At 45.0% G+C, this 60,948-nt stretch overlaps 3 protein-coding genes and 3 long non-coding RNA genes across 6 annotated transcripts; 4 read left to right on the top strand and 2 right to left on the bottom strand.

Annotated features, from left to right (window-relative positions):
• The first annotated feature begins 2,790 nt into the window (after nucleotides 1-2,790).
• Nucleotides 2,791-6,608, top strand: DHODH (dihydroorotate dehydrogenase (quinone)). Its single transcript, XM_053448757.1, has 9 exons — nucleotides 2,791-2,870; nucleotides 3,254-3,466; nucleotides 3,921-4,120; nucleotides 4,196-4,278; nucleotides 4,408-4,595; nucleotides 4,692-4,805; nucleotides 5,723-5,876; nucleotides 5,959-6,118; nucleotides 6,216-6,608. The coding sequence occupies exons 1-9, from the start codon at nucleotides 2,850-2,852 to the stop codon at nucleotides 6,280-6,282; spliced, it is 1,200 nt and encodes a 399-aa protein (XP_053304732.1). The 5' UTR covers nucleotides 2,791-2,849; the 3' UTR covers nucleotides 6,283-6,608.
• A 48-nt stretch (nucleotides 6,609-6,656) lies between these two features.
• Nucleotides 6,657-6,967, top strand: LOC128467205 (uncharacterized). Its single transcript, XR_008345697.1, has 2 exons — nucleotides 6,657-6,767; nucleotides 6,813-6,967. It is a non-coding gene; the product is annotated as an uncharacterized LOC128467205 (long non-coding RNA).
• A 1,804-nt stretch (nucleotides 6,968-8,771) lies between these two features.
• Nucleotides 8,772-25,164, top strand: LOC128466995 (pre-mRNA-splicing factor ATP-dependent RNA helicase PRP16-like). Its single transcript, XM_053448490.1, has 26 exons — nucleotides 8,772-8,879; nucleotides 9,551-9,910; nucleotides 10,405-10,571; nucleotides 10,661-10,756; nucleotides 10,847-11,000; nucleotides 12,805-12,923; nucleotides 13,139-13,215; nucleotides 13,332-13,487; nucleotides 13,722-13,883; nucleotides 14,284-14,391; nucleotides 14,577-14,692; nucleotides 14,987-15,124; nucleotides 15,211-15,583; nucleotides 15,668-15,808; nucleotides 16,205-16,315; nucleotides 16,400-16,516; nucleotides 16,984-17,091; nucleotides 17,193-17,305; nucleotides 17,396-17,604; nucleotides 17,707-17,861; nucleotides 17,963-18,118; nucleotides 18,231-18,365; nucleotides 18,462-18,587; nucleotides 23,944-24,039; nucleotides 24,204-24,325; nucleotides 24,853-25,164. The coding sequence occupies exons 2-26, from the start codon at nucleotides 9,612-9,614 to the stop codon at nucleotides 24,935-24,937; spliced, it is 3,639 nt and encodes a 1,212-aa protein (XP_053304465.1). The 5' UTR covers nucleotides 8,772-8,879; nucleotides 9,551-9,611; the 3' UTR covers nucleotides 24,938-25,164.
• Nucleotides 25,165-25,821: 657 nt separating this feature from the next.
• On the bottom strand, nucleotides 25,822-31,799 carry PMFBP1 (polyamine modulated factor 1 binding protein 1). Its single transcript, XM_053449800.1, has 17 exons — nucleotides 31,520-31,799; nucleotides 30,764-30,882; nucleotides 30,575-30,701; nucleotides 30,338-30,495; nucleotides 29,823-30,069; nucleotides 29,527-29,723; nucleotides 29,074-29,235; nucleotides 28,831-28,998; nucleotides 28,533-28,700; nucleotides 28,107-28,274; nucleotides 27,830-27,997; nucleotides 27,676-27,738; nucleotides 27,393-27,502; nucleotides 27,241-27,315; nucleotides 26,647-26,740; nucleotides 25,975-26,039; nucleotides 25,822-25,894 (listed from the first exon to the last, which is right to left on the bottom strand). Coding segments are annotated over exons 1-17 (2,163 nt in total). The 5' UTR covers nucleotides 31,521-31,799.
• Nucleotides 31,800-35,839: 4,040 nt separating this feature from the next.
• Nucleotides 35,840-36,901, bottom strand: LOC128466996 (uncharacterized). The gene is made up of 3 exons (XR_008345660.1): nucleotides 36,779-36,901; nucleotides 36,328-36,486; nucleotides 35,840-35,960 (listed from the first exon to the last, which is right to left on the bottom strand). It is a non-coding gene; the product is annotated as an uncharacterized LOC128466996 (long non-coding RNA).
• Nucleotides 36,902-55,022: 18,121 nt separating this feature from the next.
• Nucleotides 55,023-56,337, top strand: LOC128466997 (uncharacterized). The gene is made up of 3 exons (XR_008345661.1): nucleotides 55,023-55,158; nucleotides 55,774-55,946; nucleotides 56,240-56,337. It is a non-coding gene; the product is annotated as an uncharacterized LOC128466997 (long non-coding RNA).
• Nucleotides 56,338-60,948: the final 4,611 nt, after the last annotated feature.

Below are 60,948 nucleotides of genomic sequence, written 5' to 3'. Positions count from 1 at the left end.
TGGTTCCTTGTCTGACCCACCACGTGGATGAATAGTTCAAGTGCTGTGCCAGGAAAGCCAGCACAAACTCCCCAGACACATTAGCCAGTCGCCCCCCACATGCCAGACAAGAGTCTCTCGCACCCCAGTAACTTGTTCTATGCAGCAGGAACTGGTAACAAGACTCTAGAAAGGAGATTTTGGGCCCCTGGCATAGTGACGGGCTACATACCCCATGCTGGGACCATAACAAAACTACAGAAGTTAGCAGGGCTAGTGCTCTGCCCATCCTTATCTGAACGTGTCGGCCAGGGAATCCCACAGAGGAGCCGTGACAAGGAAGTTAGCTCCCAAAAAATGTGATAGCTAGCAAATGTGTATATGAAAATGAGAAGAACTGGGCAAACGCAACAGGGGAGGGCGATATCCATAAATCTTTTGCAAGGATGCAAAGTTCTGCAGACCAAAGCAAGACCACAATGATTTATTTCGTAATAAATACTGTGACAGGGTAGTTATGCGGTGCCTGAAGTTGATGCCTTTCAGAAGCTGTGAGCATGAATGGAAAGGCGTTTTTTAATTGACTTTTTAAGATATCTCTTAAGTCGTATGTGTATTGAACAGAACTGGATGGAATTGTACTTAGCACGGCGTCTGGCCCTTCCCTGAGATGCCAGCCGTTGCCTAACCATCTGCCGAAGAGATCTGGAGCTTCTTAGTTTTGTGCCATGCAACGCATGCATCAGAATCCATGGAACTGTGTATTGTTATATTTGTACTGATTTTATATAGTGACATCATATTCCGCAGTGCTTTACAATGGGTAAACAGAACATAACACGTCATACATCAAATAGTAATTTGGCTTTTCTGAAGCAAAAAGTGAGGGGACTCCTGCTTAAACGATCTTATAATCCAGGATATGTATGAAGAGCATTACCAGTGTAATGTACACTTTATACAGATGTATTTATTTGCACCAAAATTCAACTAGTAAATTACCAAAATAACCCTTGGAATCCGTCGGCAAAGATGGATGTTAAAGGAACGTATGTAAGAGAGGCCAGATTCTGCCGTGGGGTAGAGGCAGATAGCAGCTTTGTCACGTCTTTATTGCCCTTGGAAGCGTATTTGACGTGCGTGCCTACTATATGCTGCCTGCTGTCATTAGTATGCTGTATGTTTGTGCTGTGTGTTTGCTCTGTGCTTAGCACACATTGTGTTCTCATTAGTGTACTGTATGTTTGTGCTTTGTGTTTGCTGTTATTTGAATATTGGTTTCACATTTGCAAGAGGATTTGTTGAAGCGTACGGCATATTGCTGAGACTTTAATGACCAGCCATGTCAGCGAATGATGTATTGATAAAATATACAGTTATGTTAGGAACATGTGTTTTCAATTATTCATGCCTTCTGTGGCTTAGATGTGATAACGTGGTACAAAAAGTATTCCAAATCTAGCTTCGATAATAATGATTGATGGTGCTCTTATTTTATATACAAATCTGTGTGGGGGTACAGTATGGGGGTAGCCAATCTGTAGCTCTCCACCTATTCCCACGGATATCTGCCAATCGTTGGTTAAAGTCATGGGAGTTGATGTTCAATCAAGGAAGAAGTATAGCCCTAATAGAGCTGTTAAATAGTATGAAATATGGTACTCAAGTTTCCATTGTGTTTATGTTTTCAGAAGGTGATGCAACAATTGTAGTAATCATAAATGTTCACGTACAGTTAGAGATGCTTTGTTGATTGTTTACTAAAGGTTGTTCTTAATTAAAACAGGAAGTTGCATTGTTTAACATTGTATTTTATTTCTAAGTAATATTTTTCAAATAAACATAAATACAGCTCCTATCCCTGCCTTTACTCACTGCAGTTCTTCCTCGTATTATTGAAATCTGTGAATTATCCATTCTGTTTTTCTGTATACCTCCAAACCAACTCTGCGTCGGCAAGCAAATGGCAGTTTTCTGTTGTAGTTAGGCTGTACCTAGATTATAATGTCTGTGTGACTGCTGTGTTTTTTATATGACTGCACTTGTTTGTTTCTGCCTTTTATCATACTATAAAGCGCTAAAATATAACTACGTACATACATACATACATACATACATGTGACTATGTCAGCGCAGCAAAATGTGAATTTTGTTTTAAATGCTTTGCCCTTTTCAGCGAATGCCCTGCCTCTAACAGCCATGTCAAACCCTGGCCTGTTCTGGTCCAGAGCTGGTATACCGGCTGCTTCTTGACAGGGGATCATTTAAAAGATTCCATACACCCATCATGTGATGATGTATTTTTTTTATTTAGTACCATCATATTCCGGATCGCTGTACATGTTAAATACTTTAGTTTGCTAACTATCATATGGCGCATTTCTTCAGAACTCCTTACGTTGTCTGTCCATGGACTAGATGATATATCAACGTTACTCTTAAGAGCTTAATAGAACCCAGCAGCAACTCAGTAGTAGCTCTCAGGGGTCCAAGTTAATATCTTTACAAACATACAATTCTACGATGGTGCAGAGGTGAAGCATATCCATCAGGATATTACTGGTTCTAGTAACCTATTACTAGTGCTGCTAGTAATATGTCTTTCTTTATATTGTAAACATTATACAATTTGCCAGTTCGGAAAATACAGCAGAATTTCTGAATCGTTAACAAGAATCGTAATTTCTATATTTGACTGAATGGACATTACTCTATGCGTTGCCTAAGAGATCATGTATTCATCGTGTATCAAGAGGAAGGTATATAGTCGCGATTCTGCTGCAAAAGCTAAGTTTTGCCCAAATTAAAAATGGCGACATCGGGTTTATAGCCGACGCGGTGCGTGCTCGTCACGGCCATCGGAAGTAACAATGCTGGCAGCACACGTGAAGGTAAGTTTCTGTGCTACATAACCAGGTCATTTTTTTTTTCTTTAAATCTTCCAATTTTGTATCGATATAGAAACTCAAATCGACAACCTACACATCAGTATCTCCCAGTTTTCAGTATATACATATTTATTTATATACATACATTTTATATTTGTATATATTTGGTATTTTACCACATGACTTTCAGACTCCTATTTATATGCCACTACGTGTTTCTGTGCCACCACCTGCCCTCTGTGACCCAGTATGCATTCTTTGCATTAAAGTGCCGTTGCCCTGTTTCTCTGTGCCTTTACCCTTGCCCATACTGTGCCCATTAACCTGGGCGCACTCACTGTTTTGCCTCTCCACTACATACACATCACTGTTATTTATTCTTGCAGCGCCGGCTGAAGGATGCCTTTATTGTGCTGGGAGGGGGAGGATTAATTTTTACGTCCTTCCTGGCCATAAAGGGAGATGAGCGCTTTTATGAAAAGTATCTGATGCCAACATTGCAGCGCCTGGTGCCACCTGAGCTAGCGCATACCTTGTCTATAAGGCTGCTAGCTCTTGGGCTGGTACCCCAACTTAATCAGCATGATTCCGAAGAATTGGTAGGTATTCTCCATAAGGGTTTGTTCCACAGTGGAGCGACAAGATAATTTTTCTGTCACCGAATGTAACCTTACATTCCCTGTAACATGTTGTATTTGGACGTTCTAATTAAAGTAGCATTCCTGTTCACTATACTAGTGTCTGCTGCAGAGCGAGAGTCCTGCGGATTCTGCAGCAGCTCTTTAGCCTGCGCAGACTTTTAATAAACATGCTTGTAACCTGTACGTGCGGGTATTTGTGAGTAACCCCACGACTGGGATTTTCTGTAGCGTGTCTAAATAAAATAAAATGAAACTACCTTTTAGTATGCAATTTCTTACTTGTCGGCTCACCTTATTAACAGCTTGGATTAAAAGATGCATGAAGCAGTGTAATAGGACTTTACCCGCTTCTATTACATCCCATGAGGACATCCGGTGCCATATCTTCTATGCCCCATGTTTTATTTCCTAGGAGGTGAGGGTTTTAGGACACAGGTTCAAGAACCCAGTGGGTATAGCTGCTGGGTTTGATAAGCATGGAGAGGCTGTGGATGGACTTTATAAAATGGGCTTTGGATTTGTGGAAGTTGGAAGTGTGACTCCAATGCCCCAGGACGGGAATCCCAAACCAAGAGTGTTTCGCTTGCAGCAGGACCGGGCTGTAATCAACAGGTAAATAAAACCACGCACAATATAGTGTGTTGTTCACCCTTGAGATAAGTGCTCACTTCTTGCTTGACTCTTCAGATACGGGTTTAACAGCCATGGAATTGAAGTTGTGCGGCAGCGTCTGGTAGAAAGGAGAGAGAAGCAAAAGACGCTAACAGCAGGTCAGTTCTTATTAATCGCCTGTGCTCATGGCGCGTTTTATACCCCCCCACACACGGGATGTAAACCCCATTAAATACCCCTGTTGAATTTTTATGCTAGCTGTAGTCTGCAACTTTCTCTGTTGACAGGAGGGATGCCACTTGGTATAAACCTTGGAAAGAACAAAACATCTGAGGATTCAGCTGCTGATTACATTAAGGGAGTGCAAGAGCTTGGACCGCTTGCTGACTACTTAGTAATTAACGTGTCAAGTCCCAACACCCCTGGCTTGAGACATCTGCAGGGCAAGGACCAGCTTCGTCACCTCCTGGCCGAGGTATTGTACAAAACCGTGCGTGTGACCGTCTGTCCACCTCTATGCAGGTGTGAGCACTGCTCACTGTGTGATCATCTTATATATATATTTTTATAGGTAGTAAAAGCCCGGGATGCTCTTAAGTGTGAACATCGTCCGGCTTTGCTTGTGAAGATTGCACCTGACTTGACAAAAGCTGCTAAAGAGGACATTGCTATTGTAGTGACAGAGGTAATGCCCTACCCTGCCCAATCCACAAGCCACATTCTGACACTTACAGCACAAAGAGCAAGTGTTAATTAAAGTTAACTTGTGTTCAGTTGTGCAGCTGATTCTTGCTTCAGGTGTACTGCTGATGCTTGGTGTGCACTGCTGTGTGTTGCTGGGCCTGTGACGGAACTGAACAGCAACATCTGATTGCAAGCACCGTCACAGGCGCTGCAACGCACAGCAATGCACATCACACCTTGGCATGGCAACATACCAAGCTTCCTGTCACAGGCATGGCAACACACAGCACACCCCATCACAGCGACGCACATCAAACCTTGGCATGGCACTCCCCGTCACAGACACGCCAATGCACGGCACACCCCATCACAGCAATGCACATCAAACCTTGGCACGGGACTCCCCATCACAGACATGCCGACGCACGGCACCCCGAGCATCAGCAGTACACCTCATTACAAGCATCAGGACTAAAATAAAGAAGCAGAGGCTCAGCACTCAAATGATAAGGTGAGTTTATTTCACGCGTGAAATAAACTCACTTTATCATTTGAGTGCTGAGCCTCTGCTTCTTTATTTTGGATTTATTGAGGGACTTGGTGGTACCCTGGCTCGTGCACCATTTCACTGCTGAGTGCTGCATTCCAACCTTTCTTTTTGTGTAAGCATCAGGACTATGCCTCATCTCAAGCACAGCAACACTTTATCACACCTTATCGTTGTGTTTGGGCTAAAGTGGCAGGCATGCATGGGTTTAAGGGTAACAATGTGCATGGTGATGATGAGTAATCTGGACAGACTAGTGGGATTACTGATTGTGAGTGACTAAATTAAAAACAAACCCACAAAATACCAATTTTAATGTGCGGTTCTGGTTTAAGTATAACGATGTTTTGTTGTAAACTCTCTCTCTACAGCTTGGCATTGATGGCATGATAGTTACCAACACTACAATTAGCCGGCCAGAAACCCTACAGGACCCTCTGAGCTGTGAGGCCGGGGGACTAAGCGGTGCTCCTTTACGTGACATGGCGACAGAAACTGTAAGAGAAATGTACGCTCTGACGGCAGGTGAGATCTGAGGGTGTAACATTGCTTGCTCGCCCCCTTGCCCAGGCAAACACTTTCCAATCATGTTTCTTTTCCCAATTAGGGAAAATTCCTATAATTGGAGTGGGAGGGGTAAGTAACGGTGTTGATGCTCTAGAGAAGATCCGCGCAGGAGCCTCGCTGGTGCAATTGTATACGGCACTCACCTACCAGGGGCCACCTGTTGTGGGAAAGGTGACACGGGAATTGAGGAACCTGCTTATGTAAGTTGTAAAGCTGATATGCATGTGTCAATGTGTTATTGATTTTGTATTTTTATTTTATGTTCTATAATCTTTTTTCCCTGGCGCTTTCCTGCAGGGAGGAGGGATTTTCATCTGTCTCGGATGCAGTAGGTGCTGATCACAGACCTAAAGCTAAGAAGTAACGATAGCTGTACACAATCTCTGCATAGGACACAAGGACTCTTGCCACAGTCTGTGGATGAATTGAGTGCCATGGAATAAAGTGCTCATGGAGATGAAATAGGGTTTGGTGCGCATGTTTTCAAACCAGTGCACATAAACCCTGGCCTTCCCAGCTTGCCAGGGTGGTCATATAGGAAGTGACTTGTTCCTTTATTAAAAATTAAATCGGTGCTGCTATATGTATGTTGTAAACCTCTTTGAATTTTGACACTGAGCTTGGGAAGAAGCTATCAGTATCAAAAGTCTCCTCCTCTTTTTGCTAAATATATTGTATTACATCACATAATTTGTGTCTGAAACTTTATTTTTACTTAATTATATATAGCAGTTACATAGTTGCCAACGTCCCATTTTTCCGACAGCTTAACGGTGCCCCGAATAGACTGTCTGTGCCCACAAACATGTTGCAGGAGTGGTGTGTCTGTGCTGTGCTGTGTGCAGACTGGTCCAGCATGCAATGATGTCACTTCCTGCATGCTGGATGAGTCAGGCTCAGTGTGCAAGGAAAGAGTCTCAGAGATCATCCAATCTCTTTTATATTGGATCTTTTTCTATATTTTGATCGTATCATCTAATTTACAAGAAGTGTTTTTTAAAGGAGTGTTTTACTCGTCTACAAAAGCTAATAAAAACCCACTAAATAGATTCTTATATGTGACCTGAGTTTAGAAATACCCTTTGTTTTCTAGAATGTTGCTATTTCAGACCATATTTTTTTAAAAATAAATCTGGTCATCCTGCTGCCATGTCCTATTTATTTTACACACTTCAGGTATGAACGTATATGTCACTGTCAAACAGCACCCAATATGTGTTTGGCAACATCCCAGTACATTATACCCATGTATAGGTTGTTTGGGTCCCAAAAAGCCACTTTGGGGTATGCATCTCACTTTTTTATCTTGGAATTTTGACATATGGTCATTTTTGTAATATTTGGGACATCTTTGCGCAGGTTTGTGTGAGCTGCCGCTCATAACAGCCTGCATTGCCTAGCCCTGTCATGCATGTGGGAGAATCTGAAGCAGTGGTGTGGTCACTAAAGCCTCAGCCTAAGATATTATATGAAACATAACAGGTGTGTTGAATTGGTGGCATGAAAAGGGGTTAAAGGCATATGTGCAAACATACATTTTTCCTTTTGCTCCCGGTTCTCTCATTAATTCCATTCTGTAAACGTTTGTGGTAGTAATTTTATGTAATGTATTTACTACCACAAACTTTGCCAAAGGCTGATGGCAGAATTAGTGCATGTAAAGGGTTAAAATACCAACGTTGGGTGTCTGGTTTTTAAAAACATATGGCTTTCTTGGGGTAAAGATAATTGGTCGGCTTGAAAGATGTCCCAAACAGGAAATACCAAATTTTAAAATTCCAACTTGAAAAACTGAATTGCGCATGTCCCAAATGTCACCTTTTAGACCCCAAACAACCCGGCAAACCCATTCATGGCGGGTATTACTGTACTCAAGAGTTGTTGCTGAACACATATTCGGTGGTTGTTTGGCAGCGACATATACCAGAAGCTCTAAATTAATTCAAATTCACAATGTGTGTTTAATCCCCCCCAAAACAAAATACTGTCACAAACTTTGACAAAGGCTGGTGATAGTATTAGTGCATGTAAAGGGTTAAAAATATATAAAATATATGGTTTGCTGGGGTAAATTGAATTGGCCGTCTTCCAAGATGTCTCAAATAGGACATAGGGGCAGAATAACCGATTTTTAAATAATTTTTAAGTGCACTATTTTTAAGTGCAGGACAAATAGAATATATTTAGCAGGTTTGTTTCATTAGCTTTTGTAGATGAGTAAAAGATGTATTAATTTTTTAAAAAAGTAATTTTTCCCCTCTATTCTCACCAGATTTTATTATTTTTTGTATAGTAAACTAGATAATATCATATAAAACTAATGGTATGTAAAGAAAGACATTTCTTGTCCTGAAATCCCCCAATATATACATATATAGAGAGAGAGAGAGAGAGTGTGAGTGTGTGTGTGTTGTGTGCAAAATGAGAGAGAAGAAAATTACAGCAGAAAGGTGAAAACAGCCATTGTCACGAAGGGTGCAAACACCGAAAAGCAGTCTGGTCACGAAGGGGTTAAAGAAGAGCTGCGTGTATTGTTTAATATACAGTGTGGTTCTTTTGTCTGCATGTATCGCATTGGCTGTGAGTGTATGGAATATATATATATATATAATGTATTTTTCCAACTTGTTCTACATACAGCAAGTGGCTCCCGTGTTACCCCACGTCGTGCCCCCTGCTCACTGTTACCCTCCTTCCCAACTCCTCTCCCTGGCTGTGCTGGCGCTGTTGGGTCTCTGCCCTTGGCTGAGGCTCTTTGACCCTTTGTCCCCATAACAATATGTCCCCCGGCAGTACTCTGTACAAGGTTGGCCACTCGGAGGGCGGAAGTTTGTCACAGGCGGAAGTACAGTATGCTCTTTGAGCAATAAAGTTTATTGAGAGTGTCGCGGGATTGTGGGATAATGGCGGCGCCCATAGTTTGCAGCTGAGCTATTTACAGTGCGGATGACCGGCTTTAATGTAAGCGTGTTGCTGGATTTTCGTGTACACGACACGCGGGTGTCACACGTAGGGAGCTTTGTATGGTAATTCTGTGTGCTGTTTGTAGCTGTGGGCATAAGCAGGTGGCCACGCACTGCTCGTTACTACTGTATGGTGCTGGGTTATTAGGATGGGAAGGGGAGCTTACGAAATATGCTATAACGTCGTCTGTTATGGAGCTCCAGTATGCAGGGTATTTTCTCAGTGAGCAATACATGTCGGCTAAGGAGTTTGTGCTTAGTGATATAGTGGATATTTTTGATAAGGAAACTGTAAATAATTGACCAAATACGATATTTCCATTGATATTTTTGTTTTATATCCTAGTGTAATTACCATGTACACGCTTAATTATTAACAGCAGGGAATGTTATATACAGAAACCTCGCCAGGAACTTGGTTCTCATTGTAATTGCTGCATACAGCACTATTGTCCAGAACTGATTTTTGCAGCCCTCTCAAATATCAAGATTTTTTTTATTTCCTTATCAGCCATGCAGGGGAAGCTCAGTAAATGAATCTGCAAATACATCTCCAAATAAGACCTGGCTAAACATTTAGTGCTGGTTGGAGCAGCGTGTAGTTAATGGATTGTAATTATCTTTAAACTTGTATATTGACTGATGTTACATTTTTGTGTGCTATTACAGAAATCTTGGGTTTAAAAGCGTGGCTGGTGCTAGAGGAGCAGACTTCATATCCACCGTTATCATGGAAGACGACTTATCGCTACACAGGCTGGAGGGCAGTGACCCCTCGGAACAGACAGGAGGGCTGGTGTTAAAGAAAAAGAGCTCAAGTAGCGAGCAGCATGTGTTTAAAATGCCAGCTCCGCGTTCCTCCCTATTGGGGTTGGATCTGCTGGCCGCACAAAAACGAAAAGAACGGGAAGAGAAGGAGAGGCAAGAAGGAGACAAGAAACCAAAAGTTACCACTAAAGATTTAGAAGAGAAAGATAGGAATTCCGACAGAGCCGGTGACCGATTGAGCCGGGGGAGTCACGGGGACAGGTAAGAGAAGGTGGTTGATAAGCAAGGTTTTGTACTATGTAAAGTTGTGTTACTGTGGAGGCATCAGAAGTGTCTTTGTTAATGGTAAAGTAGCTTGCAGTAGTACTGAATTCTGGTGTCTGCCTTGACAGACCACGCAGATGTTATGCTATGGTAGGAATCTATGTAAATTGTAGGTCATTGTTCTGTACAAACATCATTTCACAGGATTCATGATCATGTATCAAAGTGGAGCTTTACAACTGATCATATAATGGGGAGCATCCATGTATACACGATATGGATGGCTGGGTTCTCCCTTATTTTATTTTGTTTCTTTGGCAATATGTCCCAGCAATTTTTAGTGTGTGAGAGAAGAAAACAGGTGAGCTCAACACTTAGAATCCAGAACATTACTAGAAATAGAGTGACAAATGTATAAATAGTTCTGAGGCTTCTGTAGGCTTCTTTGGCACATCATTTGGTCTCTGACCCTTTAGTATGTTGGCATTTAGGCATTACAGAAAACCACGCGTGGAAACACCTTCTTATACTGGTGGGGTAAACGAAGAGTACCTGGCCCGGAGCCGTCAGAGAGAGCGCGACAGAAGAGAACATGGAGTATACGCCTCATCCAAAGATGATCGACAACGCAGAAAAGAGCGCAGCAGTCGAGATCGAGGTAGCCTGAGGCCCGAACCAGAGCATTGCTTGTGTTTGGAATATTTTTATTCTGCTCCTCGTAACTTTATATTCTAATTTATTTGACAGATGATCGTAGCAGGCACAGTAGGTCAGAAAGGGACAGTGGTTCTGAGAGAAGTTCAAGGCGAGGGGAACCCGAGAGTCCAAGGCACAGACCTAGAGGTAGATAACCCATTTGGTTCATCAGTTTCCCTGTTACGTACAGTTTCCCTTCAGATTGTGTGGTTGAACCTTTCGTCGTCTTGTTTCTAGATTCCTCAACACCCTCGCGCTCAGGATGGGAAGAGGATGAAAGCGGGTATGGAGGATCCCAGCGCTCTCACTGGGAGTCTCCTTCACCTACCCCATCAAGCAGAGACTCCGATCGAAGCCATCGCAATGACAGGGAGAGCTCTAGGAGAGAGCGGTAAGGAAATCTTTTATTTTGTTTAAAATATATATATATATTTTTACTATTTCATGAGTGATCTACTTAGCATGACTTTACATGGCAGGAAGCCAGTGGGAAATGTCCCTGCTGCTGCAACAAACTCACATCATGATGTATGTCCTAATGGGCTTCTTTTCAGAAGGTTTAAAGACGTACTGGTACATCTGAAGGGTAATGAAGGGTAGTGAAAGGATTAAAATTGGTCATGCGAAAACTTGAGAGCAATGCCAATACCGTATTTGCTCGATTATAAGACTCTGAAGAATACCATTCGTCTTATAATCGGGGTCATCTTATAATCAGACCTCAAATAGGTCTGACTATGAGACTAAGATCCAGATCCCCCGCAGCGATGCAGGGGACCTGGATGCTCCTGTGTTATGCCCCCCCCCCAACTTACCGGTGCTTAGTCTGGGCAGCGTGTAGAGCCAGAGTGGCATATAGGGGTATAAGGCAATTCCGGAGGCAGAGTGGCACATTGGGGGTCAAAAAGCATATCATGGGGCACAGTGGAATATATGGGGTATAAGGCATTTCTGTGGCAGAGTGGCAAGCCTGGGGGCAGATGTGCATAACTAGGGGGGGGCAGGTTGAAAAAAAGGAAATAAAAACAAAATATTTTTCTCAATCATAGCTTTTATTAACAAACAATTGTTCACATAGTTTACATGAATTAACATTCACTGGTAAAACTTTTTTCCTATAGGGTCGTCTTATATTCAGGCTTTTTCTTTTTTTTTCATAAAATAATATTCAGATTTTGGGGGGTCGTCTTATAATCAGGGTCGTCTTATAATCGACCAAATACGGTATATCAGAAATGGGTGTATTTGACACCCAGCAGTTTGCTACCTTGTGAATCATTTGTTTCAATACATCTACCTTAAAAAGACATGAATAGAATTAAATCAATACAGTATTACTGTTTACTTACACTGAAAGGATGGTGTAAAAATGTGAAGCCAGTTAAATTCTGTGAAGCCAGTTGCTATAACTATTGAAGGGACGCATGCCATTTTTCAGCCTATCTAACTATGTTACTATGTAACTGTGACACCCCAGCCATCATATGCACTTTAATGCATATGATAGCTGTGTGGTCCCTTAAAATTTTCATATTTTCTGTTAGCATTTGCCCATTTCCACAATACCAAGCTAAATGCTGTGTAGGAGTTGTGTTCAGTTGAACACTTCCCCTTCCATATGATATATTCACCTCCAGTCAGCTCTAGCACTGTCGCGGTGTAAGTTGTGGGCAGTTGTCTGCTCAGACCCCTATGTTCATGTGTGAAAACTGCTTCTACTCATTGGCTGTTTCAAGTAACCAATCAGTATTAATATATTAATAATATATTACAGTATAAACATAGTATTTAAATATACATTCTTCTATAGTATGCGTACCAGGAACATGAATTTGTCTTTTCAACTATGTGCTTATATTCTGATGTCACTGTGCAGGAAACTCAAAGTGCCGTTTTGTTTTAAGCTTAGACTTTATTTAGATTCTGTAGGCTATATTTCATATGTTGCACTTGTACAGTAAGCCCCAGGTGAAGGTGAAATGCTTTATTAGTAAAGTTATCCACTTGCTAGATTGTACCATATTGTCTGACGCAATAAGGTAATTTAAACACACATTAATTTGACTTACCAGTTACTTTAAATTGATGCTGAACGTTATCTAAATGTCTTTGTGGAATTTCTGTTCACTTGTTGACCTGTCAAACTACATGATGCCCAAACGCTTCTGTAAAACTTCTTAATGTAATGTTTGCAGCTCCGTGAGGCTCCAGTACACAGACGATACCCCTCTCCCCACACCGTCTTACAAATTTAATGAATGGGCCTCAGAACGACGACATCTAGGCGCCACCCCGCGACTCTCACAGGGCAAAGGTAAGAAGAAATTAGAGTATAAGCTGCAGTCAGAGTTTGGAAGTACTTTTCTTTTTGGTTCACAGTAGTTACTGTTATCTTTGAACCTTTCACATTAACACATGGACCATTTGTTGATAGTAAGTGTGTTGACCAGGGCTCTCCTCTCCACTTGTTTCCCTAAATGCGAATTCCACATGTGTAATTGCTATTCTGTGTAACTGTTTGATTACCAGGTAAGCATGAAACAGATGAGGATAGCATTGACTTTATGTCGGAGGATGATAAAAGGCAATGGGAGGAGGACCAGAGGGTAAGTAAAAAAAAAAAAAAAAAAAAAAAAAAGTGCTTTATTCCTGTCCAGCCATTGTGTGTCTTTATGCATCTCCTTTTGTCTGCTGGAGGTCATAATTTGCTCTCCCCCTGCAGCAAGCAGACCGAGACTGGTACATGATGGATGAAGGATTTGATGAGTATCACAATGCCTTGAGCGCAACCTCTCAGGATTATGTGAAGAAGAGGGAACAGCTTCTCCAGAAACAGAATCACAAAAGAGTGTCTGCCCAGAGGAGGCAAATCAACGAGGTAATGATCGCATCAAGCCAATGCTTGTCGCCTTTTAAAGTAAACCTGACCTTTCTCTCGATCATCCATTACACCTCCTTCCTAGACAACTCTTTCAAAGACTTCCTTCTTCACCCACTTTATTCAAGTTTATAAGATGTTGTGGGGTTGGCTTCATGAGTGTTGCGACGCGCATTTGATATGCAAAGCACATCATATAGATGCCTTTTCATTGTGACCTTTCCTTTTGTGCAGGATAATGAGCGCTGGGAAACAAATCGTATGCTGACCAGTGGTGTGGTCCAAAGACTAGAAGTGGATGATGATTTTGAAGAGGATAATGCTGCTAAAGTGCATCTTCTGGTCCACAACCTGGTGCCCCCATTTCTGGATGGACGTATTGTGTTTACCAAGCAGGTACAATGTTTTTGCAGTAGAAATGGTAGTTGGTGCATGGGCAGTGCTGATTTGTGATGTACGAGATATGTCTCATGAGCAGAACTTTAGAGAATCAAGCGTGAATGTGTTTGCAAGGTAAGAGCTACTCTGAAATGGTAGGGTGTGCATAGAAGTTTTGTAAAATATCTGGATACTTTGTAAGATGACAATGCCTGCAGAGATGTCGAGGAGGATAGATTGTCAGAAGGACTGGCTGAAAAGGTACACATATCAGGGTGGACAGACTTTCTGAGCAGTGCGCAGATATGGGAAGGGGAATGCTGTGCCTCTTGGAGATAGAAATAGTGGAAAATGATAAGAACCTATGCAACTATTGAGATGTTTTGTAACTGTTAATCCTCTCCTCTGCAATATTTAGCCTGAGCCGGTGATCCCAGTGCGGGATCCAACTTCAGATATGGCCATCATCTCTCGCAAAGGCAGTCAGTTGGTCCGCAAGCACCGGGAGCAGAAGGAGCGTAAAAAGGTAAAACCTTGAGCTTCAGTTGTTTGCAGGATTGCAATTAGGAGGGTCATTGGGATGTGTCAGTTTTGGAATCCAGTTTGTAGCTGCTACAGTTGAAAGGACTTGTTCATTTTTTTCAGCGGTATGTGGGATGGGGGGGGCTCTGTCAATAGGGACATATTTGTAACGGTGACTTATTGCTTCAGGCTCAGCACAAGCACTGGGAGTTGGCTGGAACCAAACTAGGGGACATCATGGGTGTCAAGAAGAAGGAGGATGATCCTGAACAGCCAAGCACTGAAGATGGAGCAGTGGATTACAGGTACAGTCATACTAACTGGAGATATTCTGGCATGAAAAGGAAATATTTGGCTAGATTTGTTAATTGTTAGCAAAACAGCTGATTTGGTACTATTTGTATGCATTATTCTTACATTTTTTTTATATAGCACTATATTCTGTAGCGCTGTACAATGGGTAGACAGGACATAACAAGTAGTGTATAGCATAACAATTTGACTTGCAGAAACAACGTGTGAGGAGGGCCCTGCTCAAACAAGCTTACAATCATGTAATTAAAAATCATGACAATATCCCATATATCTTAATATATCAGAACAGAACAGAAATTTGCAGACCACATGCGAGAACGCAGCGAGGCGAGCAGTGAATTTTCTCGTAAGAAGAGTCTGATGGAGCAGAGGCAGTACCTGCCAATATTTGCTGTACGGCAGGAGCTGCTCACAGTGATAAGGTAAGCGGTCTGTCTCACACATGCCTTTTACAAGCATTAGCATGTGAAATGCAAAGGTTTGCACTCATGCCCCTTATTCCCTGCAGGGATAATAGCATTGTCATCGTGGTAGGGGAAACTGGCAGCGGGAAGACTACCCAGCTGACTCAGTACCTGCATGAAGACGGATACACAGATTATGGTATGATTGCGTGCACCCAGCCCCGCAGGGTGGCAGCCATGTCTGTGGCAAAGCGTGTCAGTGAAGAAATGGAGGTAGGCCTCGGAGAAGAGGTGGGATACGCTATCCGATTTGAGGACTGCACTTCGGAAAAAACCCTTATTAAGTACATGACGGATGGCATCCTCCTGCGTGAATCTCTGCGTGAGGCGGATCTTGATCATTATAGCGCTGTTATCATGGATGAGGCCCATGAGCGTTCCTTGAACACAGATGTGCTTTTTGGGCTGCTACGCGAGGTAGGAATGTGCATCTCTGTGTCTGTGACAGTACCCTATACTTCACCCTCCACCGCTATATTTCTAACACTGTCCATTTGCCAGGTTGTGGCTCGTCGCTCTGATCTCAAATTGATCGTTACTTCGGCTACAATGGATTCGGAGAAGTTTGCTTCGTTCTTTGGAAATGTTCCTATTTTCCACATTCCAGGCCGGACATTCCCTGTAGACATCCTGTTCAGCAAGGTGAAGATACAATGTCACAAGTGTCTCATCTTATTTAATCTTACTATTTTCTGTTCATGATGTCATATGCAATTACCCTACGTGCTATACACCTCCACCAATTATCCATATCACTTTTTTTTACTTGTTCTGTACCTCTCTCTTCCTACTCTCTACCAGTCTATGTGTATAGATATAATTAAGGTACTGGGTGTGACAACCATTTTTTGGGACGTGCGCATCCAAGCCAGTTCTTCCACTGCTCACTTTCCCCATGTCCTCTGCCCCAGCCATCTGTCATCCTAGCATTTGTTTATCTTTATTGTTTGAAGTTTTACTTGCCTGTACTCTTTTTACCGATCCATTATTATTACATTGGTTGGTTTGTATCCACTAACACCTGTGCGTTCAATGCAGACTCCTCAGGAGGATTATGTGGAAGCTGCTGTGAAACAAGCCTTACAAATCCACCTGTCTGGAGCTGCAGGTGACATTCTGATCTTCATGCCAGGGCAAGAGGATATTGAGGTGAGAACACTAACAGCTTGAAGTCTTTTTTCATATTCCTCTCCTTATCTTTTATTTAATAAAACCTTTACTGTCCACATACAGGTAACGTCTGATCAGATTATCGAACGCTTGGGGGAGTTGGAGAGTGCTCCACCCCTAGCTGTCCTTCCAATTTATTCCCAGCTGCCATCTGATTTACAGGCCAAGATTTTCCAAAAAGTAAGTAATTTTCTGGCCATAGATTGGCATCTGGTGAAAAATATCTTTGCGCAGGATGAGACTGGTGTCTGTGTGTAGCAGAATATATCCTATAACAAGGCAGAAAGAATATTGTAGCTACCCAAAATGTAATGCAATCTAACCATCCCCAGTACACAGTTATAAGATGTGATTATTAAGAGGATACAGTCTTTTAATTAGGATGCATTTTGCTTTGTTGTGTTGGTGGAAAGCAAAGCGTCTTGCATTGCCGTGAAATTAAGCGACTGCCTGGCATCAAGTTTATACACAAACAACCAAACCAAGTACTGTAAGTCATAGTTTAGAAATTAGGTAGTTTTCTGAGCCTGGGAAAAATAATTCAGGGTTAAACCCTTGTACAGCGGTGGCAGGAACATCTGCACAGTTTCACTCGGAGCATTTGTGATCGGTGCTTCTGTTTCATTATTTTCCCTCTGCTTTTGCAGGCCCCGGACGGTGTGAGAAAATGCATTGTGGCCACGAACATTGCAGAGACCTCCCTCACTGTGGATGGCATCATGTTTGTTGTGGATTCAGGTTACTGCAAGTTAAAGGTTAGTGTTTCCCGATTCTAGATGTATAACCACCGCGATGTCAGATCCCTCCGGGCCCACTGATTTTGCTATTTCAATAAATGTAATGTTATTCCCCTCAGGTGTTTAATCCCCGCATTGGCATGGATGCCTTGCAGATTTATCCTATTAGCCAGGCCAATGCCAACCAGCGTTCCGGCAGAGCAGGCCGAACTGGGCCAGGGCAGTGCTTTAGGTAAGTTCGCCACAAGCTATTAAAGCCCCAACAATCCTTTTTTATTATTAGTCTATGACTTTACAGTGGTGTCGTTACTCTCCCTGGCAGGCTTTACACACAGAGCGCCTATAAGAACGAACTTCTGTGCACCACGGTCCCTGAAATCCAGCGTACAAACCTCTCCAATGTAGTTCTGCTGCTTAAGTCCCTGGGGGTTCAGGATCTGCTTCTCTTTCATTTCATGGATCCACCACCAGAGGACAATATGCTCAATTCTATGTATCAGCTGTGGATCCTAGGGGCCCTTGATAACACAGGTAAAAAGCAAGTGCTTAAGACAGGAAACAAGTGTATTTCTGCTCAATTGTTGCGTATGATCAAACGGTCTAATGTTTCCCCCATGTCTTCTCTGTCTCTAGGCTCTCTCACCTCCACCGGGCGACTTATGGTTGAGTTCCCCTTAGACCCTGCCCTCTCGAAGATGCTTATTGTATCGTGTGACATGGGCTGCAGTTCTGAGATACTGATGGTGGTGTCTATGCTCTCTGTGCCAGCCATATTCTATCGCCCAAAGGTATGGGGTATAGTTGTGTGGCATGTGGACTGACTTAATGACAGGAGTTGTTGAAATGTGTACTTAATTTGTCTGTTTTTTTCTCTCTCAATGTTTGGTAGGGGCGAGAGGAGGAGAGTGACCAAGTGCGAGAGAAATTTGCTGTCCCAGAGAGCGACCACTTAACATATTTAAATGTCTTCCTTCAGTGGAAAAACAATAACTATTCAAGTGGCTGGTGCAACCAACACTTTATACATGCCAAGGCCATGCGCAAGGTGAGTGACAATACACTGTTACCCTAAACACTTAGTTAAATGGGGTGTATGGGCATTCCCTGCTCTCTCTGTGTTGCACATGTGACCCGATCAACTACCCTTTTGCTTGCAGGTCCGTGAAGTTCGGGCCCAGCTGAAAGATATCATGGTGTCCCAGCGGATGCCCCTCTCCTCTTGCGGCTCAGACTGGGATGTCGTGAGGAAGTGCATCTGTGCGGCTTATTTTCACCAAGCTGCCAGACTTAAGGTAAAGAGACTGCCCTGCGGTCCAGGGTATTTGTTGGAGGACACCAGAGCGGGCGGTGAACTTTGAGCTAAAATGTACTCCTGATTTTTCCTCCAGGGGATCGGCGAGTATGTGAACGTGCGCACAGGGATGCCATGCCACTTGCACCCGACTAGCTCTCTGTTTGGGATGGGATACACGCCTGATTATATTGTGTACCACGAACTAGTGATGACTACAAAGGTAAGCAGATTATTTTGTTTTTTTGCAACGGGACATGTTGTCGTTCTTGCAAATGACCACTAGATGTCGGCATCCGATTTCAAAGGTTTCACTTGGGTTCCTTTTACTGTTAATGCACATTTATTTTCCATGCCATCCCAGGTAACACCACAGATGGGACTCCTTCTCTGTACCTGAGAGGGTACACTTAAAAGCCCCTCCTCTCCCAGTGAGCCCCAGTGTTTCTTCTGCCTTACATTAGATAGGGAGGACTCGTTGCCCCTTTTGTGATTTTAAACGACTCTAGGTTGAGCCGGCACCTGTAGGCTGGTGCTATGCTGTCTGGCGCCACATACCCTTTCTCTGAGGCATTGTCCTCAAGGGCTTCTCAGTGGGCGCCGGGTGTTTTGTGGGGATGCTCCATGGCGGTCCTCTTCCTTCCGCTTGAGAGCGATACGCACTTCTGGTAGTGCAGAATGCCTAGTTTTCTGGTGGTTTTGAAAATGTTTGCGCCTTTTCGTCACTGTTGCTCCCTGGAACTTGATTTCTGGCTATTTCAGCGGCTGGGTGAGTAGGATACTGTTGTATTCCATTCCCACTGTATGTTATTCTCGGTTCTGTATGGTGCTGCTGCACCCTGGCTGAGCATGTCTGCTCCTGATAACTCTGAGACCCCCCTCTGTTGAGGACAAGCCCAAGAAAGCTCTAATGAAAACCGCCATAGATGCTTGCAAGACTCCAGAAAAAAGGTTTACCCCACTTGCCTGAAGTTCTCCTCCTTGCTGCGCATAATCCCACTCTCCTGGTTCGCTAGCTGTCCCAGTTTTTGGATTCAGAGTTCAGTTACCCAGAGGTGGAGGAGGTTTCTTGTGAAGAAGGTGAAGTCGGGGAAGAAAGTTCTTTTCTCTTTCCAGTGGAAGAAATAGATACCCTTATCTCCGCTGTGAGGTCTGCTATGCACGCGACCAGAAGTGTGATATTACGCTTTACCAGCGTAATACCAAACGTAATACATCTTTTCCAGTTCATCCTGCTCTGTCTGATATCATCAAGCAGGAACGGAACCCGGAACGAAGGTTTAACCTGTCTAGGCGTGTTAAGCGTCTGTTTGTCTTTGATGAGGACTTAGTTCTGTGCTACTTCTATGGGGGATATAGCTGTTATGGGAGTCTCCAGAAAAAACACATTCCCACTTGAGGACGGTTCCCATTTCTCTGACTTATGAAAAAGAAAGCCGAAGCAGCTGTTAAGAAGTCTTTTGAGGCCTCTGCTTCAGTTTTAAATCAGGCATTGCCTCAGCCTCAGTGTCCAGGGTAGTTAAGGTCTGGCTTTCCCAGATTGAGGAGGATATCACTGCCAAAACCTCCAGGGATGTGATCCTCAAGAACGTCGCTGCTGTGGATTTTCTATGTGACGAATCTATTGAGTATATCAGAATGACAGCCAGGGCCTCTGCTCTCTCATTTGCTGCTAGAGGAGCCTTATGGCTAAAAGCTTGCGTTGCGGATAATGCCTCTAAGAACAGACTTCTTAGTATTCCCTTTAAGGACAAATCCCTGTTTGGCAAAGAACTTGAATCCCTGTTTGAGAAAACTACAGGGGACAAGCACCGGATGCCGCAGCGAAGACCAGATTCTAAAAGAAGGCTTCTTTCTTTTGGGCAAGACCTTCCAGGGCAGTGCAGAGGCTATGGTTTCAGAGAGAGGAAGATTGGACAGATTCTCCTTCACCAAAGCGCCCCAGGACCCTAAGGGCTCGGCATGACACCAATCGCATTCCTGTGGGAGGAAGGCTCAGGTTCTTCAGGGACAGCTGGTTCACCATCACTCGAGACCCATGGGCGAGATGCATCATACCGCACGGGTATCGGTGCCTTTTCAGACCTCCAGATTGTTTCCTGATGTACCACCTTCCTCAGGACCAGACGAGGCGTGCCTTCCTGTTGTCTGCCATTGGTCAGTTCAGAGAACTGCAGGCACTAGTTCCTGTCCCTCCTCCGGAGCAAGGACTGGGGGTTTATTCTCCTGTCTTCCTGATGCCAAAAGCCTTGGGAGGATTCTGTTTAATTATAGACCTGTGCTTCCTAAACTGTCACCTCTGGTGTGTCTGGTTCAAGGTGGAAACTATATAAGATCCACTTTGTACACCTTATAACTCCACAACTTCATGGTCTCTAGAGACCTGAAAGATGTGTATCTTCACATTCCTATTCATCCAATTCATCAAAAGTTTCAGGCCCTTCTTTTTGGTTTGTCAGCAGCTCCCAGCGTCTTTGCGAAACTCTTGGCAGTAGCGGCGGCTCACTTCAGGCTTCAGGGGATTTTAGTCATCCCTTACCTCGACGACTGGTTTATCCATGCCCATTTGGCTTCTGTCCTCTAGTCTCACCTTACAAGAATAGTCAACACTTTGGAGGAGTTAGGTTGGATTCTGAATTGGGACAAGTCAAGCACCATTCCCTCTCAGCAAGCCACGTTCCTGGGCCTATGTCTGGATTCTCACTCAGGGAAGGCTTTTCTTACACCTTCCAAGATAGACAGCATTCGTTCTCTTGTCTGCCGGATGCTCTCTTCTCGCCAAAGCTCTATAAGGACTGGGCATGATGGCCTCCAGAAGGTAAGCAGTCACTTGGGCTCTGGCCCATCTGAGGATTCTCCAGAATTTTTTTTTCATCGTTGGAGTGGGAGCTTTCTCGCTCTGGACAAGCTCATCAGACTACCTTCTCATGTAAGAGAATCCCTCACCTGGTGGCTTCAAAGGGACATCCTAGCTGCAGGGGAAAGTGTGGTCCTTATGGGCCAAAGAGGTCCTGACCAATGACACAAGCATCACGGGATGGGGAGCCACCTATCGAGATAAATTTGTTCAAAGCCTCTGGTCTCCTTCCTTCCAACCGCCTGGAGTTGCTAGCTGTGGAAAACGCCTTGCGTCATCGGGAACCTCTGCTGTTAGGCAAGAACACCCTGCTAAGCTCCGACAACCGGTCAGTAGTGGCGTATATGAACGTGCAAGGGGCTACCAGGAACCCTCTTCTGCTTTGCATATCTCTCAGGATCTCCTTTCTGTTTCATTATCCAGATTGTGATTCATGTTAAGGGGGCATTAAACACGGATTTCTTGATTAGAGCTCCTGTGTCGAGAGGCGAGCGGTCTCTGAATCCTGCCGCCTTAAGGTTCATCGTCCGAGAACGGGGGCTGCCCGACATTGACCTGATGGCTTCCAGACCTTATTTTCCCGCGATCCAGAGGACCGTCTTTTGGCGGGCTTGCCCATGTCTTCCCACCCTTTCCTCTGATATGCAAAGTTCTGCAGAAGATCAAGAACGACCGTGCATCAGTGATTTGGATCCGCTCCAAACTGGCCAAAACACACCTGGTATACGGATTTGATCAACCTCGGCTCCAGGACCCTCCTGAGACTGCCTGCACTGAGAGACCACCTTCATCAGGGACATTTTCTCCATCCAAACCACGAGATCTTCCAGCTGAGGGCCTGGATGTTGAGCGGAAGATTCTGAGAGCTAGGGGTTTCTGAGACCCTACCTTGCAGTAGGAAGAGGGTTACTTCCATCAGATACATGAAGATCTGGAAGAAGTTTTGTTCATGGTGCGGTTCAAGAGGTTTCATCCCTTCTTCTTTTGCAGGGAGGTTTCAACTTTGACCTTTAACCTCAAGTTCCAGATTTCAGCCATCAGTGCTTTGCTGACTTTTGAACTCACCTCCTTACCCGTTGTCAGGCATTCTGCTAAGGCCATCGTCCACCCACGACCTCGTCCTGTCACAAAGATGGTACCGTGGGACTTTAATCTGGTCCTTCGGAGACTCACACTCCTGCCTTTGAGCCTCTCTTCAGCAAGTTTCCCTACATTTGTTGTCCCCAAAGACGGCATTTTTGGGGACCATTACTTCCGCTAGACGCAGCGGCGAGCTTTAGGCTCTATCTATGAAGGAACCGGACGAGGTAGCGCTTTCTCTGCCTCCTGAATTTAGTCTCAAAGTTCCGTCAGCCTTCCACAAGAACCAGGAGATTGTATTACCAACCTTTTTTCAGTTGACTGAGGAAGAGACATTACTCTCTGGACCTTAAGAGATGCCTGTCTATCTATCTGGAATAGACCCTGCCCCTCAGAAAGTCCTCTGTTTGTGGCTTCATCTGATCCTTAGCTTTTAGCATTTTGAAGCGCTTCATTGCCAAGTGGATTGTGTTGGCCATTAGTCTGCCTGTGCAGTATCCACCTCCTCATCTCTTCTGACAAGATCTGTAGGACTGCCGCCCGGGGAAGTCTCTGTACCTTTGGCCATCGTTACAAACTTGATTGTATGGCAGAGGAAGACTTGTTTTTTCTACCAGATAGTTTTTGAAGCTGTTGTTTTTTTTCTTCCTCTTTCCCACCATTCAGCTTTAGTATATCTATCATCTGTGGTGTCACCTGGGATGGCAGGGAACTTCTTTTCCCTGCCGATTCCTGGTGACACATTTGTTCCTTCCCTTCTTTGAATAACCTTGTTGCGTTATGTTTTGTTTCATGTGTGGTCTTTGTTATTCACTGTGCCTCTCTGGGAGGGGAAGTGCTTTTAAGTGTTTGTTTGAGTCCTATCTGTAGCGTCACCAGGGATTGTGAAGTATATCAGTTTCTGCATCTTTTAATGAACCCGAAGTGTTCCAGTGTGGGCAGTATGTAATTCTGGTGCGAGCCAAATAGCTGCCGATTGGGATATTTTGCCAATTATCCATGTTTAACACGAATAGCAGGATTGTTGTTTAAATGTAACCATGATGTTTTGTCCTGAGGCAGTACCTGGTATTACCCGTATTTTGTGTTTAGTACCTTGAACACAATTTACCGTTTCTATAAATGTGCCCATCATATTCTGATTCCTGTTATACATATCCCCAATAACCTGTAGAACGTGGCACTCATGGTCTTTGGTGTATGCTACAGTCAGGCAGTATATGTGTATATTTAATAGAGTATTTCCATTAATGGCTCTTTTTAGGTAACTTCACCTGTATATTTGGTGTGAGGTATACTTCCTTTTAATGTAATCTGCCTTCACGTGATGATCGAGAAACCCCTCTTCCCATAAATGTATATATCCACATGTCAAATACAGAACGCAAGGTCATTTATTTGGAGTAGAGGAGTGAGTCGTAACCCCCAGAAAGCTGTAAAAGAGGCGATCGTAAATGCTTTTTAGAATTGTTTTTAATGTTGGCCAATGTTTGTTTGTTTATTTTAATGGCACTATGTTTCCATGTGCATTTACAATGATTATTTTTTTTTGCCTTCATCTGGATATCTTTGAAACGTTTAATGTAATTTTTCTTTGCCGCATTGGTCTTAATCTCTGACATGTTTTCTGCGTGGTCTATAGGAGTACATGCAGTGTGTCACAGCAGTGGACGGAGAGTGGTTGGCTGAACTGGGGCCGATGTTCTACAGCATTAAACATGCAGGCAAATCCAGACAGGTAAGTGAAGTGATGGGACTGAATTAGTGTGACAGCTATGTATGTATGTATGTATGTATGTATGTATGTGTATGTGTATATATATATGTGTGTATGTGTGTGTATATATATATATATATATATATATATATATGCATCCTCCTCACCCTGACTCTACTCTGCAGGAAAACAAACGCCGTGCGAAGGAGGAAGCGTCTGCCATGGAGGAGGAGATGATGATGGCTGAAGAACAATTACGCTTAAGGAGAGAGGAGCAGGAGAAGAAGAGCACACTGAGCAGCACAAGGTAAGCCGCCTTCTCATCTCTTGCAATTGCGTTCCCCAAACCGAGACTAGTGATATCTTCAGCACTGGACGTTTGCTCTAGTTCCAGCAACACACTACTCTCTTTTTAGTGAATAAACCTATGCACTAGTACAGTTCTTGTGACTGTTTTAGATGTATTTGTCTGGCGCTCAGTGATGGTGGTTGCAGGTAAGAGCAGCTGTATCTTGGTAGAAGTAATGCCCTACTGGGGCTGCTTGCATCTACCCTTACATGTCCTGTAATGTACATTCTAGTTGATGTGTTTAAACCATAGTATGTTTCTTGTACTGTAATGTATCTTCTAGTTGTGTTTAAACCAAACTCTGGAATGTTTCTTGTACATAAATAAATCTCTTTATTACAGCAAACAACACTTTACATACCTTTTAGTTGCATAGCATAACTTGAAGTTGATCAGTTTAAATCAATCTCTTGTACAGGCATTTCACTTTTAATTACAGCAAAAAACACTTCCATATTAAACCAGTGCTTTGTATGTACATACAGGTCTGTAAAAATCTACACTCCTGGAAGGAAAGAACAAACAGATCCCGGGACCCCACGCCGTACGCCGGCACGATTTGGACTCTGATTCTTTAGCCTTTACCTGTTGGCATGAATCTATGGCTGCATGAATGAAATTTGTTGGACCTGATCTGCTGCACTCAAGGGAAGTGAAAAGGTTCTGGGACTTTGTAGCTCCTCTTTCAGTGCTATTTTGTGTATTGTAAAGTGGAATAATGTTATTTTTCAGCAATAACATACCTGTTTTTGTCTGGCTGTGGAGCAATTATTTTTATATAACATTATGGAACAATACATACGGCTCAGCGTACTTATTGGAATGTGGCTAGAACAGCTCTGACCGTCTATCAGGCTGCTTTGCCTCCCTTTGCATAGAATACATAGCATAGACACTTTAATAACTACAGAACTGTAGCAACTGTTAAATGCTGATTATTGATTTTCCAGCAATGCTGACTGGATAAAGTGCAGCAGGGGGATTCTGGCTCAGCTTCGCCAGCATGCAGAAGGGAGTTTTGTCATCTCAGACAGCAGGTCATAGTTTACTCTGGCTGGGCCATTACAGCTGCTGTGACTTTATACATTAATTCACTGTTTTACAAGTAAAAGGGAAGCACCATGACATTACTGTGAGGTTTTTTTTTTTAAAAAAAAAAATCATTTATTCAAAATCTTCTAAATATCTGATTTACAAATGCAAAATATGTACAGAAAAGGTAGAAACTGTCAGCTAGTTACAGACATGCTAAATTAGCGTTAATTTTTGTTGAAAGGTAGGATGTGACGTTTACGTCTCCTTTCCAATAAAATACATGAACAAGTCCTGTTTAGTGCTGAACTCCAAATTAGCAAAGCAGTCACAACAAGCCTGCTCTGCAGGCATCTCTTCCGGCCACGATGATTACAAGGAACCACGTGGGCTTTGGTCCGCCACATCTGCGCTAGATGGGTTCAGCGGCCCGTCCTCGGTTTTGTCCTTAAGTTTCCGAGGATGGCGAATGCGCGTCGTGCAGAACACAGCGATCTAAAGAGGCGGAACAGTAGTTGGTAGCGGGAACATGCAAGTCTGGTGTGTTTAATTCACAAACGATGAGCAGCACTCACCCGGCTTCCTCCGCATGCCCTTGACTGGGGCGGTCGGGATCCAGATCCGACGCACGCAGACTCAGCTGGGAAGGTAACAAATACACAGCGTTGGTATTTAAATCTGCTTGTCACGTAACGTGGTGCCATGAAGACGCTTGCAGAGAGGGACCTTGTATTTCTCCCACCGGCATCAAGTGGTACAGAGGGGTGTGTAACATTGATCCAATCAACAGAACACAACAGACAATGACTGTATGGCTGCCATGGCGAAAAGACCCAATTTCCACTTGAAGCCCTTAAATGGTCATCTTTGCACAAATGATTTAGAGCCATGTTCTACTTTCACACTTGATGTTGTATTTGTAATTTGGTGTTTGGTTCTTTTCCAAGTTACATTTTATGCAATAGAGTGTCAGATCTATATGTAGATAGCAGAAAGTTCTGATTCTACACATTAACTACGTGCAAATGTTTTTCTAGTGTCTGCAGTATTGGCTTCAAGATAACATAGGCTCAGGGAAGTTGCTGACTTGTGTGAACAGCAAAGTGTCATCTACCTCTGATGGAAAGGCACAGCACTACTTTTTTGTAAAAGCCAAGGTATTTAGTAAACCTTTTGTGATGACAATGCACAGACTACTTCCATAACTCGACACACATAGGTTAATTTGTATACAGCGCAGCATGTACCTTATATCGTTCATTCTCTACGCGTCTATCGTCTCCCTGGCTTCTCAGGCGCTTGTTCTCTCGCTGTAGCTGCTCCATCGCCTCCTGCAAATAGCTGTTGGGACAGAAGCAGCGACAATGTTACATTAGTGACAAATGGAAAAACCAGATGACATGACAGATCTCTCACCAGAGACAAGAGAACGCAGTTTGCAAAATGTTTGATGCTATTGTTTATTGTAGTAAATTTGCATTGCGTGCCAATGTCTGTTTTATTTGCCTGCAACGGGCACTCATGTGATGAACATCAATAGTCGGCCTTCCACTGGAGATCCTGCATGTGAGTAACAAACTTTAATGTTAATATTTATTGAACTAAGTGCCGTATTGTAATACCAGTTTCTTCTGTATCTTCATTTATGCGAAGATGGCTAGTGTTTTCTGAATGGATTTGACAGACATGTGAGGAATGTATGGAGGGCCACTTAGCGTAGCCCTGACTGATAGCAAGTTACATGTAATAACAGCCTAGCGACGGTCGCTCAGTCTGAGGAGGTTACATATGCCACCTTCTTATGGGGGCATCCACCAAAAAATGCTTTTAACAGGACTTACTCTTTCTCCGTTGTCAGATGCACAATCTGCTTGCTTTGCTCACGGATTTTCTCACTCAGTGTCTTGTTGGCTTCTCTGTAGCACAAGAACACGGGTTTATTTGTTTTAGATAAGGAAACAATTGATACGGCTTGTAGAGAGCGAATACCTACTTCTGCTCGTTCACCCATTCGTTCACGTTGCAAACGACCAGCTCACTCTCGCGGTGTAGTCGGCGACAGTCTGACCTCGCCGCTTCCAGAGATGTTCTCAGAGTCTCCACCTGTAGGGATTACAAGCAGTACAGTCTGGTGTGAGACCTGAAGGCAATCGATCTGCATGGATAGGGCGCCCCCCCCATCTCCTGTTTAGCACTAGCACCAGTGCCCACACCTTGCCCTCACCAATCCACACTTACTAAAATGTGCTTCCCTCGTTCTAATACCCATCACAAACCTCACTAGTTGCCGCCACATATTTCTGCTTCAGCTGGTTCACTGCATTCTGCAAAGCATCTCTCTGTATAAAGAAACATGGTGAGCGTTATAGCGCGTACGTGGCAGCAGAAATCGGCTTGTGTTTAGCTTGTCTGCCGCTGGCACCGTCTTACCTCTTTGCATTCATTTTTTCTTTTCTCCTGCACGGCTGCCAGTTGCTCCTGAAGTTGCTTGAGCTCATCTTGCCGCTGCCCCAGGTCCTGGGTACGCTCCTGGTGGAGTCTCTGCCAGTGTTGCTGCTGGTTACAGATTTCTCTCAAGCGTCCCTCACAAGCCTCCATCTGCAATTTGATGAACGCAGTGTGTCTGAGGTGTGAGAAACTCTTACCGCTCCATGAAGGAGAGCTAGATAAATGCTCTCAGCCCGTCTTCTATCCGAGACTCCATTACCTCGCGTTCCTTCTGTCTCTGCATCTCATGTAACGCCGCCACCTCTTTGCTCAGCCGCCGCGTTCTTTCGTCATGAGCTGCGCCTTCTCTCTCCAGCTCAGTCTTCCTCTGCTGGCATCGCTGCAACTCACTTCTCAGAGCTGCCAGCTCTCGGCTTCTGTCACCCAGCTGTGGAAATATGTCATGTTAGTTAAATAATGAGGGATACTAAAGGGTTTGTTAACAAGATTGTACAGTAAACGTAAACTGGAGAACACGGTAGCTCATCGCGAGAACCTGATTCGCCCGCTTATGCAATATATGCGCATTTCTAAATCTAGGAGCGAATGTGGAAAATATCTCAGCCGTGTTCCCGAGTGGTGGCATGAAAAGCTTCTCTTGTACTCTTGACCTCGATGTGGTTATGTGGTCTATGGGACCCCTTACCTGCTCTACAGCTTCTCTCTGCCCGGCCTGAGCGGCTATCACTTGGCTCCTCAGTTCCTGCAGACTTTCCTGGGCTGCGTTCAAGTCTTCGCTCCGGCCTCTTGCCATCTTCTGTGCCGCTTCTTCCTCTGAGCGCATACGTGACAACAGCTTCTCCATGTGCTTTAGCTGCACAAGGATGAGACGTGTAATTGAAACTTGGCACCGAGCAGCCAGCGTTCCGTGCAGGGAACAGCACACGCTAAGCCACTGTAAATTTCACTTTTGAACCTGGCATTCTCGGCGGCGCAAGACTTACCTCTTGCGATTGAGTCTGGATTTTCCTCTGTGCCTGCGCCAGTGCACTCTTGGTGAGCTCTAACTGGGCCACACTATCCCGGGCTTCGTCGTGAGTACTCTGAGATCTGCGTTCCAGCTGCGAGTAGCTGCTCTGCAGAGTCTGCAGCGCTCGGTCCCTCTCTGCCAACTGACGGAGGTCACATGTCAGGACAGACCCTTCATATAAAGGAGACGCCCCCTTTGTCAATGTGCGTATACTCACCAAGCGCTCAGAGTGCTGCACTCTCAGGCTCAGCTCCTCTGCCTGTCTCTGGAGGGAGCTCTCACAGTCCTTGCTCCTCTGGTGTTGTCTCAGCAGTTCCTCGTGACGGTTCTGCTGCTCTTCCAGTTCTAGTCTTAGGCTCTGCTGGACTTTGCTCTGTTCCTGTAAGGATAGGCGTGCGTACGCAGCATCAGAGACGGTACAGGCGGAGTGAAGATGCCGTACAGGCGGCAGTGGTGAAAGGTGCAATAGTGTTGGTGAATGTGGAAGGAGATGGTATAGGTAGCTATGGGACAGTTTATAAGTATCGGCAGGAGATAGCAGGTGTGAACGGTGAAAAATGTGACATGAGGAGGGGATTGCGTAGGTGGCTGCAGGAGATCTGATGGGAAGGAAGATTCAATACAAGGGATAGGGCAGCAGCCGTGACAGGAGGAGGAGATTGAAACAGACTCGGCACCTGCATTGCTCCAGTTCTTCATCATTACTGTTCACTCGCTCTCTCAAAGTCCGCATCTCGCTTTCCGTTTTGCGTACCAGCTGCTCGTGTCTGACAACTTCTGCCACGCGCTCACTCAGCTGATCCTGTGTGCTCTGCAGGGCACTCTCCACCAGGAGCGTCTTCTCCTCTTGACCCGCCAATGCCTGCACTGTACACAAAATGTCACGATTAGCAATAACCTTGTACGCTGCCTGTTCTCATTTTCCCCAGCCCTGCTTCATGTGTATGTCATTTTTATGACAGTGACCTGCTTCTTGATGGAGGACATAGGTCTCTTTCAGCTCCTTTCTCAGGTCTTGTAACTCTGCCCTTAATGTTGTGTTCTCGTTTTCTTTCTGCTCATATTCTCTCTGAGCGTACTGCAGCTTTCTCTCCATTCCAGAGGCGGTTGACTGGCGGCGCTCTATCTCCTGGTTCAAAGACTTGAGCGAGCTTCGGGCCTGTAAGAGGTCAGCCTCTGACTGGCGGAGGAGTGAGTCGCGCTTCTGTATGGCCTACAGCGCGCATGAAAAGTGCAAACAGATTGTGTAAGTTACCCAGAAAACGCGTGCGACACAGTAACATGAAACTAGCCGATTTAATACACGTTCCCTGCTCAGAATGAGAAACTGAAATTGAGATTAGATAATTTCTTTCTTTGCTCCTAAATGTGTTGTTTTACCCGGGGCTTGCATGTACTCGTCTGCAACCTTTAAAGCAGGCGAGCGGCTGCTCTTTAGTGGCCGTGTACTTGCTTGTACACACCGGATTGATTCTTCTCACCTGCTCTCTGTGGGCTGTCAGCGTATTACTGTCTCGCAGCTCCTCCTGCAGTTTCTGGATTTGCTGCTGCTGCTCAGAAATGCAAAGCTTGTAGTCTTGCACCTGTTCGGCCGTGTCTCTGCGCAAGCTGAACACCTCGTGCTCGAGTCGCTCCACGTCTGTATAGAGACACGTACATCAAGTACCGCAAGGGTAAACAGTCCCACGCAGGGCCGGCTTGCGGACAGACACGCTTACCTTTCATTGTGCTCTTTTGCTGCTCTCTCTCTTTTGCTAGATCCAGGTTTAGCTCTTTCGGAAGTGTTTGGCAGTGCTCCGTCTCCTTCATCTGTCGCTGAACCTCTCCCTCCGCTCGACCCAGTTCCTGCGCACACAGACTGCCATCACTGGTACCACAATGACAAGAGGCAGAATACAGGAGCTGACCTGCGTGAGCTGCGCCATGAGTCTCTCGAGCTCCCCATAGCTGCCGTCGCCGTGTCTGTGGGAGGCTTTAAACGAAGCAAAGTCTGTCTGTAGCTTCACCAGATCCTCTTCCAACTCCACTACCTGTCACAACAGTAAGTACCGTGAGCAAACTTCACACACCCGTAGTCCTCAGCGGCCGTGTTTGTGCCTCACTACATCTCCCGAGCCCGTTAGATGGAGGAAGCATTACAGCTTCTATCATGCGTGAAACATAACTGATAACAATTCATATCATGTCACACCTGACCATTCTGCTGCTGCCCTGCCTACAGGAAAGCAGGGTAGGCGATTAGTCTATTTAAGTGGGGAGGCCTCCCCCCCATTGCTCCCATTTTGGCTGTGTTCCAGGTGTATGCAGGCACTGGGCGTATGGGAGCATCTTTGGCCTCTGGAGCGGAGAGGATGCCGTGTACCAGCTTTAGTAAGACGTGACATCGATGGCACTATTATAGTGGGACTCGCGTACAGAGTGTTCCGGTCCATTTCTGCCGTTGTATTGTGTGCATAAAACAGTGAATTTATACAATTGCGATTTTACATATTGACTGCAGGTTTGTATTCATTGTCTTTCTAGGAGAAACCACATCCTGCGCACCTCCTTCGCTGGTTCGATGGAATTACCATTAAGAAGGTCCGCATGGTACGCCTATAGAGTTAACCCTGCAGGTGAGGCTGAACAGATACCCCCTGTAACAGTAGTAAGAGCGCGTCTACTTGCCTGGTTCTGCAGTCTTTGTGAATGCTCTCGGACCGCCTGAACGACCTCCTCGCTGTGCTGACACTGCTCACGGCTGTTGGCCAGGTCTGTCTGCGTTGCCTGGAGTTCCTGGGTGAGCTGATCAATGGCTTCCTCGCAGCCGTCTAACTCTGTGCACTTTCTTTCCAGTTCCTGCTGCAGCAGCAGCACTTCCCCTCGCAGCGCAGAGAGACGAGAGTCCCGCTCAGACACCTGAACAGAGGGAAACAACCACGGGTCAGCTGTCTGTTAAAAAGGTTTATTTCTAATAGAACATGTCCTGACACGTCTGTATATGTATTAAGTATCAGAGAGCATCATATTTGTTACCAATGTGTTTTATAACCATATTTGTTGAATAAAAGGGATGGCTTTGCATCAAAGTAACTTATTTTAATGTTATGGTTGCATTTTATAGAGTTAGTTATAGTGGAAAGTTTGTATGCGATTGCTGTGCTACCAGGGAGTTAAAAGCAGCCGTGGAAATAACTGAATAGCAGCCTCATATTTCATGGTGCTATTTTTGGGCACATTGCATGTTCAGACACAGCATAAAAACGTATCACTCTGGGCCATGGCTTCATGTTACGGGCCCGGGGTCAACAAATAGAGCACCAGCATACATTACATTTATTTATAAAGCGCCGGTTGATTCTGCAGCGCTGTTACATTCATTTGAACAATTTATAAACAAACACAAGAACAAACTGGTGCAAAGGAGAAGAGGGCCCTGCTCTTGCGAGCTTACAATCTAGCTGGCGGTTGAGGGGAGTGAGACGATAGGAGAGGACAGCTTGGGTAGGGTTAGGGTTAGAGGGTTTGGAGGGTTGGGAGGGTTGTAGGGTTGGAAGGGTTAGAGGGTTGGAGGGTTACCTGTTGTTGCTGGTAGGGTTGCGGGGTGCCGCTCCTTCCTCTGTCCTAACTCCTGTCTAACTCCTGTCTAACTCCAACTCCTGTCTAACTCCTGTCTAACTCCTGTCTAACTCCTGTCTGGTGTATGAGGGAGCGGACAGAAGTGTCTGGTATATGAGGGAGTGAGGAGACATGTCTGGTGTATGTTGGAGCTTGATGACTGTTATGTACGGAACAACCATATGTGTCTGGTGTATGAGGGAGATAGAAGACATGTCTGGTGTATAATGGGAGCGAGTAGAAGTGTATGATTATGAGGGAGTGATGAGATGTGTGGTGTATGAGGGAGCGAGAAGAGATGTCTGATGTATGAGGAAGAGAGAAGATGTGTCTTGTGTATGAGGGAGCAAGAAGACATGTCTGGTGTATGAGGGAGCAAGATGACGTGTCTTGTGGATGAGGGAGAGAGAAGAAGTGTATGAGTGAGGTAGGAGACATGTCTGGGTTATGAGGGAGAGAGAAGACGTCTGATTTATGAGGGAGGAAGACGACGTCTCTGGTATATGAGGGAGAGAGAAGATGTGTCTGGTGTATGAGGGAGAGAGAAGACGTGTCTGGTGTATGAGGGAGAGAGAAGACGTGTCTGGTGTATGAGGGAGAGAGAAGACGTGTCTGGTGTATGAGGGAGAGAGAAGACGTGTCTTGTGTATGAGGGAGAGAGAAGACGTGTCTGGTGTATGAGGGAGAGAGAAGACGTGTCTGGTGTATGAGGGAGAGAGAAGACGTGTCTGGTGTATGAGGGAGTGAGCAGACGTGTCTGGTGTATAAGAGAGGGAGAATACATGTCTGATTTATGAGGGAGAGAGCTGAAGTGTTTGGTGTATGATGAAGCGAGATGATGTGTCTAGTGTTTGAAGGAGTGATGAGACGTGTCTTGGGTATGTGGGAGCTGGATTACTTGTCTGTTGTATAAGTTTACAAGGAGACATCTCTGGTGTATGAGAGAGCAAGAAGACGTGTCTGGTGTATGAGGGACACAGAAGACGTGTCTGAGGAAGATAACATTGCATTGACAGTTTGTTTTCTATAGGTATTTTTGGTTGAACAAAAACACCGGGACAATCCTAATGACCGAGAGACCTCCGCAGGGAACGCACGACCTCAATATTACGGTTTCTGACGATGTGTGGCCAGATACCTTCTCTACTATCAAAATTTATGTACAAGAGATTGGAAGTGACGCCTTCCGCAGCTCGGTGTCTCTGAGACTCACAAGTAAGTAATAAGTGGTGCGGAGGGGTCTCAGGTAGATTCTTGTAGGACTCCGCTGGGACATTTGATGGGAAGACTGCCTGGTTTGACCATCATAGAGTTTGCACTAGATAAAGAAGTGATGTACAGGTCACCAGAGCTACATATATATGTAACCATTTCCCTGGACTCCTGTACATTGTACCATAAAGACATTAAAATGATGTAGTATCCCTGCATAGGGATAGAAGGAAATGGTGGCCCTTGGGACAGGAACGCTCTTGGCATTAAGTGACCCCTGTCCTACTCAGTGCGTAACCCCAATTCCCTTCCCTGCTCCTATCTGGGTAAATACATTACTATCTCTGCTTCTCAGTCACAACTTTTTAACCCGCATTTTAGGCATTACAGCAGAGAAATTCATAGAGATGGATGAGTTTGGAGTCAGCAGACGTGACCAGCTCCAGGCCGTCCTGGCAGACATGGCAGCTGCCCATCCCAGCCATATCCACATCTTCAGTGTGGTGAACGCAGAGGATAACGCGACCGACGTGACATTTTCAGTATGCGGAGCTGCCTCCTGCCACAAACCCGAGATCTTACGGAACTCATTGACAGCCCAGAGAGAGAAGGTATGGACAGAGTGTTTATGGCGTTATTACTGAGTAAGAATAACGTCGGCTGTCTCTTAAAATTAATAATATTACAAAACGCAGAATATTTATCAGTCTCGTGATATCTAGATGTGTCCTGTTTGTCTTTCAGAGTTTTGTGGAAATAATTCCCTTTATTTTGAATCTCTGAGGGTACAGCCGGGGGTTTATTACTTTATAACAAAAGTAAAGATCTAAGAGCGATGCGTTTTAATCATCTTTATCTGCATTTGTTGTTGGAGGTAGCTCGTCCTGGGGTGCCTAATGGCCACAGAACTGGGATGGTGTCTAGATTTTTTGGTAAAGTTTTTGGTGCCGTTTTAACTGAGTTTTTTTGTGTTCTTCTCAATGACAGATCCGATCAGTTCTAAAGGAAAGGAATTCCCAAGTATCCATTGATTTCTGTTCACGGATGGGCTGTTTGCAGGATGGCGGGTGCACAATCCATGGCGCAGTTAGCAGATCCCCGCCTCTCGTGGGTGGAGTTAGCGCATCTTTAGTCTCAATTCCCCAAGTCAGAAACATGTCCCGCAGATGTCCGGTAAAGAAACAGTTTCACCAGAACTGTTATTCTCTGCCCCAAAACCCTTGCCTGAATGGTGGGACTTACACGTCGACTCTCACCGGTTACAGGTAGGCAGATTCTCTGTACCATGTTCCTGTGTGACTTATCCCTTACATCACCAACTTCAGACAGTCTACCATTGAAGCTAAAATATTTCCATTTGTCGTTCTAGGTGTCACTTCGTTCCTTGGGCCACGCTGCCAGCAGACTCAGGGTACATTTCACGGTAACGGCTATGCATGGATTCATCCTATCGGCCAATGCTCGGACAGCCATCTATTGCTGGAGTTCGTAAGAGACAGCGCAGACTGATTACTACACAGCGGAGCGTCAAGAGCCAGTAAGAACTTTGTCGCAGTTGGTGAGTATCAGGATAGGGTGTAGCGCAGAGGAGCAACATCAACTAGAGAGGCAGAGCACCTTCTCTCCTTTATATTATATATGGTTTTTAATAAGTTGTTCTATATTCCTGTGTTGTTTTGGACTTTATTAGGAAGATATTCTTGTATGTTTTTTTCTGTGCTTTAATAGATTTAAACTGAGAAGAAATCAAGAACTAAACCACTTTTATTGAATGTCTACACCGTACAATACAGAGAGTCAAATCACAAGTACAATGCAATGAGTAACAAGTAAAGCACAAGGCATAGTAACAAATCACAAAAAGTAACAAGGCAAAAAGTAACAAATACAGTGCAATAAGTTACAAATCATAAAGCATAGAGTTACAAGTCACAATGCAAAAAAAATCACAGGTACCGTGCAATGAATTACAAATCACAAAGCAAAGAATCTCAAGTACAGCGCCATGAGTTACAAATTACAAGGCATAGAGTTACAAATACAATTATGAAGTCATGAGTAACAGGAAGTGAAAGTAATAGTAAATCTACATTTACAATAATCACAATTTAATTACATTGTTAGCAGGGCGGTTGGACCCGGAGCAAAAAAAAATGTGGTTTTGTTTCCATTCCCAAAGAGATTACGAGCGGCCGGCTCCTTCTCATCTTCAGACAAGACCTGACCACGCTGAGGCTTGGCTTTCCAGAGCAGGAGAACGTTACAGACTGAGAATGGCATCAGATAGACCTGCGCCTAAAAGATAAAGTAAGTTAATTATCACATAGTGAGCTAGACATGTAATTAATGCAGCCACAGGAAAGCTTAAATATTCTCCTTTTCTCACAGAAGTAGAATGAAGGAGAATCTTTGAGAGCAGACACAGAGCTGCATTATACTCAACTAACTGACCCTCAGCTAACTCTACATGGAACATATAACCAAGACAAGCCCCACCAAATACACAACGATTCGATTCGCAGTCACATTTACTTATAGGAAATGTCAGGGAAGATGAATTACTGACTTTGTTTACTTCGGTGCAGGGAGTCAGCCTGATGCTGGATCGCTGCCACACGGCTTTGATAAATGAGACAGAGGGGATCGGAGGAAAGCTACTTACAGAGGATCAAACAAGTTGTGAAGTCCGCGGGGTCATCATGCAGGACAGAAGGTACGGAGCACACGGACGGCTTGGGCTGGAGATCAGGGCTGACTTTTCTGCAGTCACAGACAATAAACCGGGATTAATGCCTAGCGGCTGCTCCACTGGGTTTGCAATCTGCGTGGATGAAGAGAAAGGAAGTGTTGAGTCATGACATAATTTTTATACATGTTTAATATTATCTGCAGTAGTAAAGCCCCACACCGCGTGTTACTGTGACCCGTGTCTGATACGCATGCCATTCTCTGCAGGTTTTGGGAGCCGGATACCGTTCTGCAGCTCGGAGGCGTTAAGCAGTCATCTCCTCGTTCCCACAATTTCCTTCCGCACAAACCCTTTAAAGGCTGTCTCCGCAACGTCGTTCTTAATAAGCAGGTAATGACTTTCTAGTACGCAGAGTATCACTTACCTCTTACTGCAGACGGCTGCTCTGTAGTGGACGTGGGAGCTGTGGATGGATCCGGTAAACTGGATTAGCTTTGGTACTTTGGGGGTCTCTGAGCAGAGGGATGCGGTATAACCAGGTGGGTTAGTAGGATAGTCCTGGTCAGTATCACATAGGACAGAGGTTGGTAATGATTCCTATAAGACACAAATACATTAGAAAGTTCTTTGATTAGTAATGTGTATTATTACCAATATTCACTAACATACAACTCGCAGATATGCAGCCAGACTGCACGAAGAGCCGGGTCAAAAGACATTCTAAAGGTAACTAAACTAAGAACACATCCAGTAGCAGGGTCCGTATCAAAGCTTTCCACCGAGTTATCTGAGCTTCTTTGTGCTGACCTGCAGAATGATCTCTAATAATTTTCTTGATGCAGTGTGTGTTTCCTTTAACACGGGTGTATGATCTAGCAGCCCCGCTGGAGGCCATTAATAGCTCCCCAGGCTGTGCGAGGAAGGGTATAGCTTGCTCATCACCCGCACCCTGCGACTCTCCTTGTGTCAGTGACCTCTGGACCCACAGCTGTGATTGCCCACCTGCTCACCAGGACTGCAGAAAAGGTACAGGCTTGGCTTACACCGATGCACTCACCGGTAATAACTCTACAAGAACATTAAAAGGAGACCCAAACCTGAATTAATGGTTCCACCACCTCGCTGATATCACAATGTCTCCCAATATACAGATGAGTTTTATATTAAGTCATTTAGAAGAAGTGCTATTTTTCATGCCAATATTTATGTTATATTAAAGAGACTCACCTGAACCGGGACATCTTTGTGAATGCACAGAGTATAGTGTAGATTGGAAAATGGGGAGTCGCGGTGCGATCATCAAGGAATCCATTCGAATGTTTGTGGCCAAAGCTCTGCCAGAAAGGACTCTTCATACATCACATCTGAATGCTCTGCCACCGCCTGGTGCTCTGCTGGGCGATCATTTCTGTGTCATAGTGAATAGGGTAATCTGCATTATATACTCATCCTTTTGCAGATGTCCACGAACACTTCATCCATCCTAGAGGCCACATCCGGTACCTGCTCCCTCATTCTCTCCATCCGCAGCGGACACATTTTCAGGCAACGTTAAGAACACGCAAGGCCGACAGCGTCATCCTGCGTTTGTCTTCTAAGGACCAGAGGGAATCCGTCCACCTGCAGGTACCAAACACAGCATGAAGTCCATACCTTGACACGCGTCATGCTGCACGTTGGGTAGAGTCGCATCCACATCTGAAGCTCCCGATTCAGAGCAGCCGGTAGATGGGACAGCTTTAGGGTCATTGTATTTCAGCCTGTAGATCATAGCGATGGTTCAGCATGACCCGGGGATCTAACGGCACCGTTTGTTTTGTCGAGGTGAGGCATGGGCTTCTAACAGTCTGCTACAATCTCGGTGATGGTCCCAACACAGTCACACTTCCCGACCATAAAATAGACACTGGAGAGTGGAATGACGTTGGCTTGGAAAGGATGCAGAAAGTTCACGCTTCGCTTTAATGGAGGAGGGGAGCACAGAGACGACAGCAGCTCACGGGACCTACGAAGAAATTAAAGTTGATCCGAGAGGCGCTATTCTGGGAAGCATCAACCAATCGTGTTATCAAGGTAAAAAAACAATAGTTAACGATAGTAAGATAAGTGTTTACGCTTTCGCAACAATGGGCTTCAATAAAACTGTAAAAGCATTTCTAGTGAATGTAAGAGTAGAACCCGTCTGTAAATCCATGGGGTATAAAGACTCTCCCTGCCCGTCATTACCTGGAATACACCATACGATGCTGAATTCTCAGTCCCTGATCTCCAATTCCTTCTGTGTAATCAGGATGCATAAAGAACGCGAGACTGAACGGCTGCCGCCTGCCCATGGAGGACACGACGGCCTCACCGGTGTCCGTTATAAGCCGGGAAGGAGTGCCCGAAGACTGCGTCTCAGACGTCTGTAGCAGCAGCCCCTGCAGCTTTGTCTGCGTTGATCTATGGATGAGCCACGAATGCAGGTATCACCCAACGCGTGCTGGGGTCACAAGACTTCAGAAGAGATTAGAGCTTTGGGGTCCTACCTTGTGCTTTCTAAACATTCCCAGTTAAGCTGCACTCCATACACTGCATTCACTCCACTCGATTGTTAAACCACCACTCCCATGTGTCAAGGGATAATGAGAATTGTTGTCCTGTATGAAAGAGGAAGAAACATTTTGAAACACTTTACATGATTTCGTTTTACTGGCTTAAAATGTATCTGATCTTCCACTGTTATGGTAGATTTAACCCCTTCTCTCCCTGTAACTCAACAGGTGCCCCCCAGGATACCTGCTTACAGAGAACAGCACAGAAGCTCACTGTCTACACGGTATGTGCCAGCCACCCCTGCAAACACGGCACGTGCATGCCATGCTCGCCAGCCGAGTCCACCTGCCTCTGCGCAGAGGGGTACGTCAGGAGCGGATGTCACGTCTTCAGCCCCGGACTCTGGTTCAGCAATCCTTATATCATCTTGATTTGCCTCCTGACGATCATAGGTAAACTTTTACACATTGTCTCCCTCAGTAGCTCCCATGTAACCCGGGAGGGGGGGCTCAGCGGATCGGTCATTCATTAACCCATGGGCGTTTGTTTATACAGCGCTGGAATTCCTACCAAGGGTGGCTCCGGACAAGATAAGATTGGTAGCAACCTTGTTATTCATGATGGATCAAGAAAGCATTAAAATATAAAAAATATTCAGTACCTTGCATGCTTCAAGAGGATAATTCTTGTGTCTCCATTCGCAGCGCTGATCGCCGGAATTCTGTTGTGGTCTCAGTGCAAGAGGAGGAAGACCATAAACCAAGGAGTCTCACGTATCTGGGCATAGCCAGGACCTTGAGGACACCAGAAAAAACATCTTCCATTACAACGAAGAAGGCGGCAGCAACGAAGACCACGTGAGTAAAGCGTTTGTGGGATACAATGTTACATTTTTTATATGTAGTTTGTAGCAAGTTTAAGACTTTGGTCCACTCACCAGCTGCTGCTGATCCTGGAATTCTAATACAATCCGTACTCCATACGCCTTAAGCCGCTTCATACACAGCTGAAAAGTTAAAGGCCTTGTGTAACGAGATGGAATGTTTTAATTACCCAAATCACACTCAAAATACATTTACGGGGGGATTGTGATTTTCCATTTTCTGCAGTAGTAGCTCTGACTCCGGACAGAGTAGGGAAGCACAGATTTGGGGCAGGACGGGTTAAATTGGATGAATGCTCATTTGGTTCATTCGTCTGTCTCAGCGAGTTGCCAATCCGTTTTAATTCAAGTGAATGTTCTCTGCAGGATGCATTCAACGTGACAGAGCTCCAGCTGTGTGATCGGAGCAGCGCCGCGCACGCTTTCTGCAGGAAGACCGGAGGGCTTCATGGAAACGGTCCCTTAAGCTGCGATTACGAGACGTCTGTCAGCCTGAAGGAGCCGTCAAAGTACGGTTCTTTTACCAGCGGAGATTTCGGCCGATATTTCTATGACGTGTTCCAAGAAGCTGCCTACATCCAGCAAGCGCTTTCATGCGACAGCTTAAAGGTCTATCACGTGGAAGGAGACGGCTCCCCGGCGGGCAGCCTCAGCACGCTGGCGTCGTCCGGAGCCGAGGGGGACGTGGAGTACAAGGAGGAGATGAGACGGTGGGGGCCAAAGTCTGTGACTCTCTCTAAACTCTACTCTTACACGGCCACTGAGGATCTGCAGTGAAAGAGCGATGATCGGGAAAGACATCCTATGCTTTTGGCAGAGACTTGCGGTGATAACATTGAGGATTGTGCAGCCAAAGCAACAATGGTTTGATCAGGAGAAGCTGCAGAAATAAAGGAGAGAAAGCGGACCAAAGAGCTTACAGTCTAATCAGTGGTATCCCCTCGCTCACCTTGGGACAGAGTCTGCCAAGTCTGAAGATGTCCAGAACAGCAGCAAACAGATCTGCAAACCTAGAGCCGGGACAAGAAGCTTGCATTAGTTCTCTACCCCCGCGTGACTCCAATTAACGTCTGATCACCGTACCCCTATCAAAGCTTTAACGAGCTCCATTTAACGAGCTCCACCCGGGACTGGGATTCCATTTCCTTACGAGGGCCCAATAAGGATACAGGATTTATTTCATTTTAACATTACGGGGCTCACTCGGCCCACCGCAATTCAGCAGAGCCCTGCTGTAAGACACAGACGTGACCCCCCCCCCCCTTCATGCCTTACCGCCGGCATGCATTCACCCGTGCCAAAGCCCCAGCGCCCAATTCGGTTTTCACCTTTAAAGATTGAAATAAACTCAGTAAAATGATTCGGCTCTTTGTCCTCAGTTTGTAGTAAAACTTTGTCAGGAGCCGGCGATTAAAACAAAATATGGAGACAATTGGAGACCAGCCCAAAACTTCATGAGGCCATTTGTGCTGCACGTGGTAAGTTCCAGCCCCAATATTTGTTTTATATAGGGAAAAGAAAAAATGTCGGTGCGCTAAGCTAGTCTCAGGCTAAAATAATACAAATGTGTAATATGAGGCCTACCAAACAGGTGTAAGCATGCTGCAAGAAACAGTGTATTGGCTGTACAATATATACAAAAAACAAAAACTGTCTGTGCTTCTTACCCTTATAAAGGTGGCGTGACGTGGCGGGTGAGCTTAATTATTTGTTTTATATATCACCATCATATTTAGTAGCGCTGTACAATGACTAGACAGGGTATAAGTAGTATGTAACATAATTTGACTTAAAACACAGGTGAGGAGGGCCCGCTTGTGTTCATAGGGGGCAAACCCTGCATATTCGACAAACACATTTCAAATAAAAAAAATATATATAGAAAACAGCTTCTAACAGGATTATGGCCCACGAGAGCTCCTGTATACTGCGAAAGAGCATCTAAAAGCATGAAGTTAACCATTTAAGTGTAACCAAACTACTGAAAAACGTATGTAAAACAAAGAAATTACTTTCACGGCATTAACAAACACGCAAATAAACTTCTACAAAAAAACTATGCATACCCCGACCATGCGAGACACTCTGTGACTGAAAGAAACGATCTCTGCTTCTGGGGGGTAGATCTAGAGGGCTGCATTCATTTCAATATCACAGAATTCACAAACCTTTGCCGGTCCTTCTCCAAGCTCAAGACCAGAGAATCAGCTCCACAGGACCAACACGCAGCGCCAAGAAACACAAAGTTCTGGCAAGGAGACTGGAGAAACACCCGGGTTAAATAGACTTTTGATTGATTGAGGAAATGAGGTGCAGGTGTGAGTCAGGAGCAGGCAGCCATCTTATGTCCATGGAGAGGTAAATAGTACAAAATATAGCAAAATACATGTAGATATAGCTTGTTTCATGGCAAAACAGCAAAAAGTCTAGTTGTCTTGTGGCGTAATGGTGATTCTATTCCTGGTAAATATATATTATTATAGCGGCTGCGCGTATATCTAAGTCTTCAGAGTAGGTGAATTTGAGTTTATCTATTATGGACGAATGCACTTGGGATGTAGAAATAGTGAGGCAAACTATAGCATTGGGAATGCCGTTCTGCCAGTGACAGCAGACGAGAGGGATTTAGAGTAATAATTACTGATGACTTAAAGGTAAGCAGACAATGCAGTAAAGCGTTGGAAAAAGCAAGCAGGGTGCTGGGTTGTATAACAAGAGGCGTTGGTAGCAGGAAGAGTTTCTGCCTTGTATTGTAAATTATAAATCATCCAAAATGTTATACAAGGAAACATGCTTCTCTACGTATATATTTTGTGCTGTTTCAATAGCATGAGCATCCTGCCATCGTGTACTATTCACCATACATCAATGGGCCCATCAGGAAATACTACTTTACAGAAAGGGTAGTGAATAAATGGAATCACCTTACAGCAGAAGTGGTAGATGTTAATACAGTGAAGACATTTAAGCAAGCATGGGATAGGCATAAGGCTAAGCTAGATATAGGATGAGGCAAGATACTAAAGAAAGGATTCAGAGGTTGGGCAGACTGGATGGGCCGAATGAGCTCGTCCCTAAAAAATACTTATACTCAAACTCACAAAACATAACATACACCGAGACAGATGCTCTAATGAGATTAGAACCTGTAACTTTCTGCATGGCGAGTAACGCAACTTACCAGCGCGCCACACTTCCAATGAATGGATCTGCTCGTCCGTAATACAAATACTCAAATTCGCCCAATCTGAAAACATAATTTTACGTACAGGGCTCAACGGGATTAGAACCAGGACCAACCTGCATGGGATGTAACAAACACTGCCGCTGCGCCACCCTTGCAACAGACAAAGCTGCTCGTCCGTAATACAAATACTCAAATTCGCCCCCCCCAGAAACCATAATTGTACACACTAAGCAGTTAGACACACTATAAGATAGGTAGTGCACCTTTTAGATTGTGTGCATTATGTTAGATGGTATAAGTATTGGTGCATCACACGCAGGCATCATATGTTCATGGCGACGAAGAGCCTTCAATCATCCGATGGTGTAATGGTTAGGTGCCCTGCCTGCCATGTGTTGCGGTCCCGGTTCGATTCCCTGTAGCTCCGTGGGGAGCATCCAGCCATGCGGTGGTTTGAAGGTTCGGTGTGTTGCGTACTTGATGCTGTGGTCCCAGTCTGGTTTCGCTTGAAGGTTTGGTGTGTTGCCTACGAGATGATGCGCTGATAGCTCGCTTCTGTGTGGCTCGGTGCAGCTACTGACAATGTCTCTGTGCGTACAGCGGTCTTACCCTGAAAAAAAAAAACGTGTGCTGCCGTATTATTATTATTTTTTTTAGCATTTATAGAAAAAAGCATAAAAGGTGTTGTGTACTACCGACTGGCTCTAACCCCCAATCATCCTGACCCGCACATACGCACTTTCACACACCACCGAACATACTCATACGTCTTACACACCGCACCGAACATACTCATACGTCTTACACACCGCACCGACCATACCGCACCGCAACCACTCGCCAGGCCTCACGGGGATTAGAACTAGAAACCAAACCGCTTGGTAAGTAAGTACACTTGACACCTGCGCCACCCTTGTGGCAGACCGAATTTGCTCGTCCGTAATACTTATACTCAAATTCACAGAGTCTAAAAACATAACTTAATGTCTCTAGCCGCAGGACTTCCTGGGACTCGAACTCAGAACTCACGGCACAGTGTGCGACGCACGCATCACACGCGCCACCTTCGAGATGGAGAAGAGCTGCTCATCCCTAATACAAATACACAAATTCACCCACTGGAAAAACATAATGTTACAAATATCCACCCTTACACGCAGGCCGCACAGGGATTAGAACCAGGAGCCTCACGCATGGCGAGCGATACAACTAACACACGTGCCACATGACTCACCTCGTCTCATCCACATATACTCAAATTTACCTACTCCAAAAAACATAAAATCATTCGTTATACAGGAATCACAGAGATTAGAACCAGGGGCCAGGAGCACGGTGACAAACACAGCTAAGACATGCGCCACCAGTACCATGGGGCAAAAGGGCCTTGTCTGTTATACAAATACTCAGATTCACCGACTCTGAAAACATAACATTAGTTTATATACAGGATACATGGAGAATAGAACCTGCATCCACTTGTATGGAGGGGGGGGGGGGGTAACGCACCAAACACCTAGACCACCATCTCAACTGGGTCAGGAGGTTTGCCAGTTCCACAAATACTCTGATGTACCCGCTCTAAAAGATTAAGATTAAGATCATACAGCAGACCGGCGGGTGAGAACCAGCAGCCAACCACACGTTAGGCAATCCACTTAACCATCACGCCATTCCACCACACGAGATGGGCACCCACCGGCTCCACATATACTAATATCTCCCGACTCTAAAAACATTAGAAATAAATCGGCCATGAAGCAAAGTGGGTTAGAATCACTATATAGTTACCTACGGGAGCGAAGCAGGTTTGAACCATAAAGCAGTCGCAGTTTAGGCGATACACCTAACCGTTACGCCACACCACGACATGGTGTCGGCCGCCCACCTGCTCTACATTTACTCATACGGACCCCCTCTAAAAACATAAGAAGAACATGCAGACGCGCTACACACGTAGATCCAGCTTTCATGGAGATTAGAACCAAAATACTTTTATATGGTTAGTAATGCATACGATGTCCACGTATAATCATATGCACCAAGTTTAAAAAGATACAAATACACAGATCCACTATAACAATCAACACAACCGCACCACACATTCACAGGGACTAAAATTATCATTCACAACATGAATAACGCACCCAACCTTTACGCCACCGCATGAACGGGAGCTCGCCGGCTGCCTGATACACATACATGCACCAAATATAAAATAAGTCACACACGCACGCACTATAACACTCACTAGAACACAGCCACACTATACACAGCGAGTTCACCTGTTGTATTACAGGTAATACACGCAGCCACTACACCACACCATGGCATGATAAACATATACTTAGATTCACACGCTCTAAAAACATTTAAAAAAAACACATTCACCAGACGTTTGTTTACTGAGATCACGGGGTTGGAGCCAACAAAGCGCTGCATGGTAGATAATGCACCAAACACCTAACCTACCACTGCGGCTGGTTATGACTTGACTGATTGTCCCCCAAATACTCTTATGTACCCCACTCTAAACACTTAAGAAAAAAAACATTCAAGCCAACATTAAGTTACCGACAGGAGTTAAGGGGGTTAGAATCAACAACAAGATAAATGGTAGATGGTGCACTTAACCGTTACACCACGCTAAAGCACAGCTCCTGATCTTCCCCTGCCCCACATATACTCATATATACCCCTCTAAACACATTAAAAGAAAACACACGGACATGCTGCACACATCAACACGGATTTCACGGAGATTAGAACCGGTAGCGTTTTGGGTGGTGGGTAACGCACCTAACATCTACATCACCGGCGCAAATTGATCTTTGCTGGCTGCTGTTTCCACAGCACAATACTCTGATGTACCCGCTCTAAAAGATTAGAAATCAGCTCATATAGCAGGCCGACGGGTGAGAACCAGCAGCCAGCCACACGTTACACAATTCACTTAACCATCACGCCATTCCATTACAGGAGATAGGCACCCACCGGCTCCACATATACTAATATCTCCCGACTCTAAAAACATTAGAAATAAATTAGCCACGAAGCAAAGGGGGTTAGAAGCACTATACAGTTACCTACGGGAGCGAAGCGGGTTTGAACCATAAACCAGTCGCAGTTTAGGCGATACACCTAACCGTTACGCCACACCACGACATGGCGTCGGCCGCCCACCTGCTCTACATTTACTCATACGGACCCCCTCTAAAGACATAAGAAGAACATGCAGACGCGCTACACACGTAGATCCAGCTTTCATGGAGATTAGAACCAAAATACTTTTATATGGTTAGTAATGCATACGATGTCTGCCTGCTCCACATATAATCATATGCACCAAGTATAAAATGATACAAATACACAGATCCACTATAACGATTAGACTTGGGCACCAGGGAGCTCTTCGTGTTCGTCTTCGGGGGGGTGGGGGAATCTTTGTAACCCCTGCTACGCAGCCGGGAGAAAACGAAGATGAAACGAGCACGAAGAATGTCCACGAATATTCGCCCGAAAAGAAGACAGGAACGGGCGAATATTCGCGGACATTCTTCGTGCTCGTTTCATCTTCGTTTTCTCCCGGCTGCGTAGCAGGGGTTAATACGGGGTTAAGAACACATCGGAGCCGCAGCAGCAGATGCGTTCGCGCTGTGAAGGTACGTGTGTGCGACTCTATTGGTCGCCGGAAGGGGGCTGGTCTTGCATCAACAAATGAATTATTTAATTTTATTTGAAAGTTATATTTATTGTTTACTTTATTATATTTATTTAATGTTGTAGTGCTACCCTACCCAGCTATACCTACCTACGTGCACTAGTATACCTAGTTTAGCTAAATTTGATGGGACAGAACTGGAAAAAAGCAGGACTGTCCACAAAAATGTTGGGTGTGTTGGCAGGTATGCGAATGGAAAAATGTGGGACAAGAACTAAAAAATAGCTAAGGGTTAATGTACGGTTATGTTTAAGATTATTAGCAGTGCACTGTTTTGGTTAAAGATGTATTATGTCTAAATAAGAAGCTTGCATTAGTTCTCTAGTTACCCTTGTGACAGAACCCTCCATCACTGGGGCCCCTGGAGAGGCCTGAGAGCCAGCCTCCTCCCTATCGACTATGGGCCCGGGCCTTGTAGAGACTTCTGTGTGTGGATACAGGGGTTCAGTCTGCTGATGTACCCCATGTTTTAGCACTCAGAGTCTCAGAACTGTAACGTCTGCTGGACATCCTGTGGTAGGAAGAAGGCTGATTGTCTTAGCATTGTTGATTGTATAGGTGTGAAGCGTTTCCCCTGTTATTGTGTGTTAGCCCTTGTCTTAAGACCCCCTGTAGGTATGACTAGGTGTCACTGCTGCATACCTAATTATCAATTACATAACAGGTAGCTGTTAATCCTGTGAGCTCCTGTTATCTCTGTGTCCTGGCCATTAATTGGCTTAAGACAGACAATGGCCAGGACACAGGGATAACAGGAGCTCACAGGAAATATAGTAATAATAGGAAATATAATAAAGTAAACAATAAATATAACTTTAAAATAAAATTAAATAATTCATTTGTTGATGCCAGACCAGCCCCCTTCCGGCGACCAATAGAGTCGCACACACGTACCTTCACGGCGCGAACGCATCTGCTGCTGCGGCTCCGATGTGTTCTTAACCCCTGCTACGCAGCCGGGAGAAAACGAAGATGAAACGAGCACGAAGAATGTCCGCGAATATTCGCCCGTTCCTGTCTTCTTTTCGGGCGAATATTCGTGGACATTCTTCGTGCTCGTTTCATCTTCGTTTTCTCCCGGCTGCGTAGCAGGGGTTACGAAGATTTTTTCCCCCCCTGAAGACGAACACGAAGAGCTCCCTGGTGCCCAAGTCTAATCGTTATAGTGGATCTGTGTATTTGTATCATTTTATACTTGGTGCATATGATTATATGTGGAGCAGGCAGACATCGTATGCATTACTAACCATATAAAAGTATTTTGGTTCAAATCTCCATGAAAGCGGGATCTATGTGTGTAGCGCGTCTGCATGTTCTTCTTATGTTTTTAGAGGGGGTCCGTATGAGTAAATGTAGAACAGGTGGGCGGCCGACGCCATGTCGTGGTGTGGCGTAACGGTTAGGTGTATCGCCTGCAGTGCGACTGGTTTATGGTTCAAACCCGCTTCGCTCCCGTAGGTAACTATATAGTGCTTCTAACCCACTTTGCTTCATGGGTGATTTATTTCTAATGTTTTTAGAGTCGGGAGATATTAGTATATGTGGAGCCGGTGGGCGCCCATCTCGTGTGGTGGAATGGCGTGATGGATGAGTGGATTGCCTAACGTGTGGTTGGCTGCTGGTTCTCACCCGCCGGTCTGCTGTATGATCTTATTCTTAATCTTTTAGAGCGGGTACATCAGAGTATTTGTGGAACTGGCAAACCTCCTGACCCAGTTGAGATGGTGGTCTAGGTGTTTGGTGCGTTACCCCCCCCCCTCCATACAAGTGGATGCAGGTTCTATTCTCCATGTATCCTGTATATAAACTAATGTTATGTTTTCAGAGTCGGTGAATCTGAGTATTTGTATAACAGACAAGGCCCTTTTGCCCCATGGTACTGGTGGCGCATGTCTTAGCTGTGTTCATCACCGTGCTCCTGGCCCCTGGTTCTAATCTCTGTGGTTCCTGTATAACGTATGATTTTATGTTTTTTGGAGTAGGTAAATTTGAGTATATGTGGATGGGACGAGGGTGGCCATCCAGCCGTGTGCGTGGCACATGTGTTAGGTGTATCGCTCGCCATGCGTGAGGCTCCTGGTTCTAATCCCTGTGCGGCCTGCGTGTAAGGGTGGATATTTGTAACATTATGTTTTTCCAGTGGGTGAATTTGTGTATTTGTATTAGGGATGAGCAATTCTTCTCCATCTCGAAGGTGGCGCGTGTGATGCGTGTGTCGCACACTGTGCCGTGAGTTCCGGGTTCGAGTCCCAGGAAGTCCTGCGACTAGAGACATTAAGTTATGTTTTTAGACTCTGTGAATTTGAGTATAAGTATTACGGACGAGCAAATTCAGTCTGCCGCAAGGGTGGCGCAGGTGTCAAGTGTACTTACTTACCAAGCGGTTTGGTTTCTAGTTCTAATCCCCGTGAGGCCTGGCGAGTGGTTGCGGTGCGGTATGGTCGGTGCGGTGTGTAAGACGTATGAGTATGTTCGGTGCGGTGTGTAAGACGTATGAGTATGTTCGGTGGTGTGTGAAAGTGCGTATGTGCGGGTCAGGATGATTGGGGGTTAGAGCCAGTCGGTAGTACACAACACCTTTTATGCTTTTTTCTATAAATGCTAAAAAAAAATAATAATAATACAGCAGCACACGTTTTTTTTTTCAGGGTAAGACCACTGTACGCACAGAGACATTGTCAGCGGCTGTACCGAGCCACACGGAAGCGAGCTATCAGCACATCATCTCATAGGCAACACACCGAACCTTCAAGCGAAACCAGACTGGGACCGCAGCATCGAGTACGCAACAGACCGAACCTTCAAACCACCGCATGGCTGGATGCTCCCCACGGAGCTACAGGGAATCGAACCGGGACCGCAACATATGGCAGGCAGGGCACCTAACCATTACGCCATCGGATGATTGAAGGCTCTTCGTCGCCATGAACATATGACGCCTGCGTGTGATGCACCAATACTTATACCATCTAACATAATGCACACAATCTAAAAGGTGCACTACCTATTGCTTAGTGTGTCTAACTGCTTAGTGTGTACAATTATGGTTTCGGGGGGGGGGGCGAATTTGAGTATTTGTATTACGGACGAGCAGCTTTGTCTGTTGCGAGGGTGGCGCAGCGGCAGTGTTTGTTACATCCCATGCAGGTTGGTACTGGTTCTAATCCCGTTGAGCCCTGTACGTAAAATTATGTTTTCAGATTGGGCGAATTTGAGTATTTGTATTACGGACGAGCAGATCCATTCATTGGAAGTGTGGCGCACTGGTAAGTTGCGTTACTCGCCGTGCGGAAAGTTACAGGTTCTAATCTCGTTAGAGCACCTGTCTCGGCGTATGTTATGTTTTGTGAGTATAAGTATTTTTTAGGGACGAGCTCATTCGTCCCATCCAGTCTGCCCAACCTCTGAATCCTTTCTTTAGTATCTTGCCTCATCCTATATCTAGCTTAGCCTTATGCCTATCCCATGCTTGCTTAAATGTCTTCACTGTATTAACATCTACCACTTCTCCTGTAAGGTGATTCCATTTATTCACTACCCTTTCTGTAAAGTAGTATTTCCTGATGGGCCCATTGATGTATGGTGAATAGTACACGATGGCAGGATGCTCATGCTATTGAAACAGCACAAAATATATACGTAGAGAAGCATGTTTCCTTGTATAACATTTTGGATGATTTATAATTTACAATACAAGGCAGAAACTCTTCCTGCTACCAACGCCTCTTGTTATACAACCCAGCACCCTGCTTGCTTTTTCCAACACTTTACGGCATTGTCTGCTTACCTTTAAGTCATCAGTAATTATTACTCTAAATCCGTCTCGTCTGCTGTCACTGGCAGAACGGCATTCCCAATGCTATAGTTTGCCTCACTATTTCTACATCCCAAGTGCATTCGTCCATAATAGATAAACTCAAATTCACCTACTCTGAAGACTTAGATATACGCGCAGCCGCTATAATAATAAATATTTACCAGGAATAGAATCACCATTACGCCACAAGACAACTAGACTTTTTGCTGTTTTGCCATGAAACAAGCTATATCTACATGTATTTTGCTATATTTTGTACTATTTACCTCTCCATGGACATAAGATGGCTGCCTGCTCCTGACTCACACCTGCACCTCATTTCCTCAATCAATCAAAAGTCTATTTAACCCGGGCGTTTCTCCAGCCTTCTAGCCAGAACTTTGTGTTTCTTGGTGCTGTGTTTTGGTCCTGTGGAGCTGATTCTCTGGTCTTGAGCTTGGAGAAGGACCGGCAAAGGTTTGTGAATTCTGTGATATTGAAATGAATGCAGCCCTCTAGATCTACCCCCCAGAAGCAGAGATCGTTTCTTTCAGTCACAGAGTGTCTCACATAGTCGGGGTATGCATAGTTTTTTTGGACAAATTTATTTGCGTGTTTGTTACCTAATACCGTGAAAGTAATTTCTTTGTTTTACATCAGTTTTTCAGTAGTTTGGTTACACTTAAATGGTTAACTTCATACTTTTAGATGCTCTTTCGCAGTATACAGGAGCTCTCAAGGGCCATAATCCTGTTAGAAGTGGTTTTCTATATATGTATTTTTTACTTGAAATAATGTGTTTGTCAAATATACTTTGAAAATGCAGGGTTTGCCCCCTATGAACACAAGCGGGCCCTCCTCACCTGTGTTTTAAGTCAAATTATGTTACATACTACTTATACCCTGTCTAGCCATTGTACAGCGCTACTAAATATGATGGTGCTATATAAAACAAATATTGGGGCTGGAACTTACCACGTGCAGCAAAAATGGCCTCATGAAGTTTTGAGCTGGTCTCCAATTGTCTCCATATTTTGTTTTAATCGCCGGCTCCTGACAATGTTTTACTACAAATTGAAGACAAAGAGCCGAATAATCTTTTTACTGAGTTTATTTCAAACTTTAAAGGTGAAAACCGAATTGGGCGCTGGGGCTTTGGCACAGGTGAATGCATGCTGGCGGTAAGGCATGAAGGGGGGGGGGTCACGTCTGTGTCTTACAGCAGGGCTCTGCTGAATTGCGGTGGGCTGAGTGAGCCCCGTAATGTTAAAATGAAATAAATCCTGTATCCTTATTGGGCCCTCGTAAGGAAATGGAATCCCAATCCCGGGTGGAGCTCGTTAAATGGAGCTCGTTAAAGCTTTGATAGGGGTGCGGTGATCAGACGTTAATTGGAGTCACGCGGGGGTAGGGAACTAATGCAAGCTTTTTGTCCCGGCTCTAGGTTTGCAGATCTGTTTGCTGCTGTTCTGGACATCTTCAGACTCGGCGCACTCCGTCCCAAGGTGAGCGAGGGGATACCACTGATTAGACTGTAAGCTCTTTGGTCCGCTTTCTCTCCTTTATTTCTGCAGCTTCTCCTGATCAAACCATTGTTGCTTTGGCTGCACAATCCTCAATGTTATCACCGCAAGTCTCTGCCAAAAGCATAGGATGTCTTTCCCGATCATCGCTCTTTCACTGCAGATCCTCGGCGGCCGTGTAAGAGTAGAGTTTAGAGAGAGTCAGACTTTGGCCCCCACCGTCTCATCTCCTCCTCGTACTCCACGTCCCCCTCGGCTCCGGACGACGCCAGAGTGCTGAGGCTGCCCGCCGGGGAGCCGTCTCCTTCCACGTGATAAACCTTTAAGCTGTCGCATGAAAGCGCTTGCTGGATGTAGGCAGCTTCTTGGAACACGTCGTAGAAGTATCGGCCGAAATCTCCGCTGGTAAAAGAACCGCTCCGCTCCGACGCGGGGTACTTTGACGGCTCCTTCAGGCTGACAGACGTCTCGTAATCGCAGCTTAAGGGACCGTTTCCATGAAGCCCTCCGGTCTTCCTGCAGAAAGCGTGCGCGGCGCTGCTCCGATCACATAGCTGGAGCTCTGTCACGTTGAATGCGTCCTGCGGAGAACATTCACTTGAATTAAAACGGATTGGCAACTTGCTGAGACAGACGAATGAACCAAACGAGCATTCATCCAATTTAACCCGTCCTGCCCCAAATCTGTGCTTCCCTACTCTGTCTGGAGTCAGAGCTACTACTGCAGAAAATGGAAAATCACAACCCCCCCCCGTAAATGTATTTTGAGTGTGATTTGGGTAATTAAAACATTCCATCTCGTTACACAAGGCCTTTATCCCTTTAACTTTTCAGCTGTGTATGAAGCGGCTTAAGGCGTATGGAGTATGAATTGTATTAGAATTCCAGGCAGAAATCAGCAGAAGCTGGTGAGTGGACCAAAGTCTTAAACTTGCTACAAACTACATATAAAAAATGTAACATTGTATCCCACAAACGCTTTACTCACGTGGTCTTTGTTGCCACCGCCTTCTTCGTTGTAGTGGAAGATGTTTTTTCTGGTGTCCTCAAGGTCCTGGCTATGCCCAGATACGTGAAACTCCTTGGTTTATGGTCTTCCTCCTCTTGCAGCGAGACCACAACAGAATTCCGTCGATCAGTGCTGTGAATGGAGACACAAGAATTATCCTCTTGAAGCATGCAAGGTACTGAATATTTTTTATATTTTAATGCTTTTTCTTGATCCATCATGAATAACAGGGTTGCTACCAATCTTAACTTGCCCCGATCCACCCTTGGTAGGACTTCCAGTGCTGTATAAACCAATGCCCTTGGGTTAATGAATGACTGATCCCCATAAAGGTGGTGCTGAGCCCCCCTCCCGGGTTACATGGGAGGTTATCAGGGAGACTGTGTGTTAAATTTACCTATGATCGTCAGGAGGCAAATCAAGATATAAGGATTGCTGATCCAGAGTCCAGGGCTGAAGACGTGACATCCGCTCCTGACGTACCCCTCTGCGCAGAGGCAGTTGAATTCGGCTGGCGAGCGTGGCACGCACGTGCCATGTTTGCAGGGGTGGCTGGCACATACCGTGTAGACAGTGAGCGTCTGTGCTGTTCTCTGTAAGCAGGTATCCTGGGGGGCACCTGTGGAGTTACAGGGAGAGAAGGGGTTAAATCTACCATAACAGCGGAAGATCAGATACATTTTAAGCCAGTAAAACGAAATCATGTGAAGCATTTCAAAATGTTTTTCTTTCATACAGGACAACGATTCTCATTATCCCTCGACACATGGGAGTGGTGGTTTAACAATCGAGTGGAGTGAATGCGGTATATGGAGTGCAGCTTAACTGATAATGCTTAAAAAGCACAAGGTAATTTCCCAAAGCTCTAATCTCTTCCGAAGTCTTGTGACCCCAGCACGCGTTGGGTGATACCTGCATTCATCCATAGATCAACGCAGACAAAGCCGCGGCTGCAGGGGCTGCTGCTACAGACGTCTGAGACGCAGCCTTCGGGCACTCCTTCCCGGCTTATAACGGACACCGGTGAGGCCGTCGTGTACTCCATGGGCAGGCGGCAGCCGTTCAGTCTCGCGTTCTTTATGCATCCTGATTACACAGAAGGAATTGGAGATCAGCGCATGATGGGACTGAGAATTCAGCATCGTATGGTGTATTCCAGGTAATGACGGGCAGGGAGAGTCTTTATACCCCATGGATTTACAGACGGCTTCTTATCTTACATTCACTAGAAATGCTTTCAGTTTTATTGAAGCCCATTGTTGTGAAAGCGTAAACGCTTATCTTATCGGTAACTATTGTTTTTTTACCTTGATAACCCGATTGGTTGATGCTTCCCAGAATCGCGCCTCTCGGATCAACTTTAATTTCTTCGTAGGTCCCGTGAGCTGCTGTCGTCTCTCTGTGCTCCCCTCCTCCATTAAAGCGAAGCGTGAACTTTCTGCATCCTTTCCAAGCCAACGTCATTCCACTCTCCAGTGTCTATTTTATGGTCGGGAAGTGTGACTGTTGGGACCATCACCGAGATTGTAGCAGACTGTTAGAAGCCCATGCCTCACCTCGACAAAACAAACGGTGCCGTTAGATCCCTGGGTCATGCTGAGCCATCGCTATGATCTACAGGCTGAAATACAATGACCCTAAAGCTGTCCCATCTACCGGCTGCTCTGAATCGGGAGCTTCAGATGTGGACGTGACTCTACCCAACGTGCAGCATGGCACGTGTCAAGGTATGGACTTCATGCTGTGTTTGGTACCTGCAGGTGGATGGATTCGTTCTGGTCCTTAGAAGACAAACGCAGGATGACGCTGTCGGCGTTGCGTGTTCTTAACGTTGCCTGAAAATGTCCGCTGCGGATGGAGAGAATGAGGGAGCAGGTACTGGATGAGGCCTCCAGGATGGAAGAAGTTTTGTGGACATCTGCAAAAGGAAGAGTATATAATGCAGATTACCCTATTCACTATGATACAAAAATGATCGCCCAGCAGAGCACCAGGCGGTGGCAGAGCATTCAGATGTGATGTATGAAGAGTCCTTTCTGGCAGAGCTTTGGCCACAAACATTCGAATGGATTCCTTGATGATCGCACCGCGACTCCCCATTTTCCAATCTACACTATACTCTGTGCTTTCACAAAGATGTCCCGGTTCAGGTGAGTCTCTTTAATAACATAAATATTGGCATGAAAAATAGCACTTCTTCTAAATGGCTTAATATAAAACCCATCTGTATATTGGGAGACATTGTGATCAGTGAGGTGGTGGAACCATTAATTCAGGTTTGTCTCTTTTTAATGTTCTTGTAGAGTTATTACCCGTGAGCATATCGGTGTAAACCAAGTCTGTACCTTTTCTGCAGTCCTGGTGAGCAGGTGGGCAATCACAGCTGGGGGTCACTGACGCAAGGAGAGTCGCAGGGTGCGGGTGATGAGCAAGCTGTACCCTTCCTCACACAGCCTGGGAGCTATTAACGGCCTCCAGTGGGGCTGCTAGATCATACACCTGTGTTAAAGGAAACACACACACCATAAAGAAAATTATTAGAGATCATTCTGCAGGTCAGCACAAAGAAGCTCAGATAACTCGGTGGAAAGCTTTGATACGGACCCTGCTACTGGATGTGTTCTTAGTTTAGTTACCTTTAGAATGTCTTTTGACCCGGCTCCTCGTGCAGTCTGGCTGCATATCTGCGAGTTGTATGTTAGTGAATATTGGTAATAATACACATTACTAATCAAAGAACATTCTAATGTATTTGTGTCTTATAGGAATCATTACCAACCTCTGTCCTACGTGATACTGACCAGGACTTTCCTGCTAACCCACCTGGTTATACCGCATCCCTCTGCTCAGAGACCCCCTAAGTACCGAAGCTGATCCAGTTTACCGGATCCATCCGCAGCTCCCACGTCCACTACAGAGCAGCCGTCTGCAGTAAGAGGTAAGCGATACTCTGCGTACTAGAAAGTCATTACCTGCTTATTAAGAACGACGTTGCGGAGACAGCCTTTTAAAGGGTTTGTGCAGAAGGAGATTGTGGGAACGAGTAGACGACTGCTTAACGCCTCCGAGCTGCAGAACGGTATCCGGCTCCCAAAACCTGCAGAGAATGGCATGCATATCAGACACGGGTCACAGTAACACGTGGTGTGGGGCTTTACTACTGCAGATAATATTAAACATGTATAAAAATTATGTCATGACTCAACACTTCCTTTCTCTTCATCCACGCAGATTGCAAACCCAGTGGAGCAGCCGCTAGGCATTAATCCCGGTTTATTGTCTGTGACTGCAGTAAAGTCAGCCCTGATCTCCAGCCCAAGATGTCAGTGTGCTCCAAACCTTCTGTCCTGCATGATGACTCTGTGGACTTCACAAGTCATTCAATCCTCTGTAAGTAGCTTTCCTCCGATCCCCTCTGTCTCATTTATCAAAGCCGTGTGGCAGCGATCCAGAGTCAGGCTGACTCCCTGCCCCGAAGTAAATGAAGTCGGTAATACATCTTCCCTGACTGCTCGACATTGACAATTTCTTTAAGTAAATGTGACTGCGTGCGATGCGAATCGTTGTGTATTTGGCGTGACTTGTCTTGGTCATATGGTCCATGTAGAGTTAGCTGAGGGTCGGTTAGTGGAGTATAATGCAGCTCTGTGTCTGCTCCTAAAGATTCTCATTCATTCTACTTCTGTGAGTAAAAGAGAATATTTAAGCTTTCCTGTGGCTGCATTAATTACATGTCTGGCTCACGATGTAATAATTAACTTACTTTATCTTTTAGGTGCAGGTCTATCCGATGCCGTTCTGTCTGTAACGTTCTCCTGCTCTGGAAAGCTGAGCCTCAGCGTGGTCAGGTCTTGTCTGAAGATGAGAAGGAGCCAGCCGCTCGTAATCTTTGGGAATGGAAACAAAACCACATTAACAGCAATGCGGCTGGACCTGGAGCAAACTAAGAATGTAATTAAATTGTAATTATTGTCAATGTAGATTTACTATTACTCTCACTTCCTGTTACTCATGACTTCATAATTGTAACTGTAACTCTATGCCTTGTAATTTGTAACTCATGGCGCTGTACTTGAGATTCTTTGCTTTGTGATTTGTAATTTATTGCACGGTACCTGTGATTTTTTTTGCATTGTGACTTGTAACTCTATGCTTTGTGATTTCTAACTTATTGCACTGTATTTGTTACTTTTTGCCTTGTTACTTTTTGTGATTTGTTACTATGACTTGTGATTTACTTGTTACTCATTGCATTGTACTTGTGATTTGACTCTCTGTATTGTAAGGTGTAGATATTCAATAAAAGTGGTTTAGTTCTCGATTTCTTCTCAGTTTGAATCTATTAAAACACAGAAAAAAACATACACGAATATCTTCCTAATAAAGTCCAAAACAACACAGGAATATAGAACAACTTATTAAAAACCATATATAATAAATACATAATATAAAGGAGAGAAGATGCTCTGCCTCTCTAGTTGATGTTGCTCCTCTGCGTTACACCCTATCCTGATACTCACCAACTGCGATGAAGTTCTTACTGGCTCTTGACACTCCACTGTGTAGTAGTAATCCGTCTGTGCTGTCACTTACGAACTCCAGCGATAGATGGCTGTCCAAACAGTGGCCGATAGGATGAATCCATGCATAGCCGTTACCGTGAAATGTTCTCTGAGTCTGCTGGCAGCGTGGCCCAAGGAACGAAGTCAAACAGTGACACCTAGAACGACAAATGGAAATATTTTAGTTTCAAAGGTAGACTGTCTGAAGTTGGTGATGTAAGGTTTAAGTCACACGGGAACATGGTCCAGAGAATCTGCCTACCTGTAACCAGTGAGAGTCGACATGCAAGTCCCACCATTCAGGCAAGGGTTTTGGGGCAGAGAATAACAGTTCTGGTAAAATTGTTTCTGTGCAGGACACGTTTCCGACATGGGGAATTGAGACTAAAGATGTGCTACCTCCATCCACGAGAGGCGGGGATCTGCTAACTGCGCCATGGATTGTGCACCCGCCATCCTGCAAACAGCCCATCCGTGAACAGAAATCAATGGATACTTGGGAATTCCTTTCCTTTAGAACTGATCGGATCTGTCATTGAGAAGAATACAAAAAAACTCAGTTAAAACGGCACCAAAAACTTTACCAAAAAATCTAGACACCATCCTAGTTCTGTGGCCATTAGGCACCCCAGGACGAGCTACCTCCAACAACAAATGCAGATAAAGATGATTAAAACGCATCGCTCTTAGATCTTTACTTTTGTTATAAAGTAATAAACCCCCGGCTGTACCCTCAGAGATTCAAAATCAAGGGAATTATTTCCACAAAACTCTGAAAGACAAACAGGATACATCTAGATATCACGAGACTGATAAATATTCTGCGTTTTGTAATATTATTAATTTTAAGAGACAGCCGACTTTATTCTTACTCAGTAATAACGCCATAAACACTCTGTCCATACCTTCTCTCTCTGGGCTGTCAATAAGCTCCGTAAGATCTCGGGTTTGTGGCAGGAGGCAGCTCCGCATACTGAAAATGTCACGTCGGTCATGTTATCCTCTGCGTTCACCACACTGAAGATGTGGATATGGCTGGGATGGGCAGCTGCCATGTCTGCCAGGACGGCCTGGAGCTGGTCACGTCTGCTGACTCCAAACTCATCCTTCTCTATGAATTCCTCTGCTGTAATGCCTAAAATGCGGGTTAAAAAGCTATAACTGAGAAGCAGAGATAGTAACGTATTTACCCAGATAGGAGCAGGGAAGGGAATTGGGGTTACGCACTGAGTAGGACAGGGGTCACTTAATGCCAAGAGCGTTCCTGTCCCAAGGGCCACCATTTCCTTCTATCCCTATGCAGGGATACTACATCATTTTAATGTCTTTATGGTACAATGTACAGGAGTCCAGGGAAATGGTTACATATATATGTAGCTATGGTGACCTGTACATCACTTCTTTATCTAGTGCAAACTCTATGATGGTCAAACCAGGCAGTCTTCCCATCAAATGTCCCAGCGGAGTCCTACAAGAATCTACCTGAGACCCCTCCGCACCACTTATTACTTACTTGTGAGTCTCAGAGACACCGAGCTGCGGAAGGCGTCACTTCCAATCTCTTGTACATAAATTTTGATAGTAGAGAAGGTATCTGGCCACATACCGTCAGAAACCGTAATATTGAGGTCGTACGTTCCCTGCGGAGGTCTCTCGGTCATTAGGATTGTCCCGTTGTTTTTGTTCAACCAAAAATACCTATAGAAAACAAACTGTCAATGCAATGTTATCTTCCTCAGACACGTCTTCTGTCTCCCTCATACACCAGACACGTCTTCTCTCTTCCTCATACACCAGACACGTCTTCTGTGTCCCTCATACACCAGACACGTCTTCTTGCTCTCTCATACACCAGAGATGTCTCCTTGTAAACTTATACAACAGACAAGTAATCCAGCTCCCACATACCCAAGACACGTCTCATCACTCACCAGACACTTCAGCTCTCTCCCTCATATATCAGACATGTATTCTCCCTCTCTTATACACCAGACACGTCTGCTCACTCCCTCATACACCAGAGACGTCTTCTCTCTCCCTCATACACCAGACACGTCTTCTCTCTCCCTCATACACCAGAAACGTCTTCTCTCTCCCTCATACACCAGACACGTCTTCTCTCTCCCTCATACACCAGACACATCTTCTCTCTCCCTCATATACCAGAGACGTCATCTTTCTCCCTCATAAATCAGACGTCTTCTCTCTCCCTCATAACCCAGACATATCTCCTCACTCACTCATACACGTCTTCTCTCTCCCTCATCCACAAGACACGTCATCTCGCTCCCTCATACACCAGACATGTCTTTTCTCTCCCTCATACACCAGACATGTCTTCTTGCTCCCTCATACACAAGACACATCTTCTCTCTTCCTCATACATCAGACATCTCTTCTGGCTCCCTCATACACCACACATCTCATCACTCCCTCATAATCATACACTTCTACTCGCTCCCATTATACACCAGACATGTCTTCTATCTCCCTCATACACCAGACACATATGGTTGTTACGTACATAACAGTCATCAAGCTCCAACATACACCAGACATGTCTCCTCACTCCCTCATATACCAGACACTTCTGTCCGCTCCCTCATACACCAGACATGTCTTCTTGCTCCCTCATATATCAGACATGTATTCGCCCTCTCTTATACAACAGACACGTCTTCTCACTCCCTCATGCACCTGACATGTATTCTCCCTCTCGCATACACCAGACACATCTCCTCACTTCCTCATACACCAGACACGTCGTCTCTCTCTCTCTCTCTCTCATACACCAGACACATCTCCTCACTCCCTCATACACCAGACATCTTCTCTCTTCCTCATACACCAGACACGTCTTCTCCTTCACTCATACATCAGACGTGTCTTCTATCTTCCTCCTTCAGCAGACACGTCGTCTCGCTCCCACATACACCAGAGACGTTGTGTTTCTCCCTCATACATCAGACATGTCTTCTTACTCCCTCATACACCAGAGATGTTCTCTTCCTCCCTAATGAATCAGACATGTCTTTTCACTCCCTCATACACCAGACACATCATCTCTCTCCCTCATACACCAGACATGTCTTCTCACTCCCTCATACACCAGACATGTCTTCTCATTCCCTCATAATCCAGACATGTCTCCTCACTCACACATACAGACATGTCATCTTGCTCCCTCATATACCAGACACTTCAGCCCGCTCCCTCATACGTTAGACACTTCAGCCCGCTCCCTCATACATCAGACACTTCAGCCCGCTCCCTCATACATCAGACACTTCAGCCAGCTCCCTCATACATCAGGCACTTCAGCCAGCTCCCTCATACATCAGACACTTCAGCCAGCTCCCTCATACATCAGACACTTCA

The sequence above is a fragment of the Spea bombifrons genome, chromosome 10 (genome assembly GCF_027358695.1).
Source record: "Spea bombifrons isolate aSpeBom1 chromosome 10, aSpeBom1.2.pri, whole genome shotgun sequence".
Classification (NCBI taxonomy): domain Eukaryota; kingdom Metazoa; phylum Chordata; class Amphibia; order Anura; family Pelobatidae; genus Spea; species Spea bombifrons.
This window is presented reverse-complemented; position numbering and strand designations above follow the sequence as displayed.

Bases quoted from the DNA above. Each gene is read 5' to 3' on its own strand.
- DHODH (XM_053448757.1), top strand. From the start codon at position 2,850: ATGCTGGCAGCACACGTGAAG. The intron at 3,467-3,920 runs GTAGGTATTCTC...TTTATTTCCTAG, and splicing joins AGCATGATTCCGAAGAATTG to GAGGTGAGGGTTTTAGGACA. The intron at 6,119-6,215 runs GTAAGTTGTAAA...GCTTTCCTGCAG, and splicing joins GAATTGAGGAACCTGCTTAT to GGAGGAGGGATTTTCATCTG.
- LOC128466995 (XM_053448490.1), top strand. From the start codon at position 9,612: ATGGAAGACGACTTATCGCTACACAGGCTGGAGGGCAGTGACCCCTCG. The intron at 14,693-14,986 runs GTACAGTCATAC...TTAATATATCAG, and splicing joins GATGGAGCAGTGGATTACAG to AACAGAACAGAAATTTGCAG. The intron at 18,366-18,461 runs GTAAAGAGACTG...TTTTTCCTCCAG, and splicing joins ACCAAGCTGCCAGACTTAAG to GGGATCGGCGAGTATGTGAA.
- PMFBP1 (XM_053449800.1), bottom strand. The intron at 30,496-30,574 runs GTAAGCGTGTCT...GTCTCTATACAG, and splicing joins GCAAAAGAGCACAATGAAAG to ACGTGGAGCGACTCGAGCAC. The intron at 28,999-29,073 runs GTGAGTATACGC...GACCTCCGTCAG, and splicing joins TGCAGCACTCTGAGCGCTTG to TTGGCAGAGAGGGACCGAGC.